This window comes from Xenopus tropicalis, chromosome 10, assembly GCF_000004195.4.
Source record: "Xenopus tropicalis strain Nigerian chromosome 10, UCB_Xtro_10.0, whole genome shotgun sequence".
Lineage (NCBI taxonomy): Eukaryota > Metazoa > Chordata > Amphibia > Anura > Pipidae > Xenopus > Xenopus tropicalis.
Window position 1 is genome coordinate 12117630 of NC_030686.2, and position 72089 is coordinate 12189718.

Below are 72089 nucleotides of genomic sequence, written 5' to 3' on the forward strand. Positions count from 1 at the left end.
TAGCAAGCACACACATTTTAAGCAGCTGTAGAGGAAGCAGAACCTGCGGACCCCCCCCCCAACTGTGGGGTCTGCTTCCCCTATAATTACACCACCGGTTTTAATGTAACTTTGCGCAATGTACGTAATTTTCTCACAGAGGCTCCTGGTGTGTATATACAAAGACACTGTTTTTTTGTGCTTATTCTACATTGCCTGATGAAGCAGGAAATGCCTGCGAAACGCGTTGCAATATTGTTGTGAATAAACTATTACTGAAAATTACCACTTTTGTTGGTGTCTGCCTGGAGGAGGTAAGCTTACTACTACTTCCTCTGAATTACCCATTGGGTTTTTAAGTGTTTTTAGCTAATTTTATCCTTTTGGCGCCTCTGTTTTGTCTTATCACCTGACCAGATACAGTTCTTCTGCTACACAGCCTCCCATAGCTCACCCTCTAGAAAAGACCAAACATATACTGCACAAGAAATTCTCCCCCTTCTGCGCAGCATAACATACCTAGCTAGGGGGATGTCAGACCACTCTCCCTGGAGACTTCCCTCACACTGGGCAGCAAATGAAAAGTTCAAACAAGTTGTTCAATGAGAAGTCACCCACTATTGACAAACCAATTTAGGAAGCGCCCACCCTAACATGGTCTGGAATGTCTTCAAATCATCAGCCAGAGGGGTGAATATCTCAGGGATTAAGTAAGCCAAAAAAGCAATATAATCTAAACCATACCGAGAGTTGAAGATCCAACAGACACAGTAGTAACCAGCTACCGACAAATTGTAGAAGCCTTTATATCAAATTATCTCACATTATATACTTCCAAAATCCCCAAAACTCCGCAAGACCTACAAAAATACTTAGGAGCTGTCCCTCTGCCCTGCTTATCCTCAGAAACACAAGCTGCACTAGATGCACCCATATCAGGTGAGGCGGTTAAACAGGCGATTCTAGCACTTCCCACGAGTAAGACCCCGGGCCCAGATGAGATACCATCTGTATTTTATAAAAAACATGTCAAGGAAATAGCCCCGCAATTGACCAAATTGATCAATACAATCCTGGCCCTCAGTCAAGCCCTTATAGTCCTCATACCTAAAAAAGGGAAAGACCCATAGCTCTGTGCCTCCTACAGGCCTGTATCATTAATTAACTGCGATGCAAAATTATAACAAAAGTGCTAGCCAACCGCACAAAACCACTTATGCCAATGCTGGTACACTCTGACCAGACCGGTTTTATCCCACCTTTTAACCAATTTACAACTAGCTCATGACAACACAGGTCAAAGAGTGATGGCACTTTTAGACACGGAGAAGGTATTTGATTCCGTAGAATGGGCCTTTTTATGGGAAACCGTAAAAAGATACGGGTTCGGACCACATTTGATTTCATGGCTACAAGCACTTTATAAAATCCAGACAGCTCAAATATGTGTCAACAACAATCTTTCCTCCCCTTTTCCATTCCAATGGGGAATGAGACAAGGATGACTACTCTCTCCCTTCCTATTTTGCTTTGCCATAGAAACAATGGCTGAAATGATCCGTAACACAGAAACCATAATGGGGCTAAAAATAGTCGATCTCTTAATGCTGAAAAAATATCTCTTTATGCTGATGACATGCCAATATAGCTAGATAATCCTTGAAAAGCCCTACAGAGACTGTTAGAGGTAATCTCAGAATTCGGATTACACTCTGGACTCTCAATAAATTGGCACAAGTCCTCCATATTCCCCGTAGCTCAAGAGGCAAAGGAATGCCCTCAAGCCACCTATCCTGGGTAAATAAGATCTAATATTTGGGTATATTGGTAACACAAAATACAGGAAGCTGTAAGGCAAATAATATAGACCCTATCATAGCTGACATGAAGATAAAATTGACAAACTGGGATAAACTCCCTCTAACACTCATAGGCCGTGCCAATCTTATTAAAATGAAATACCTGCCCAAATTATTATGTCTTCAGGAACACCCCTTGCTGACTGCCCAGATCCCTAGATTCCAGGATTAGCATATCAGTGCTACAAAGAAAAGGGTCCACTGGGGGCCTTGCTATACCCAACTTTTATTTGTATTACTTACAGTAATTACAGTTCTAGTGACGGCTCGATGGTGGTTATAATCAGCACACTCCAACTCACTGTGTTGGAAGCCTCTGTACTGGGCTCTCTGTAAACATTAAGAGCCCTACCATATAGGGGGCAGGGAGGCACACCAAAACATCACCACCTTTATGACACCACAGTGAGAGCCTGGACCCCTGCACAAAAAATCCTTCATTCCAAACACGATCCAACTTTTTCCCCCCATACTCCACTCTGGTGCAACCCAAGCCTCCAACACTTGATTGGCTTGCAAGACTTAACTGGGCATTAAATATCTTTAGGATCTATACCCTTAAGGCCAGTTATTACAACTGGACAATCTGACAATTATTAAAAACATAACTCCTAACACACGATACAGCTCAAACTCACAGCATTTTGCCAATTTTCACCCACTAGACCAAAACTGGAAACCATCGATTTGGAAACAAAACTTCAACTCCAAATACTTCCTAAACCACTCTCCACTCAATGGGTGTTCTCAATTGTATAGCGATACTAATTCCATACAATGTTATCTCCTTACCACGGCAATTGTGAATTGTCTAAAGCAGAACCTTAAGGGCTCTGGCACACGGCGAGATTAGTCGCCCGGACAAATCTCCCTGTTCGCGGGCGACTAATCTCCCCGGATTGCCATCCCACCGGCGAAAATGTAAGTCGCCGGTGGGATGGCACACGCTGCGCAGGCGATTTTGGCAAGTCGACGAAAATGCCTCGCAAGGCAACTTCGGCGATTTGCCGAAATCGCCTGCGCAGCGTGTGCCATCCCACCGGCGACTTACATTTTCGCCGATGGGATGGTAGTTCAGGGAGATTAGTCGCCCGTGACAAGGGAGATTTGTCTCGGGCGACTAATCTCCCCGTGTGCCAGAGCCCTAACTCATTTAGCTAACCACAACCAAAGCAATGGGTAAGTTTTTCAGCAGGATTTGTGCAGTGAGTGAGATATAACCAAGTTTAATTTGATTTATACAGACAATATACGGGATTGATTGATTTAATTCGCAACCCCGTATATTGTCTGTATAAATCAAATTAGGTTCTGCTTTAGACCATTTACAATTTGAGAACATCCATTGAGATCTATGAAGATTGCAACTATTCTATGAGCAGCTTTTGATAGTTGCCAAAATAGATTGTTACATTTGGGAGAATTGCAACGTCTCTATGGGCGGCCCTGGATAGCAACCACAATAGATTGTTACATCTAAAATAAGGCAACAATCGAGAATTTCAGCAATATAGCAATGCAACTGGACATTAGTCCTTAGAGAAAATACCAACTGAGGTCTGTATAGGCCCATTTGGAGTTAATAGGTACTGCGGTTGTAATTTGTAACTTTTAATTCTTGATTTTCCTACTTTTCTTTCCTTTTAATGTATAGGTTTTAATGCGATTAAATAAAGATTGATGTTATTGTATGTGTGCCAACAAATTGTGTCCTTTGAAACACATTTTTATTTATATTTACAAAACTTGGCTCCAACTTAGTTCCCAAGGACATCACTTACCTTGAGCCCTCCACCACCCGCTGGCTGGTTCCTTCGTGGCAGTCTCTTCTAAGCCAGCACAGACATCCATTCCAAAGTCCAGGTGCACGCTCCATTGTAGCCAGTATCCATTAGATCGTATACCCTTTGTAAGAATCTCTATTTATACTTACAAAACTTGGCCCCAACTTAGTTCCCAAGGACATCACTTACCTTGAGCCCTCCACCACCCGCTGGCTGGTTCCTTCGAGGCAGTCTCTTCTAAGCCAGCACAGACATCCATTCCAAAGTCCAGGTGCACGCTCCATTGTAGCCAGTATCCATTAGATCGTATACCCTTTGTAAGAATCTCTATTTATACTTACAAAACTTGGCCCCAACTTAGTTCCCAAGGACGTCACTCACCTTAAACCCTCCACCACCCGCTGGCTGGTTCCTTCGTGGCAGTCTCTTCTAAGCCAGCACAGACATTAGTGCTGGGCGGTATACCGCCTCATACCGAATACCGTTTTTTTAAAAAGAAATTATATTAATTTTTTGCATACCCCAATACCGGTGTGCCTATCTTCTTCCAAGTGGATCGGGGTTGCGCCCCGTGCATACGTGACGTCCGTACGCACGAGCGCCCCGTGCGTACGTGAGTATGATCTCTGTATGAAAAGAGACGCTTTTTTCCCCCAGGTGCTGCCTATGTTTGCATATACGAAGGAGCTTATTACTTGGGAGGCTTTAAATATGCCTATAAGTAGGATGACTGAGCCATTTTATGTGTGTAGCTTATTGTCTTTTTTATGGGGCAAATCTTCAGCCATGATCATTAGGTTTGCAAATTGTAAGGCTAAATTAATAACCGGCCTGCAAACTATTTAGGGGCCCTGGCCACCAATGTTAATTGGAAAAAAAATACCGTCAAATACCCTGACACCGATATAATTTTGAAAAATACAGTGATATAAATTTTTGGTCATACCGCCCAGCACTAACAGACATCCATTCCAAAGTCCAGGTACACGCTCCATTGTAGCCACAATCCATTAGATCGTATACCCTTTGTAAGAATCTCTATTTATACTTACAAAACTTGGCTCCAACTTAGTTCCCAAGGACGTCACTCACCTTGAACCCTCCACCACCCGCTGGCTGGTTCCTTCGTGGCAGTCTCATCTAAGCCAGCACAGACATCCATTCCAAAGTCCAGGTACACGCTCCATTGTAGCCACAATCCATTAGATCGTATACCCTTTGTAAGAATCTCTATTTATACTTACAAAACTTGGCTCCAACTTAGTTCCCAAGGACGTCACTCACCTTGAACCCTCCACCACCCGCTGGCTGGTTCCTTCGTGGCAGTCTCATCTAAGCCAGCACAGACATCCATTCCAAAGTCCAGGTACACGCTCCATTGTAGCCAGAATCCATTAGATCGTATACCCTTTGTAAGAATCGTTATTTATACTTACAAAACTTGGCTCCAACTTAGTTCCCAAGGACGTCACTCACCTTGAACCCTCCACCACCCGCTGGCTGGTTCCTTCATGGCAGTCTCATCTAAGCCAGCACAGACATCCATTCCAAAGTCCAGGTACACGCTCCATTGTAGCCACAATCCATTAGATCGTATACCCTTTGTAAGAATCTTTATTTATACTTACAAAACTTGGCTCCAACTTAGTTCCCAAGGACGTCACTCACCTTGAACCCTCCACCACCCGCTGGCTGGTTCCGTCGTGGCAGTCTCATCTAAGCCAGCACAGACATCCATTCCAAAGGCCAAGTGCACGCTTCATTGTAGCCACAATCCATTAGATCGTATAACCTTTGTAAGAAGGAGAAATAGTTGACCCTGCAATCTAGGAAACACTGAACTGAAGGGTTCCTATGTATAGCACTAAGATATGGGGTTATTACACCTGCTTAGCAACATTTGCCATGTGTTATAAAATGCCCCCATTTATTATTGGGCATTTACTTGGCAGTACCCTTAAACAGCATGAATATAAGACTTCATTGTCACTGTCCTGTGCTATAAAAGAAGGAGACAAGTGCAAAAATGGATTTCCATGCTAAATAACTGTATATTAAAGCAGCATATTACTAATGTGTGTTCTGTGCTGTCTGATATGTATATGACACAAAGAAGGAGATGTTATTCTGTGTGTAGATGGAGCAGGGCGGTGATATTCTCAGTCGCATGTGCCTGTGTTCCCTTCATCTCCCACAAAAATGTTTATGTATCTGTGAAAGAACTGAATGATGTGGATTCTATACATTTACACTTGTTGAAATCAAAGAAAGAATAACTGGTCTACTCTGAAATGATTAAATGTTATGAATATAAAGATAAAAAACATTGAAACAGTAAAATTATTTGTGTAAAAACTGCTCTTACCACTGTATCACTCCGAGGTACAGATATATTCCTTTAACGCTCTTCTGACACTACGAGCCATTGGCTGTTCCTTTATAAAGGTGTGGTCAAGGAGCATTTTGGCCGTTGGTCTTCGATTAGGTGATTTAATCAAACACAGCGCTAGGAAATCCTTAAATTCTTCAGACCTGGGAACATGCAGTAAATATTTAGCTTTAATCAAAATGGATTTTTTTTTCTATCAAAATGTGATATGTTCCTTATATGATTATAAACATCAGTCCTAGTACAATTTCATGTCTCAGTGTGTAATAGTTCTAAATACATTTGCCAATAGCAATACTTTGAAATAATCCAAAATATGAAAAGTTTAGTCCGGGTAAGTTAACACTGGGGCGAACTCACCCCAAAAAAGAATTGCGGTGCAGTTAAAACATCATTCGTTTTACTTAAAGGAAAACCATTTCAAACAATAAAGCCTGATGCATTTTGTGCCTAAAGGGGCACCTAATTATGAGCCTATGAATTTTCCTTACAGCAATACTTTATCAGAATGATGGACTAGAATAAAATACCAATCAAGGAAGATAATTGCTAATAACATAACATAGGGAACTCTGTAGAAGGACTCACCAAATGTTTGTGTATTTTAGTCTGGGAGGTCCACATCTGTAAATGAGGGAAGCTGTGCCGGGCAATCCTTTGTAAGCTAAAGGATATAAAAATGCATATTAAACACTGCAGAGCTCTGATGATATCTAAAGCACGTTACTGTATGAGTACTATTCTATTCAAAGCTGGGTCAAGTAGTATTGGTCCCCAAAGTAATACTACTAATACTAACCCTAATACACTGGCCTGGAACCCTGCCTGCCTCACACACCCTACCCTGGCAGCCCTCTCCTACTGTCTACCAAGGTCGGTTGTATTACAGGCTTCATTTCGGGCCTGCACTCACCATTGGATTGAATGATCTGCAAGTTAGGGGAGGGAACAGGTTTGGACTGGGATTCAAAATAGGCCCTGGCATTTTAAGTATACAAAGGCCCAAACAGCCACAAAGAGACCCACTTAATAGTGACTGTCTATGGTATTTTATAGCAGCCCCTCTGGCATTTGCCAGAATCCAGATTGCCAGTCTGGGTCAAGGAGGGAAGGGGGTTGCCTATGTGCAAAGTCCAACCCTGTTTTCATGATGCAGACAAAACTGTTTTATAGTGAAATTATGGGTCTCTCTGCTCTGTTTTGAAGAAATGAAGGACAGAGAGCTAAGTGGAAAAAACATGGTGGATGGCTTTAGTTTTTTGACTCTTTGCAACCTGCCCTGCAGGAATTTCTTGTCTTTTCTCAGGATTCAATGCTGCATAATCTGAGCTGTGCGAGAGGTGGCTTAGTTACAAGTAAATAGTAATTGTGCCAAATACAGACAAGAGGGGAAAGGGTATCATCTCACAAGGCTTCTAGTAGTAGCTGTCTTACTCTATCCCTGTTCCCTTAAGGCCCCCATACACGGGCCGATAGAAGTTGCCGATATCGGTCCCTTGGACCAACTCGGCAGCTTATCTGCCCGTGTAGGGGCAGAAACGAGCGGGCTGGCCGACCGCTATCTGGCCTGAAATTGGCGAGATATCGATCGGCCAGGTTAAAAGATTCAGTCGGATCTGGGGCCGCATCGGCTCGTTGATGCGGTCCCCAAACCGACTGCCCCATTGCTGCCTACATAATCCGGTCGTTTGGCCCCAGGGTGGGGATATCGGGGGAAGATCCGCTCACTTGGCCAAGCGAGCGGATCATACCGTGTATAGGGACCTTTAGGTAGCCAATCAAATATTTTAGAAAAATGTAGGGCCAATATATATTTATATATATATTATCTGGAAACATAGTTGGCTAAAATAAATATTGTTTTAAAAAGTGTTTTTAAGACATTCACTCAGGAACTGAATAGCGCCCACTGAGGCCCAGTATTCACCTTAGAAGCAGCCTTAACTAAAGTTACAAAATTTGTGTTTTACTTACGTGGCTGTCCTTCAGCCATCTCTATGGCGGTAATTCCAAAAGACCAGATATCACACTGGAAATAAATATACAAAGAAAATGAATGAGTGAGTTAAAGTATTTGAGTTGGCAGTGAGTTAGTAGCAACACTTGTGCCACTGAATTCACTATATTTACAGAGCTTGCCACGTACCTTAAAGTCATATCTATGGCCATGATGAAATTTGCACGCAACAACTTCTGGCGCCATCCAATAGCTTGTTCCAGAGGCACCCCTCATTGTATCATCTGGGCTTCTTAATTGCACAGCTATGCCGAAATCAACTGAAACAGAAGCATACATTAAATGTTTCTGACAGTATGGGTAACACAGCAAAGCAGATCTTTATCATTTCTACACGCCCTGTTTTTATTTTGCTCAGTGAGAATAACCCTGACAGAATGCTGGTGCTCACATCCCCTTGGATGTGATGTGAAGAAATGCATTTTGGGGGTGGATCCACTTCTTCAAGTGTATTATATGAAGAATAGCTGGGTAGCCCAAGAACAGTTATGCATTTAGGGTGCCCAAGCTTCACGCTACACAGTTTGGAGCCTTATAAAAAGGAGTAAAGAAGCTCGGCTCTACCTCCTACAGAGCAAGGGCTGAATTTAGCAATCTCAGAGGTAACCCTCCTTACTCAAAGGTGAGGAAGAGTCGCCCTGGTCACTGATAATAAAATATATAGAACCAGCTTATCTCTTGCCTAAACCATTTAGCTGATATCTCACCCACACAGTAAAATTAAAAGAGTAACAGTAACAGAGATATATCCTAGTTATGCATGTCAAATTGAAGACTCAAACACCCTCACCCCACATTCATGTAAGCTATTTAATATCCATGCTTGAATAAAAGTGAATTTTACTTACTGATCTTAACTACGGCTGGATAGGCTAGCGTGATATTCATAGATTTTATATCACGGTGCACAATACATTTATCATGCAGGTAGTTCAAGCCCTAATAAGATAAATGAGCACAAATAGTGATTAGTCTCCATGGCTAATTAAGAAATTAATGCAACATTACATTTGTTATCCCAAAAAAGATACACGTGTATATATATATATATATACTGTATATTAACAAATGGTAGTAGGGCACTCCCAATATAGGGAAAATGGCCCAGGTGCATCCAAGAGAAATGAATATCCACATGAAGCAAGACCAAAATGTTGACAAACTAATAAACATTTGTTTCACATATTCATAAGTCCCACGAGTGCTCCATTTTTCATGCTGATATATATATATATATACACAAAAGCCATGACTATCCTGTAAATAATATCCTTATAAACGGTGCCTAGTGATGTCATCAGTTGTAATGAGTGCTTAGTGATGCAATTTCTGTCACATGACCCACTGAAACTTGTGTATCATAATAAATAAAGTGCCCCCTATGAATATGAAATATTGGAAGTCAGCTCGGAGTTCAATGACCTGTACAAAAGCAGTCAGCCTTTAGCCTTGTGCTTTTATATCGTCATAAAAATGCCAAGGTGAATTATAATATCTTTATGTTTTACATTAAGAGGTACTTTATTCACTCTATAATTTGTGATTTATGAAAAATGAAAACTGGGTATTCCCCAATATAAACCAAAGAGGCACAGTAAATATGAGGCAACTACAACCACGTAAATATGCTCAGACCGGGGCCCGGATTTGTGGCGAGGCCACATGCGGAGTCACATGCAGAGCAATGGGGATCGGACGCGCGGAAACTTTAACGCATCCTCTCCCCACTGCTTCATATGAGTTAAGTGGAGCGCATGCGCGCACGCGTGGGGGGGGCGGCAAACGGGGCACCCTATTCTGAAATCAGGCCCTGCTCAGGCCTAGGGCATCAAACTTCTAGGGGTGGCAATAGGACTTGATCACAGTTATGCTACAATACGTTTCTATGCTTTACAATGACTGAGTGACAGATACATATCAGTGAATGCAAAGTTAAGGAAGATTAAAGGTGGTCATACATGTAGCAATTACGATCTTTCCTGTGACCAATGATCGTTAGTTTCCACCACTGACGATGACGGCTGAATCGACAGATATGGAGGTAGAAACAATAGGAATTCTACCACCCCCTGCCTATTCAGCCCTAAATGTAAATTTTGCTTGGGCACCTTCAACGGCGCCTGATCAAATTCTTTAAACCCCCCCGATTGAATATTGTACGATAATAAAAGGTTTTGTCCGATAATATTGGTGTGTGCATGCCCAGCTTAAGGTTAAACGAGGCTTACCTCTAGCACTCCTCTGGATATATACTGTATCCCATGCTCTGGGACGGATCTATTATCAGTATTTTTAATCAGGTCATATATAGATCCACCGCGACAATATTCCATAACGCACTAGAACAAGTGAGAGAATGCAGAACAAATAAGCTACAAACGTGGCCACAAACATTATACACTACCTACACACACCTTTTATTCTATCTTCCATTACCCTTCTCATAAGATTTCATACCTACTAGTGGATTATTGGATTAATAGTATTTCTCTGCAGGCCACTACTGACAGGACAAATGCTAGATAGTGGCAGTTAGGCTGTTGCTGCCATTTCTGCCCTGTTATGAGGACAAAGTCTTATTGGATGATTGGTCTCTCTATATGCTGGTGCTGTTAGATTGCCTTGCAGTTTGTGTTTTACTGACCCAGCAACACCAGCGAGAGCTGACTACCACCCCTTCTTAACCTTACAAGTAAAGCCCTTCAGGTCCCACCTTATTCCTTTCCATGTTACTCGTTACATATATACTTAGGGGCACATTTACTAACCCACGAATCCGAATCCGAATTGGAAAAATTCCGATTTGAAAACGAACATTTTGCGACTTTTTCGTATTTTTTGCGATTTTTTCGGAGCCTTTACGACTTTTCGGAAATTATCGCGACTTTTTCGTTACCAATACGATTTGCGCGAAAAAACGCGAGTTTTTCGTAGCCATTCCGAAAGTTGCGATTTTTTCGTAGCGTTAAAACTTGCGCGAAAAGTTGCGCTTTTTTCGTAGCGTTAAAACTTAAAAGGCGCGACGTTTCGCGCAAGTTTTAACACTACGAAAAAATCGCAACTTTCTGCGCAAGTTTTAACGCTACGAAAAAATCGCAACTTTCAGAATGGCTACGAAAAACTCGCGTTTTTTCGCAAAAATCGTATTGGTAACGAAAAAGTCGCGTCAATTTTCCGAAAAAATCGCAAAATACCGATCATTACGAAAAAAACGCAATCGGACGCATTCGGCCCGTTCGTGGGTTAGTAAATGTGCCCCTTAGTGTATAACTGGAAATGGTGCAGAGGGGTTGGATAATTTATAGATATATGGATTATGAGAGGCAACCACTTTCAGTATCACCCTCACATTTGATTTACTTTGAGCAAAAGGTCAATGTTATTTTATAAATCTGTCAGACCCACTTTACTTAAATGCAGGCAAATTCGGCATTCAGAGAAGATTGGCCCTTGTCAGTGTATTTTTTCTGCTAAAACAATTTATGATTTTGAATATTTATGAATATTTCCTTACCCATATCTGCCTTGACTGTGGAGTGGCATAGATCATGGCTTTATAATATTCCACAATGTTTTTGTGGCCAGAGACTTTCTGCATCATACATATCTCCTCTAGTTGTTTCTGTAGAGTGAGTTTCTATACAATAGAGAATAAATACAGAAAAATATAAAATCTTATTGCAAATTGCACGCCGCAGGAATAAGGAAATAAAGGAAAGAGTATTTTTATGAATATATAAGCATTTATAGAGAAACAGCTATATCAGAACAAAATGTACTGTATTTGCACAAGGCCTATAATAACAACACTGAAAGCAAAAGGCCTGTATCTTTCTCGGAGGGGCTTGGCACCATAGGGAAAGTGAAGCAGATAAAAGCAGTCACTGAGTCGCAAAATAAGGCCCTAAATTCAGATTTGCTATGTGTATCATACAAGTGACCAAAGGCACTACAATTATCTGAAATAGATGGTGACTCTTACTTCTAATTAGGTGCCAGATTGACATGGTAAATGTTGGTGCCATGGGAGAAAAGCACTGTATAAATTATTCCCTTTGCTTTTTATTGGTAAGGACTAGTTGGTGGCTTTGTGTGCATTTTGGTGGCTTGGTGATTGAACTTTTGTTGAGGATTTAACATCTGGTAACTTTAACTGATTTCTGTTTACATATACATAGTTGATATGGTGAGATTTCAGCACAGTGATAATAATGTATATATAATTATGTTATGTATTAGTAGTAAATTCAATACAATGAGTCTTTAGATATACAGTAAAACAGTGGTGTTACTGTATATGGCCAGGTTCCCATGCAAAAAATCTTCCGAGGGGCATGGTGCACATATCCACCCCTACCCAGCCCCACCTGTGTGCCAGCCTGCCCTTCACGTCCCCCCACTCCCCACCAGCTCTCAGGTAGGATTTCTATAGAGAAAGCAGACCCCGCAGTCCAGGCCCTCTCCCCTGGGCCCCCGTGTGACTGCAAAGTCCACCTCCTCCATAGTTACACCACTGAAGTAAAATGTATTAAAACCCTCAGGCCTCTGGTTCATTACCTTTTTCATTCCTGTGATTTTTATAGCCACAGTCTTCTGTGTCTCTCGCTCTGTTGCCTGAAACACAAACATAAATATTTTATTGTTATTTTTTACTTAAACTCAGGATTTTAGAGCTGTCAACTGGTTGCATGACAGCCAAGTACTAATTTGTTTTGACACAACACATGTAAACCCCCCCACCAGTATAACTGATCGAGGGTTCCCATCTCTCCACCCATTACACGTTTGCTGAATAGTGTTTTTTGCAGCTCTGCAGGCTTGGGAGAAGGAGCAAGGAGAAGGAGTTTTTATTGGTTCTAGGTTTTTTCTACAGCATTTTGCCCCAGTTAGGCAGGGTTCTGGATATTGCATGATTTTCTGATCTCACAGCTTGAGAGCATTTGGATAGGCCACAAAGAGTGTCAAGTTAATTGAAGGAATGTGACAGACTTGCAACTGGGTTTATGATGTATTTTGCAGCTTTCCAAGTAAAACATTGGGAAAGGGAAATAATTATATAAATGTGAGCACCTTTACTTGCTCTATGATTCCAAATCAAATTGTTCTAACTTGGACTTCTGTCACTCAAGGCAATACAGTACACAAAGATGTCAGTGCACTGGAGAATAAAGTGGTGACACTACTGCTACAACAGCATGGTTTTACCTTCAACTATAACTCCTTCTTAGGGCTCTGGTACACGGGGAGATTAGTTGCCCGCGACAAATCTCCCTTGTTGCCGGCGACTAATCTTCCTGATATGACATCCCATCGGCAAAAAACTAAATCGCCGGTGGGATGGCATACGCGGCGGCGCGATTTGCGGAAATCGAGGCAACTTCGACAATTGCGTCGCCACGTATGACATCCCACCGGCGATTTACATTTTCGCCGGTGGGATGTCATATCGGGGAGATTAGTCGCCCGCAGCAAGGGAGATTTGTCACGGGCGACATGGTCTGTACCAACAGATAACAGGAAAAATCCATATGAGTTTCCAAGAGACTTTTCTGGCCCTCAGGCTTCCCAATGACTCCTCTGATGTATGCCATACATAATTGGCTTGTATACATTGTATAAACTGGTTAACTGACCAATTACATGCAAAACGTTGGAAAGCACTGATATTTGATTAAATTAGGGTTAAGCTATTAGTTATACTCTTGGGGGAACAGTGGTAGCACTTTCATCATAAATGTGGTTACAACCAAACTTTTCATTGGAGGTATCCATGAGAGGCTTACCTTGAAGACAGTTCCAAATCCTCCAGATCCAATTCTCGTCAAGTCATAATAATCTACTTTTGGATCCTTAAAAAAAATATAGAACAGCATAAATATACTTGTGCACAATATATTTTTAATAACTGTAGAGTTCCAGATAAATTTCACTCTCCCAATCAACTTTATCCCCTTTAATGTGGCTAGACATGCACTGAATCCCTCTTTTTGGAAAGCAGATTGAGACACATTGGTTGATCTGGAGGTGGGAGCAGGTGTAGATCTGCTTATTATAGCTATTGGCCAAACCAATGAATCAGTGTGATGGAAGCGGTATGAAAAAGTCATAAGATAATATAGGAAATAATCACAAAATATTGAACCTTTCTGTCTTTTATAGTACAGCTTTCTTTCATGTTACTAAACATGTTACTTACATTGAAAACCATTGGAATTCCTGTTGTCTCTTCATTCTAAAAGGAAAGCAAGCAACAACATCATAATTTTTGCATAAATGAAGTAACATGCAGGGTTTCATAGATATAGGGTTTAAGATAAATCTGTGTTGATCAAAACTTTTATTAACCCATTATATATCCACCTTAGGGCAGGGGTAAGGCAACCTCGGACGACTGCGGGACATCGCAGCGACGCGTATGCCATCCCACAGGCGATTTACATTCTAGCCGGTGGGATGGCATTGCGGGCAGATTAGTCGCCCGTAACAATGAAGTGTGTTGCTGGGCGACTAATCTCCCTGTGTACCCCTCTCCTTATGAGTGAGGTTTGAGTCTTAACAATCATGCGTTATGCCAAATTGTGCTAATTTGATAATATCAGTTATCCAATCATAATGCAGGCCTAGGTAGACTAGGTAAATTAAATATATACGTACTATATAAACCTTTCTTTGTCTGAGCCCATAAAATAATACCAAGTCCTCCTGTTTTACTCAGGGTGAGGGGGAATGCTCCACACTTTTCCATAGTGTGATTAAGGGTATTGTATTCTGGCCTTACCACCCCCAAAGAAAATAGTAAGGAACCCTAAATTCAAATCAAATTAAGATAAGCAGGGCCTACAAGTCTTGTGTAATAAAGCAAGGTGTGACATTATTATGCATTATGTTTGTGTTACCCTCTTCTACTTACACTTTTAGCTGTTTGAAACTCCAAGTCTTCTCCATCCTTAAAGAAAAAGAGAAATATTATCAGCTTTATGCATGGCTGGGCCCTTTCTCATTGGGCTGGGTGCCAATGGCTGGCTGACTGCAGCAAGTAATACAAAAATTTGTGAACCCTATAATTTTATTCTAAGATTTTGGCGTTATAAATTGAGCAAAATCAAAGAATTGGTCAACATCAAACCTAAAAATACTGAAAAGGATTCCAATATTGCAATATTCTTATTATGCTGTCATACTTACATCATCAATGTTTAGAGGCTCTGATCTTTCTGGCGACTCTTCGGTCTTAAGTGAGTAAAAAATCTGTTGAGACATTAGCAGAAAAGGACAATGAGTATCACCAAAATGTAAATTTGGGTTGCAATGATATGCTACAGAATTCAAACTCTTCTACTTACATTTCCATCAGATTCATAAAAATTCAAAAATTCTTCATCCTTAAAGAGAAGAGAGAGGTTATCAATCTTGTGTGTAAAAAGGAAAGGTCCTTGTAAAATTTCCAAGAGTATGAAAAAGCAGTGCAGAGAATAAAAAAAGGACAAAAACACTGCTTTAAATGTTAACATCAATGAAAAAGGTTAATGAACATTAGAAAGTTTCTTAGAATTTTTATATATATATATATATATATATATATATATATATATATATATATATATATATATATATACACTCCTTACTTACACAGTCAAAAAATAGAGACTCTGGTGTTTTCTGTGATGCTTCTTCTTCTGATGCCTTTTCAATCTAAAAAAAAATGAAAGTATCTGATCAGTAGGAATGCAAAATATCTATAAGGATAAAGCCACATGGGGCTGTTACACATCCACTCAGGCCGACACAGTGCCTTTGGGTACAGACACACAAGTGATAAGATGCTAGTGGAGGAGCTTACACACAGGCCAACAAACAGCCTCATGTGGCCCTTCCCTAATACTGGACATGCCACTCTGTGATTAGATTCCATTATTTTTATGTTAATCACTTCTACTTACGCATTTTGATGGACCATCAACAGCGTCTCCATCCTTAAAGAAAAAGAGAAATATAAGTTTTATGCATGGCAGGACCCCTTCTAATAAAAGGCTTAAATATGCTGGGTGCTAACGGCTGGCTGCATGCAACAAGACTGACCTAAATGTTAAACACAAGACAAAGTGCATGTGTGGCCACTAAAATAGATTCTGGTGATGCCAATATAAAGTTCAGGGGATCCAGACTACTGGTTATGTACCCTGTTGTGATGAAGGGGCACCAAAATGTGCCTAATATCTAACATCAGTCTAATACAACACTAATTACTGTGATCTCCTTCAAGCCCTTCTTTAACATACCCATAACATGCTGCTGGAATGCACATATATAGCTTTTTACCATGGTTCATTTATAATGTTACTTATAATCTTATATACACAGATTATTTTAATTGTTCTATTGGCCTCCAGTGGCCAGGCTGTGTCCTAAAATAGCCCCCTTGCTTTCACCTAACTTGTAAACAAAAGGAATTCTAATAACTAAAAGGCCTTTGGATTCTACTTACACAGCTAGCAGCTGGAGGAGTTTGGGCTGGAGGTTCTACATCCTTTGGGAAAGAATAAAGAGATTTTTAAACTCTATGCATAGAAAGCACATTACTAGAGATAATAAGAGTGTTACTGTATAATATAAACACACAGATGCCTTTTGTGTGCTTAATATACATTTCAGCAAATAGCAATATAGATAACTGATATGGTTAATCAGTTGGGTATCCACAGGAAAGGAAATCAGTGATGGACCCAATAAAAATAGGTCTGGTGGAATTTCTATTACATTTAGATTTAGCTTCTACTGCCATGCAATTAAATTAGCCAAATAATACTGCCAAACTATTGAACTACCACCATAGATGGGCATTTTGGGAGATGATTCCACTCATTTGGCGACCTTGCCAAACAAGCGTATTGCGCCATGTATGGCCACCTTTAAACTCCCCCAACTCTATTCACATTGTGTCCTTGCCATGCTTAGTATAACTGTGACTATCATGGGAATATCACAATGTAAGCACTAGGTCTGGATGAGAGGTAGATAAAAGGGTTCATATATAAGGTCTTCTGAATTGCTAGAACTCCAGTCCTCCTAACCATAAGAAACTGAACCTTCTAGCAGGGTCAGAGGAATGAATAAAAAATTATGGTAAAGCCAGACCTTATCTCAGCCCATAAAATAATACAGAGCCACCCCCTTTGTGGCCAAGCTGAGATCAGGGCTGACCTGTGAATTCCCTTTCCCCACTCACATGCTACATTGGGATTAGATTCTATTATTTTAATGTAAATCACATCTACTTACGCATTCAACTGATGGAACGTTTACAGCTTCTCCCTCCTTAAAGAAAAGATAAATATTATAAGTTGTATGCATGGCAGGGCCTTTTCTTGTAAAAGGTTTAAATATGATGTGTCCCAATGGCTTGTGCATGGAAACTCGAATCTTATTTATACAAACTTTTTTCATTACTACTTTAATTCATTGCAGTCACATTTGTGCTACTGGCCTCCAGTAGCCCAGCTGGGGGCTAAAATGTCCCCCTCCCTTTCGCCTATCTTAAAAACTAAAGTAAAACTAGCAACTATTCTACTTACATAGCTAGCAGCTTGAGGAATTTCAGCTGGAGGTTCAACATCCTTTGGGAAAGAATAATGAGATTTTTAAGATCTATATATAGAGTCCATCAACAGAGATACTAATACACAATACAGTTGTATATATATATATATATATACACAAGTTAACTCATAAGGTTCTTCATAATGGTTACACGGCAATGGAGAACAGTGCTGAACCCAATAAAAATGGGTCTAGCTCAATTTCTTCACCATGTACAGTCTGTCTCTACTGCCCTGTGTACAGGTCCATGGGGAAAGATGGAAATCTTGTCATACAAACATAGGGATAATACCCTACTGCAGGGATCCCCAATCCTTTTTCCATGTGAGCCACATTGAGATTGAGTAAAAGGTGTTAATAAGGGCAGGTAAAGAATAAGGTTCAACTCTAAAATCCCAACTACTTTATTTGCACTAGCCAGGCCTAGCAAAAATTAGACCATCATGGGAATATCTAGATTTAAGCATTAGATCAATGTGCCAGTTACTATTATCATTTTTGGGGTTCTTGTAAGGGCAAAAAATGTAATCTGCCTTATTATATTATTTGTAAAAAAAAAACTGTGCAAAAAGCTCTTGGATTAGGGGGCAGCAGTGGTTGTTTTAGGTAACTTTCTTAACTTTTGGTTAAGTAGTACGCTTTACAAGCATGTACACAAATTATCTGATCTCATGGGTGGCAACCTTTAGCGTAACCATGATGCATTGCATTTCTAGCAGATTCTGCACTGCAAAAAATATTTCCTACTTACATGTTCATCCCCTGTACTCTTTGCAGGTTTATTTTTCTTAAAGAAAAAGAAAGTAGGATGAGTTAGTCAGCATAAAAGAACTATTTACAGTATAAAAGATAGGATAAACATAACTAATAGGCCACACGTAAATCTGTATCATTACGGCTTGCTAGTTTCAAAGTGACTTGATGCTGTCATTATAAATAGAAGGTTTAATTATTAGGGGGGTGATTTATCAAATGCTGTCCAACTAAACTTCTAGCCAAGACCACAAACTTCCTTTGTGAAGTACCCCAATGGTGTCTCGTCTCAGAGGCAAACTATATCAGGTCTAACTCGCCTACTAGCTACACTTCCAGGCCAACCTGTAGAAGCCTTATACTTCTTGGCTCTTAGTGTATATCCAAGAGGACCTATATCCAAGGGGACCGTCCCTTGAAAACATTTAAAATGTTATTATATTTCCCTATGCATGCTATGAGAAAATATAGGGGTTTATTGCTTTGCCAGGACACTTCCCAAAACTTGCCCTTGTGTTGGTTTAGAACAAACTAAGAATTTGCAGCCTTACCTTCTTTCTCTTTAGTCGTGGAAAAAAACAACAAAATAATTCTTTAAAAATCTTTTGGGCCATTCTTTTCTAGAATAACTGGACTGTTGGTTGAAATTATAAGGAGAAGAGAAAAAGTACAATTAATTTTCGCTGTGCAATTACTTTCCTGTAATATTACCAATGTTATTAGTAGGCTTGTACTGATATCTGGCAACTACATATCATTTTGGGCCAATGATTCAAAATCCCTGCTCAACAAAGTATACAACCTCACAGAAAAAAAAAGTATCAGACACAAGTTGTGGGGTTGGGCATGTATGGCTAAATATACACATATGGACATAATATAGCATGTATGCTGTGTATATATTTATATATATATGGGCCTAATATAGCATATATGGGTATATATACATATGCGGACATAGCGTTAGACTATGTAATATATAAATAATATAGAGAGGATGTACTCAGTATGATATACAGGTATGGGATCCCTTATCCGGAAACCCGTTATCCAGAAAGCTCCGAATTACGGAAAGCCCGTCTCCCATAGACTCCATTTTAATCTAATAATTCAGAATTTTAAAACTGATTTTCTTTTTCTCTGTAATAATAAAACAGCACCTTGTAATTGTTCCCAAATGAGATATAAATAATCCTTATTGGATGCAAAACAATCCTATTGGGTTTATTTCATGTTTTATTGATCTTTAAGTAGACTTAAGGTAAGGAGATCCAAATTACAGAAAGACCCCTTATCCAGAATACCCTCGGTCCCGAGCATTCTGGATAACGGGTCCTATACCTGTACTAAGTTTGAAACCTTAATGACAATTTAAATTTAGCAAAAATATACCGTCAGTATATTGGTCTTATTAGTTACAGTGCAGTCTATTGGATAGCTTCTGGGATGATAAGAGGTGCAATACTGTGCAACTTAGGGGCACATTTACTAATCCACAAATCCGAATCCCGAATGGGAAAAAATCGGATTGGAAACGATAATTTTGCGACTTTTTCGTCGCCGTCGCGTTTCTTTCATATTTTGCGCGCTTTTTTCATCGGCGTCACGACTTTATCGTATTTTGCGCGACTTTTTCGTCGCCGTCGCGCTTTTTTCGTATTGAGCAATTGTAAACGGTGGAAAAACCAACCCGATTTTTTCACGATGGTGACGAAAAAGTCGCGGAAAATATACGATAAAGTCGCAACGGCGACGAAAAAATTGCGGGACATACGAAAAAGACGTGACGGCGATGAAAAAGTCGCAAAAATAACGATCATTACGAAAAAACGTGTTCGGGCGCTTTCGGTCCGTTCGTGGATTAGTAAATCTGCCCCTTATGGTGCAAATAATTCAGTACTTTCCTATCTGAATACACAGCATAAACCCCTATACATAATTCCCAAGGAGTGGTAACCATTAGCAACCAATAAGATGTTTGCTTTTAAACAGAGGACCAGTAAATGCTTCCTGCAGATTGCTTGTTATGGGTTACTGCTCTTGGGCAAACTTTTATTGGGTCTTTTTAAGTCTTTTATTACATAACCCCAAAAGTGCTCTCTGCAAAGAGACCCAATATAATTGATTAATATAAAATTATTATTAGTGAATCCTCCACAGCTATGGGACGACGGGGAGTTTTACAGGGGATTCATTTCCCACTTAAAAGCTAGTTAAACAATTATATTTTAGGTGATTTGTGTCTGCATGTACCTGAGAATACTGACTTTGAAATATTGGATAAATGGTATTTATGGAACGCAGGCCTATATTACTGATAGCTGCCTATTTAAGAAAATCAAGATTTTTGTGTTATTTGGTGGAATCTTACAGTTTACTTTTGAAAAAAAAGGCAAAATGAAGGCCAGACACCACAATGATCAAAAACCAGTTCAAAAAAATAATATTTTTGCTACCGTATATCTGTGAGCCTCAAAATATTGACATATAAGAGAAAATAAAAGTGATGTGCTCACCTCTCCAACCTTTGGTTGTTTAATGTTACAACGTTTCACTGAGTGATGTCACAATGGTTCCCCACTTATCTCTTCTGCTCCAAGTGAGAAGCCTTTGTGATGTCATAATGCTAGGAACAGCAACCAATCAGAAGTTGCAGCTTGAGAACAATGACCTAGAAATGATAACTCCTGATTGTAATACCCATGTAGCCAGTAATACTGCAGCTACCGGAACCTTCTGCCCCATAAATTTTATGTTCCAACGTGACATTAAAAATTTCATCGGCAATTGTCTCATATAAAATCAATGTATAAGTGTCGTTTATGCCACACAGGTATAAAGCACCAGGAACAAGTATCTGTAACTGCTAATAACCCTTAGCCATCTATGAGAGGTTGAGAGGTGACCAGTAAATGCTGTTACTAGTTAGTGGGGGTGGGAAGCAAAGAATCCTACTGTTATCTCACAGGCTTATTTTTCTTCTTCTTCTTCCGTACAAAAGTTGGGCGCGTAACTAGTCCCGCACCGTTTGTCGTAGACCCATGAGTGAGGTGTCAAATCGTGTGGCCTAAGTGCGGCCTATTCGGGAATGGGGTGCTATGACTTTTCTAAGGGGTGGGCGGTTAATTGCCCCCGCAGGGGGCAATTAACCGGTCAAATAATCCCATTGACTTAACATTGAGGCCAACTTTGACGGATTGTAGCGCAGAGGGAATTGTTTACAAACGTGAAATTTACCACATTTGAAGAGGTTTGCAACCTGTGTCAGAAGATACCCCGCACAAGGGTATAAGTTTTACCCCCGGGGCAAGAGACGTCCCCAAATTTGCCCCATTGACTTATAATGGGGATTTTGGCAAACCCATGAATGAGGTGTCAAACCGTGCGGCTTATTCGGGAATGGGGTGCTATGACTTTTCTGAGGGGTGGGTGCTTAATTGCCCCAGCAGGGGCAGGGGGCAATTAACCACCGTTTGTCGTAGACCCATGAATGAGGTGTCAAACCGTGCGGCTTATTCGGGAATGGGGTGCTATGACTTTTCTGAGGGGTGGGTGGTTAATTGCCCCAGCAGGGGCAGGGGCAATTAACCACCGTTTGTCGTAGACCCATGAATGAGGTGTCAAACTGTGCGGCTTATTCGGTAATGGGGTGCTATGACTTTTTTGAGGGGTGGAAGGTTAATTGCCCCAGTAGGGGGCAATTAATCACCGTTTGTCGTAGACCCATGAATGAGGTGTCAAACCGTGCGGCTTATTCGGGAATGGGGTGCTATGACTTTTCTGAGGGGTGGGCGGTAAATTGCCCCAGCAGGGGGCAATTAACCACCGTTTGTCATAGACCCATGAATGAGGTGTCAAACCGTGCGGCTTATTCGGGAATGGGGTGCTATGACTTTTCTGAGGGGTGGGCGGTTAATTGCCCCAGCAGGGGGCAATTAACCACCGTTTGTCGTAGACCCATGAATGAGGTGTCAAACCGTGCGGCTTATTCGGCAATGGGGTGCTATGACTTTTCTGAAGGGTGGGCGGTTAATTGCCCCAGTAGGGGGCAATTAACCACCGTTTTTCATAGACCCATGAATGAGGTGTCAAACTGTGCGGCTTAATCGGGTATGGGGTGCTATGACTTTTCTGAGGGGTGGGCAGTTAATTGCCCCAGCAGGGGGCAATTAACCACCGTTTGTCGTAGACCCATGAATGAGGTGTCAACCCGTGCGGCTTATTCGGGAATGGGGTGCTTTGACTTTTCTGAGGGGTGGGCGGTAAATTGCCCCAGCAGGGGGCAATTAACCACCGTTTGTCATAGACCCATGAATGAGGTGTCAACCCGTGCGGCTTATTCGGGAATGGGGTGCTATGACTTTTCTGAGGGGTGGGCGGTAAATTGCCCCAGCAGGGGGCAATTAACCACCGTTTGTCATAGACCCATGAATGAGGTGTCAAACCGTGCGGCTTATTCGGGAATGGGGTGCTATGACTTTTCTGAGGGGTGGGCGGTTAATTGCCCCAGCAGGGGCAATTGTCACAGAGAACTGAAGGAAACATTGTAATATTGGGGCCCGAGTTTTGCCACGGCAAGCACCACTCACATTTTCTTCAGGAAATGTACCTCTCTAGTTATTATTATTTTTCCGTACAAAAGTTCGGTACGTAACTAGTCCTGCACCGTTTGTCGTAGACCCATGAGTGAGGTGTCAAATCGTGCGGCCTATTTGGGAATGGGGTGCTATCATTTTTATAAGGGGTGGGAGGTTAATTGCCCCCGCAGGGGACCGAAACGTAACGTTTGCTGTTCATGCGTTTTTAATACACAATTGATTGTTTTTGGAATATAACTCGGTGTTGCTGGTCTTTTTTGGATATATATATATATATATTCATTAAGCAATTAAAAAAACACAGTTCACAGTAAAGATTTTCTTCCACTTGGGCTGTGGGTGCAGCATTGAACTATGGGAAACCAAATAAAATCAAAGTAAAATACAGTCAGTGTAGGAGTCACACTTTCAAGTCTCAATAACTGATATTCCCTAAATACATGTTGGCAAAAACTTTTACCAAAACAGTAAGGGGCCATTCTCTGCTCTACTAGGGGCCCCCCATAAAACCTTAGGCCATAGGCCTTCTACATGCAGCTATTTTACTTCTGCAGTAGTGTCAGCCATGACAGACAGAATGCAATTAAACATGTTGTACGTGTTGTGTGTAAATGTTTGTAGCAGGGAAGGTGCTGCTCCAAGTGTTTGTTGCTAAAGGGGCATTAGGGGGTGATTCTTTGGGAGCAAGTCTGTTGCACCCCATAATGCGGCCTCTGTGGGCACCCTGGGATTATCAGGTAACTCCGGGGTGCTCAAGAGACAATGAGGAAGCCTACAAAGTCTACGAAACATGTTTGGACACAAATACCTTTTAATGAATAGAGCAAGTACAGCCATGCAGGGTGGGACTGGGCTGGGGGGCCCCACTGACCCAGACCAGACCCCTGCCTGTCCTCCCCCGTCACAGAGATTATTCCGGAGTCTCCTTTCATTTTGTAGAACCTGCCCAGTCTTCTGCCCGTTGTTCTGTTTCTCCTGTAACAGGGAAACAAAAACATGATATTGAGCCTGTGAGATATTCCCATGATACAGACGCGCTACATTCTGCAATAAATATGGTGCATATGATCCAACCATAATATCCACGGCTTGTGGGTAACTTTTCCATAACATCCCAGAATATGAGGAGTTACCAAACACTTCAGTCTTTTGCCTTTCATAAATGTAACCACAGCAGGCCCAGGGCACAGTAGGGAAGGGGGGGCAGTAAGGAAAGGTGGTAATTGTAGGTAAAAATGATACGGGTTGGGGAAAGTGGAGGCAGTAAGAAAAGATGGTGACTATAGAAAACGGTGGGGACATTAGGGTCACATGGGAACAGTAGGGCAAGATGGCGACAGTAGGGGAAGATGGGAACAGTAGGGCAAGATGGCGACTGTAGGGCAAGAAGGTGATAGCTGGGCAAGTTAGAGACAGATTGCACCTTTTTACACTGCACTGCTCATAAATGATGCCAGATGTGTAGAGCAATACAAAATTGTGCCAGTAGGACACCAATACCAGATAAAGAAAACAGGGCAAGATGGAAACAGCAGGATCAGATGGAGACAGTAGGGCAAGATGGAGACAGTAGGGCAAGATGGAGACAGTAGGGCAAGATGGAGACAGTAGGACAAGATGGAGACAGTAGGAACAGATGGAGACAGTAGGACAAGATAGAGACAGTAGGAACAGATGGAGACAGTAGGACAAGATGGAGACAGTAGGACAAGATGGAGACTGTAGGGCAAGATGGAGACAGTAGGGCAAGATGGATACTGTAGGGCAAGATGGAGACAGTAGGACAAGATGTTGACAGTAGAGCAAGATGGAGACAGTAGGGCAAGATGGAGACTGTAGGGCAAGATGGAGACAGTAGGGCAAGATGGAGACTGTAGGGCAAGATGGAGACAGTAGAAAAAGATGTTGACAGTAGAGCAAGATGGAGACAGTAGGGCAAGATGGAGACTGTAGGGCAAGATGGAGACAGTAGGGCAAGATGGAGACAGCAGGGCAAGATGTTGACAGTAGAGCAAAATGGAGACAGTAGGGCAAGATGGAGACAGTAGAACAAGATGGAAACAATAGAGCAAAGATGGAGATAGTAGGGCAAGATGGAGACAGTAGGGCAAGATGGAGACAGTAGGGCAAGATGGAAACTGTAGGGCAAGATGGAGACAGTAGGACAAGATGGAGAAAATAGAGCAAAGATGGAGACAGTAGGGCAAGATGGAGACAGTAGGGCAAGATGGAGAAAATATAGCAAAGATGGAGACAGTAGGACAAGATGGAGAAAATAGAGCAAAGATGGAGACAGTAGGACAAGATGGAGACAGTAGGGCAAGATGGAGACTGTAGGGCAAGATGGAGACAGTAGGACAAGATGGAGACAGTAGGGAAAGATGGAGACAGTAGGGAAAGATGGAGACAGTAGGGAAAGATGGAAACAGCAGGGTAAGTTAGAGACAGCAGGACAAGATCAACCAACGAAAATAATTTCAAAGTTTCCCTGCCCCCCCAGGAGCCACAATAACCACAAAATCAAAGGACAGAGAATCTGGAGGGAAGACAAAGCAAGTGGGTCTGATGGGAGATTTAGTTCTACGTTTAGGGAATGTGCGCGTGTAGGTGCTTACTTGGGCCCAGGCTTTGTGGGGCCCCTCACACTAGCTGTTAAATATAAAGATATTAGGGTTACATCTTCCAGCCCCTCTTGGCAACCAGACAGCTATTGCTACTACTAAACAAACATGGAACAATCTATGCCCAATTTGGCCAGTCTGGCTAATCCAATCATTTATGGCCCATACTGATTATAGGGGGGATATGAATGGACAATGGAGCCCTAAAAAGTCTGACAGATATCTGGCCAATGCCCATTCACTTTCCTTATCTGCTCAGGTTGTTTAGTGATAGTTATTTACATGGAATTGCCCCCTATTTAGTGGCATTCTGTCCTTGGCACAGTTGTTCGGTCAGACAAATTAAGGCGGCCATACACGGGCAGATTTAAGAGCAATTCGGCAGCTTATCTGCCTGTGTATGGGCTCCCCCAACAGGCCTACCCAACCAACATCTGCCCTACAATTGGCCAGATATCAACCAGGCAGGTTTGATTTCCCTGTTGGATCAAACAGGTCCTATTTTTCGAAAATAAGCTCATAATTCTTGATTTATTAACATTTAGTTAATTTTTTTTGCCAGAAAAAAAATTTGTCAGGTTTGATCTGTCAAGGGCCACTGAGTCCTATGGAGCCTTAGATTAGTAGAGGAGCAGACTAGTCAGTGACAGCCAGTCCATCACACATTTTCAAGGGGAAGTTAATCACCCTCACTGGTTTCTATTTCACACATTTTCAAGGGGAAGTTAATCCCAACATTCCCCCAGTTTCAAGTGAATTATGACTTTTTAAAGTCATAATTATGACTTTTAATCTCATAATTATGACTTTAAAAAGTCGAAATTATGACTTTAAAAAGTCATAATTCACCGGAATTTTTTTTTTTTTTTGGTGGCCCTACTGCTCTTCCGTACATTCGGTACCACTAGATGGCAGTATAAAAATACATTTGTTGGTTCAAGAATAAAAAAAGGTTAAATGGCAGATGGAATTATTTGCTGTGTAACAGTGTCATTTAGAGATAAAAAGTGCCCCATAAATATCAGGGCAAGGATTTGAGTTTTGGGAAAACTGTAGGTTCCTTTAATACAAAAATACCTGAATATTAAAATTATAGTTCAACAATTGGTTCAGTATTTGCTGAATATTTTGTGGAGAATTTGGCCAATTGTTTACCTTGTGGATGTGCTGTATCGCTGTTAAAGGGTAAGTCCACCTTCTAGTGTGTTTATCCAATCGAGTCGGCTGGTGACTTTCATAATCGGCGAGGGGGGGCTGTGAGATGAGAAAAATGTGAGAAAAAGGTCCCAGTCGACAGATGGAAAACACAAAATAACAATTTCACATCTTGCAAAAGATAAAGCCCAGGAGGGGCAGTCATAGGCGAAGGGGTTGTTTGGGAAGGCTAAAGATGGGCCCTACTCAGACTGGCCTAAAGCTAATGGGGACTTTAGGGGATTTGCTGGTGATGTAAAAAAGAACATCTATACTATCTCTTGGGGTAAGATGCTTAGGATACATGCACTTCTGTGAGGGGTTCTCTATCCATTTGTGTTTGGGATGAGTTGGCTTCATTTTATTTTAGTTTGTCTTATAACGAGATAGGCAGTGGGTACTGACACACCTGGCACATTATATACAGTGAGTCTGTAGGTACAAACCCGGCACAATTTATACAGTGAGTCTGTAGTTACAAACCCGGCACATTATATACAGTGAGTCTGTAGGTACAAACCCGGCACATTATATACAGCGAGTCGGTAGGTACAAACCCGGCCCCATATATACAGCTAGTCTGTAGTTACAAACCCGGCACATTATATACAGCGAGTCTGTAGGTACAAACCCGGCACATTATATACAGCGAGTCTGTAGGTACAAACCCGGCACATTATATACAGTGAGTCTGTAGGTACAAACCCGGCACATTATATACAGCTAGTCTGTAGTTACAAACCCGGCACATTATATAAAGCGAGTCTGTAGGTACAAACCCGGCAAATTATATACAGCGAGTCTGTAGGTACAAACCCGGCACATTATATACAGTGAGTCTGTAGTTACAAACCCGGCACATTATATACAGCGAGTCTGTAGGTACAAACCCGGCACATTATATACAGCTAGTCTGTAGTTACAAACCCGGCACATTATATACAGCGAGTCTGTAGGTACAAACCCGGCACATTATATACAGCGAGTCTGTAGGTACAAACCCGGCACATTATATACAGCGAGTCTGTAGGTACAAACCCGGCACATTATATACAGTGAGTCTGTAGGTACAAACCCGGCACATTATATACAGTGAGTCTGTAGGTACAAACCCGGCACATTATATACAGTGAGTCTGTAGGTACAAACCCGGCACATTATATACAGCGAGTCTGTAGGTACAAACCCGGCACATTATATACAGCGAGTCTGTAGGTACAAACCCGGCACATTATATACAGCGAGTCTGTAGGTACAAACCCGGCAAATTATATACAGCGAGTCTGTAGGTACAAACCCGGCACATTATATACAGTGAGTCTGTAGTTACAAACCCGGCACATTATATACAGTGAGTCTGTAGGTACAAACCCGGCACATTATATACAGCTAGTCTGTAGTTACAAACCCGGCACATTATATACAGCGAGTCTGTAGGTACAAACCCGGCACATTATATACAGCGAGTCTGTAGGTACAAACCCGGCACATTATATACAGCGAGTCTGTAGGTACAAACCCGGCACATTATATACAGTGAGTCTGTAGGTACAAACCCGGCACATTATATACAGCGAGTCTGTAGGTACAAACCCGGCACATTATATACAGCGAGTCTGTAGGTACAAACCCGGCACATTATATACAGCGAGTCTGTAGGTACAAACCCGGCACATTATATACAGCGAGTCTGTAGGTACAAACCCGGCACATTATGTACAGCAAGTCTGTAGGTACAAACCCGGCACATTATATACAGTGAGTCTGTAGGTACAAACCCGGCACATTATGTACAGCAAGTCTGTAGGTACAAACCCGGCACATTATATACAACGAGTCTGTAGGTACAAACCCGGCACATTATATACAGCGAGTCTGTAGGTACAAACCTGGCACATTATATACAGTGAGTCTGTAGGTACAAACCCGGCACATTATATACAGCGAGTCTGTAGGTACAAACCCGGCACATTATATACAGTGAGTCTGTAGGTACAAACCTGGCACATTATATACAGCGAGTCTGTAGGTACAATCCCGGCACATTATATACAGCGAGTCTGTAGGTACAAACCCGGCACATTATATACAGTGAGTCTGTAGGTACAAACCTGGCACATTATATACAGTGAGGCGCAGTCTGTGGGAGTGGGATGATACAGTATAGAACCTGTGGGAGTGTGAGGATACAGTATAGAACCTGTGGGAGTGGGAGGATACAGTGTAGAACCTGTGGGAGTGGCATGATGATACAGTATAGTACGTTACCTTAAATTAAACCTCTCTAAAACTGAACTGGTTCTCTTTCCCCCATCCAATGCCCACATTGTTCCTGAGGTATCTATAACGGTTAACAATTCTACCATCACCCCATCTTCCCAGGCCCGGTGCCTTGGGGTTATCCTTGATTCTGCCCTGTCCTTCACTCCTCATATCCAATCACTTATCAAATCATGTCACTTTCACCTAAGAAATATCTCCAAAATCCGATCATTTATCACCCAAGATGCTGCCAAAATTCTTATTCACTCTCTTATAATATCTCGCCTGGACTACTGTAACTCCCTATTAATTGGCCTTCCCATCCAAAGACTGTCCCCTCTCCAGTCCATAATGAATACTGCTGCCAGGCTCATACACCTCTCCAACCGCTCCTCCTCTGCCGTGCCGCTCTGCCAATCCCTGCACTGGCTTCCCCTACCATCCAGGATAAAATTCAAACTCCTGACTCTTACATTCAAAGCAGTTCATAACTCTGCCCCACCCTACATCTCTGAACTTATCTCTAGGTACCATCCAACCCGCTTGTTACGCTCCTCTACTGACCTGCTCCTTAGCTCCTCTCTCATTCCCTCCTCACACACTCGCATTCAAGACTTTGCAAGGGCTGCCCCCCTTCTCTGGAATTCGCTCCCACAAACTGTCAGACTTTCTCCCAATCTCTCTGCCTTCAAGAGATCTCTAAAAACACATTTATTCAGAGAAGCTTACCCTAATCTAGTTTAGCAACACCCTGTGCCCCACCTCTCACAACTCTGGTCTTGCCCATTCCCACACCTTGTGTCTCAACCCTTTCTCCTTGTAGATTGTAAGCTCTTTTGGGCAGGGCCCTCTTCACCTCTTGTATCGGTTATTGATTGCTTTATATGTTACTCTGTATGTCCAATGTATGTAACCCACTTATTGTACAGCGCTGCGGAATATGTTGGCGCTTTATAAATAAATGTTAATAATAATAATAATAATAAATACCTGTGGGAGTGTAAGGATACAGTATAGTACCTGTGGGAGTGGGAGGATACAGTGTAGTACCTTTGGGAGTGGCATGATGATACAGTATAGTACCTGTGGGAGTGTGAGGATACAGTATAGAACCCGTGAGAGTGGGAGGATACAGTATAGAACCTGTGGGAGTGGGAGGATACAGTATAGTACCTGTGGGAGTGTGAGGATACAGTATAGAACCCGTGAGAGTGGGAGGATACAGTATAGAACCTGTGCGAGTGGGAGGATACAGTGTAGTACCTGTGGGAGTGGGAGGATACAGTATAGAACCTGTGGGAGTGGCATGGTGATACAGTATAGTACCTGTGTGAGTGGGAGGATACAGTATAGTACCTGTGGGAGTGGGAGGATATAGTATAGTACCTGTGGGAGGATACAGTATAGTACCTGTGGGAGGATGCAGTGTAGTACCTTTGGGAGTGGGATGAGGATACAGTATAGTACCTGTGGGAGTGGGAGGATATAGTATAGTACCTGTGGGAGGATACAGTATAGTACCTGTAGGAGTGGGAGGATATAGTATAGTACCTGTGGGAGTGGAAGGATATAGTATAGTACCTGTGGGAGGATACAGTATAGTACCTGTGGGAGTGGGAGGATATAGTATAGTACCTGTGGGAGTGGGAGGATATAGTATAGTACCTGTGGGAGGATACAGTATAGTACCTGTGGGAGTGGGAGGATACAGTATAGTACCTGTGGGAGTGGCATGATGATACAGTATAGTACCTGTGGGAGTGGGAGGATACAGTATAGTACCTGTGGGAGTGGCATGATGATACAGTATAGTACCTGTGGGAGTGGGAGGATACAGTATAGTACCTGTGGGAGTGGCATGATGATACAGTATAGTACCTGTGGGAGTGGGAGGATACAGTATAGTACCTGTGGGAGTGGGATGATACAGTATAGAATCTGTGGGAGTGGGAGGATATAGTATAGTACCTGTGGGAGGATACAGTATAGTACCTGTGGGAGTGGGAGGATACAGTGTAGTACCTTTGGGAGTGGGATGAGGATACAGTATAGTACCTGTGGGAGTGGGAGGATACAGTGTAGTACCTGTGGGAGTGGGAGGATTCAGTATAGTACCTGTGGGAGTGGGAGGATACACTATAGTACCTGTGGGAGTGGGAGGATACAGTGTAGTACCTGTGGGAGTGGGTGGATTCAGTATAGTACCTGTGGGAGTGGAAGGATACACTATAGTACCTGTGGGAGTGTGAGGATACAGTATAGTACCTGTGAGAGTGGGAGGATACAGTATAGTACCTGTGGGAGTGTGAGGATACAGTATAGTACCTGTGAGAGTGGGAGGATACAGTATAGTACCTGTGGGAGTGGGAGGATACAGTATAGTACCTGTGGGAGTGGGAGGATACAGTATAGTACCTGTGGGAGTGGGAGGATACAGTATAGTACCTGTGGGAGTGGGATAAAAAGTTCACAGTTGGTACTTAGGTAAAGTTACAGCCTGCAGATCCTTCATATCTGCCTTCATTTCTGCACTGCCTTCAGTTTGTAATATCTCCCCAGCCCTGCCCACACCTGATCCTTGATTGGTTAGTTTTACTGTCTGTCAAGAGATCTGTGTTCTGACTGGAGAAGCAGCAAAAAAATGACCCAATCAGGGGGTGCGGCTGAATGGCGCGGGAGTGGGACGTACTTGTACTGAGCTCCGTGTTACAGATAAAAAGCAGATTTTGGCGATTCCTGGCAAGATGGGGAAGCACAACAAGCACATTTCATCTGCCAACTACTCCGGGCATAAGGACTTACCTCTTTCAGGCGGCATGAAACAGTTCTTTCCCCGCTCACAAGAGACACCCGAACCGCCGGACGGAGACAACATGGCAGAGGCGCCTCGTGGTCCGTCGGGCCTTGCATTAGCCCAGAGCCACACGCGGTCTCAGGCACAGCCTCGGGGGGAAGCGCAAACCTGGAAGACATGTTTAATATACTGTCACTAATGCCGCGCAAATCCCATTTGCAGACTTTGGGCACTGACCTTAAACATACAATATACACAGAGACTGCAGCACTAAAACAAGAATTAGTGAGTGTGAGAGACACGTTAGTAGAACTGGGGGAGCGCAGCATATCATATAAATGGGGTGTTCCTTTTGCACTACTAGCACATAAAGGCGGTAAGGCTTTTGCCCCACGGTATCCCATGGCAACAGCACAATTCTGCCAACAACTGGACATACCTGTTCCAGGCATCACAGAATGGCGCAACTATATTCTAGGGGCACCGGAGGAAGGTCTCCCGACCCAACCGCCCGAGGTACCCCCCCCCGCTTCCCAGGAGAGATGCGACCCCATCCAGACAGTGGGGGAAGCGATACCCAATCCCCAGCTCTCTCGCCCAGTGTCCCCCGAGACAAGCGACACTCGGGAAATCTTTAATAACCCATACAACTTGCCTGCTTCCTACCTAAATATAGCTAAGTCTCATAACTGAATGGGACATCGCTCATGATAATAATATGTAAATCCCAGGGTGTGTATCTGCCCCCTATATGGAAATGTATATAGTTATCCTATTCCTCCTTATACTGAAGGTTCCCAAACCTTATAGGAAGCTCAGTCCTAACTTTCTCCCCCCTTCCTTCCCTCCCCCCTCTATATACCTTCTTAAACTGCCCCCCCAAACCTACTTTGCTTCCTGCGCTGAACCATAAACACAGGATACAGTATAATATGTGTATGTTTAACCTATTTTGAAAATGTTGTTTAATATAATATATATAATAATATAATGTTAATCATTTTTGGAATTTGATGTTCTGACTCTCTCTGATTGAGCTTTTCAGACAGTGGACAAATAGACATGGTTTCCCCCTGCAGATGTTCCCCAACGGACAAACCCCAGATAACCTGACAGGACTGGTCCAAATCTCAACTCCATATACCTCCATTAGGTCAGTAACATGGAGACAAGAAAAATATCAGATATCCCCAACCTTCCTCAACCCCCCCCAAAGGAGTTGCCCCCTATACCACGAGTGTAGATTAAACTGCTCATACCAGTTTCTCTAGTGGTTTTTGTTTCTCCCCAGTTATTATCTTTCTTACTCCCTCTTCACCCAAAGTCCATATCCCATTTTTCTTCTCCCCCTTCTCTCCTGACTTTCTTATATCTCCCCCCAGGTGGAAGGAACAATCTATAATGCCTTATCCCAAACCCAAACTCTCCAAACCCACATCTACACGATCAATGCAAATGGATGAAACTCACCTTGGGAAAGGAGAGCCTTGTTGCAAGAATTCAAAGCTAAAAAGATACAGGTTGCGCTGATCCAGGAGACACATTACTGAAATGTTATGACAAATATGATTCCACGATCATACACAGCCCCCCCCACAATCTACAAAAGTCAGAGGCACAGCCATTGTCCTGGCTAATAACCTACAATTAGAGATTAGAGCTGCCAAAACGGACCCTCAGGGAAACGACACATTTCTCAAAGGGAAACTGAACTCCCTTACGTACACATTTGCCTCAATCTACCTACCTGGCAAAGAACAGACTGATATCATGAACAAGATCCATGATTTGCTGCTTCTGTTTGCGGAAGGGATTTTAATAGTAGGGGGGGATATCCACACCCCACTAGAACCCAAACTAGACTGCTCCTCTGGAACATCATCCCTCCCATTTAAACAAATTAAAAGGCTTAAACAACAACTACATTCGCTTCAACTACTAGATAGCCGGAGAACTCTCCATCCCCAGGATAAAAATGACTCCTTCTATTCACATAGCCATGACACATATAACAGAATCGACTATATATATTTATCTCACAAAGCACTAGATCATATGTGTCAAACTGGCGGCCCGCGGGCCACATCCGGCCCGGCATGTAATTATATCCGTCCCGCTGTGACACATGCGCAGTAGGGGTTGGTGCTTGCATTCACCGTCATTCAAACGGACAGACAGAGACAGAGAGAGAGACAGAGAGCTGGAGGGAGAAACCAGGAGTTCTGGCGCTTGCTTGATTTTTTGGCTGCTGCTGCCTGCTGGCATAGGTACAAACTGGGGCCAAATTGGGTAATATACAGTGTTGGCTGCTGCTGCCCCAGGAACAGATGGGGGGCAATAAGATGGCCGCTTGCACAGGTACATGGGGCAATATGGCTGCTGGCAAAGGTACATGGGACAATAATATAGCTACTGGCTCAGGTACACGGGACAATATGGCTGCTGGCACAGGTACATTGGGCAATAATGTGGCTGCTGGCACAGGTACATGGGGGCAATAATGTGGCTGCTGGCACAGGTACATGGGGCAATAATGTGGCTGCTGGCACAGGTACATGGGGCAATAATGTGGCTGCTGGCACAGGTACATGGGGCAATAATATGGCTGCTGGCACAGGTACATGGGGCAATAATATAGCTGCTGTCTCAGGTACATGGGGCAATATGATGGCTGCTGGCGCAGGTACATGGGGCAATATGATGGTTGCTGGCACAGGTACATGGGGGCAATATGATGGCTGCTGGCACAGGTACATGGGGCAATATGATGGCTGCTGGCACAGGTACATGGGGCAATATGATGGCTGCTGGCACAGGTACATGGGGGCAATATGATGGCTGCTGCTGGCACAGGTACATGGGGGCAATATGATGGCTGCTAGCACAGGTACATGGGGGCAATATGATGGCTGTTGCTGGCACAGGTACATGGGGGCAATATGATGGCTGCTGGCACAGGTACATGGGGCAATAGGATGGCTGCTGGCACAGGTACATGGGGCAATAGGATGGCTGCTGGCACAGGTACATGGGGCAATATGATGGCTGCTGGCACAGGTACATGGGGCAATATGATGGCTGCTGGCACAGGTACATGGGGCAATATGATGGCTGCTGCAGTATTGACAGTATTTAAGTAAGTAAGTAAGTAGAGTTTAATTGTCATCCCAACAATATAATTACAAGTACACAGTGGGACGAAATATCGTCCTCTTGAATCAAAAAAAGGTGCAATACATAACTATAATTACTATAATAATAAAAAATTAAATTAAATTGAATAAAAAAAAAAATCACAGAACTGTGCAACACAAAATCAGTGCAGTGGTAAGGTAAAATGACTAAATGAATAAGCAGTACAATACAAAATAGTGCAATATTGTAATTATTGGAGAGGGGTAAACAGCATTATAAACATTGTGTTTATAATGTATATATTTAGCTAGTATGGTGTGCGCAATACGAATACATAATTGATGTCAATGCAATATATTCCTCTGGAGTACTACATAGGCTAAAGTAGAATGAACAACCCTGAAAACCAAATGTTAACGCACAGACAGTATCCCCCATACACACTGCCCCCATAGAAAGTGCCCCCAATTTCCTCCATAGATAGTACCCCCCCATAGAAAGTGCCCCATAGACAGTACGCCCCATAGAAAGAACCCCCAATTGACCCCATAGACAGTGCCCCCATATACAGTATCCCGCCATAGAAAGCACCCCCAACTGACCCCATAGACAGTACCCCCCATACACAGTGCCCTCATAGACAGTACCTCCCATACACAGTGCTCCCATAGACACTCCTTCTTCTGCGGCTCCTGCTGCGGTGGCGACAGGTCCTTTTATAAGGTTGCGCCCCATGGGTACGTGTGATGTCAATTCGCAAGCGAGCGGATCTTAATGTGTATGGCCACCTTTAGAGTGGGGAGTTATTAAGTGGACCTGTAGCTTTAGGATGTATAGAAGCTGATGATACTCAGGGTGGGGAAATAATAAGAGCTGACGTGTACACTACACTTCTTTATGCTTTTGAATAGTGATGAGCGAATCTGTCCCGCTTTGCTTCATCAGAAAATTTGCAAATCTTTCAAAAAATTTGCAAAACGTCAAAAATGTCACACATCAAAAGAAATTTGTCGCCCGCGACTATTCTTTTGATGTGCGACTATTTATTTTGACGCGTGACTATTTATTTTGACCCAAGACTATTATTTTGACGCCTGCGACTATTTATTTTTATGTGAGACTATTCTTTTGATGCCCGCGACTATTTATTTTGACGCAAGACTATTCTTTAGAATAGAGACAATTTTTGGTCATGTGGCGAATTTTTCCGCGGCAAATTTTTTCATCCGTTTCGCGAAACAATCTGCCAATGGCGTAATGTGGAAATTCGCCATTAATCCATGCCCATCACTACTTTTGAAATAGGGGAAACAGGACGACTAATGGGGTCAGTGGGTTGTGTCACAGGTATGTAATCCCCATACATGGGCTGTTGCCCAAAAGACTAAGGGGCTGATTTACTAATCCACGAATCTGAATGGGAAAAATTCGGATTGGAAAACGAACATTTTGCGACTTTTTCGTATTTTTTGCAACTTTTTCATAGACATTACAAATTTCGTGAATTGTTGCGACTTTTTCATAGCCATTATGACTTTCGTGAATTGTTGTGACTTTTTCATAGCCAGTATGACTTTCGCGAATTGTCGCGACTTTTTCGTATTGAGTGCTCGAAAAAGTCGCAAAATACCGATCATTACGAAAAAACGCATTTGGACGCTTTCTGGACGTTCCTGGATTAGTAAATGTGCCCCTAAGACTATAAAGATAGACAGGATACAGTCACTTGTAGATGCTCTGAATGCTGTGAGATCAACTATTCCGGCTCTACTGGACAGAGCCATATTGGGCATAAACCCTGGTAACTTTGTCCAGTTAGGGCTTGATGGTGACAACATACTCAATTCAGTTTTTTCACCCAAACACTTTATAGAGTAATGTGAAATGCCTTGCCAGTGATTACTGGGGGTTACTGCAATCACAAACAGCCATACAAGTGGCAGAGGAAAGTCAATAGTTAAAAGGCAAATCATCAGGGGTAACAGACAGTGGTTGCATAACTAAGGGGGGGCTGTACAACTGCTTTGTTCCCACAAACCATACCCGGTTTCATTAGGGGCCTGATGCCAGTGGAGGGGCGTTTTTCTGCAGGCCGAGAATATGCCCCTTCACTAGCATCGGCCCCCTAACCTGCAACGCTCAGAACCCCTGTTTTGGCCCAGATGTAGGCACATGTATGGGAGATCGGCAAAACAAATGCATTATTACAATCTATATAGAAAAGTACAATGACATTATTTACAAAATTTATTGAAATATATAATTTCTTTATTGAACAATGATATAGACATTTATAACAGCATAATTTACAAAATACATGGAAATATATACATCTACTTTTTATAAAAATATCATTATAATATTTAAAAATTACATAACAAAATAGAATAACATTTATACTATAACGTTCCATTTAGGTAGGAACCAGTGTGCGACAGCTGAATGCAAAGTTTGACTCTTATATAGCAGGAACTCCCAGCCCTTCCCGGTCTTCACCGACGCCCTTTTGGGGCCCCGGAACTTTCTGCTGCGGGCCAAGCTGGGGTCCTGCAAACGTTCAGAGTTCAGATGAAAATACGAGGTACCTGCTCAAGTTTAAAACGCTTGAGCAGGTACTGATAAATAACCAGAATCCAGCTTGGGCAAGGAGAGCATGAGAAATCAGTTTAAATAGCCGGGTTTTGGCGCCAAAAACAGCAAGGAAATGAGGTAATACAAACAAACAGAAAACCTTTACCAAGATGGCGTCAACCGGCTTCATGTGCGCAAATTATATTATTTCCAAATTTTATAGAAAAATAGAATTCTATTATTTTAATAGCAAAATAGAATTACATTTTTTTTACAATTTTTTTAGAAAAATAGAATATAAATATAATTAAAAAAATTTTTAGAAATATATAATTACATTTTTTTATAAATAATATGGAAAAATAGATTTATAATTTTTTTTAAAAATAGAATAAATTATATTATTGTAAAATTTTTTATAGAAAACCAGAATTATATTATTTCAAAAATTTTTTTTTACAAAAATAGAATATAATTTTTTTTAGAAAACTAGAATTATTTACAATTTTTTTTAGAAAAATAGAATAAACTATATTATTTTAAAAATTTTTTTTATAGAAAACTAGAATTATATTATTTACAAAAATTTTTTCAGAAAAATAGAATATTATTTTAAAATTTTTATAGAAAAATAGAATTCTTAACAAATTTTTTACAAAAATAGAATAAATTATATTATTTTAATTTTTTTTATAGAAAAATAGAATTATATTTCCAAATTTTATAGAAAAATAGAATAAATTATATTATTTAAAAACATTTTTTAGAAAAATAGAATAAATTATATTATTTGAAAATGTTTTTTGGAAAAATAGAATTAACAAATTTTTTTTAGAAAAACAGAATATATTAAATTATTTACAATTTTTTTATAAAAATAGAATTATTTTAAAATTTTTTTATAGAAAAATAGAATTATATTATTTCAAATTTTTTTTTAGAAAAATAGAATTATATCATTTTAAAATTTTTATAGAAAAATAGAATTCTTTACAAATTTTTTACAAAAATAGAATTATATTTAAAAATTTTTTATAGAAAAATAGAATTATATTTCCAAATTTTATAGAAAAATAGAATTATATTATTTTACAAATTTTTCTACAAAAATAGAATAAATTATATTATTTGAATTTTTTTTTTATAGAAAAATAGAATTATATTATTTTACAAATTTTTTTAGAAAAATAGAATAAATTATTTTATTTAAAAATTTTTTTATAGAAAAATAGAATTATATTATTTCCAAATTTAATAGAAAAATAGAATAAATTATATTATTTTAAAATATTTTTTTGAAAAATAGAATTAACAAATTTTTTTAGAAAAATAGAATATATTAAATTATTTACAATTTTTTTTAGAAAAATAGAATCATTTACAAAATGTTTTGAAAAATAGAATAAATTATATTATTTTAAAAAATTTTATAGAAAAATATTATTTCCAATTTTTTTTAAAAAATAGAATAAATTATATTATTTAAAAACTTTTTTTAGAAAAATAGAATTATTTACAAATTTTTTAGAAGAATAGAATAAATTAAATTATTTAAAAATTTTTTTTTTAGAAAAATAGAATAATTTACAATTTTTTTAGAAAAATATAATATAATAATTTTAAAAATGTTTATAGAAAAATAGAATTACATATATTTTATAAATTATATGGAAAAATAGAATAAATTATATTATTTTAAATTTTTTTTTTTAGAAAAATAGAATTATTTACAAATTATATAAAAAAATTGAATTATATTATTTTAAATTTTTTTATAGAAAAATAGAATTCAATTTTTTATAAATTTTATAGAAAAATAGAATTCAATTTTTTCCAAATTATATAGAAAAATAGAATAAAATTTTTCCAAATTATATACAAAATAGAATTACAGTTTTTATAAATTAAATAGAAAAATAGAATTACATTTTTTACAAATTATATAGAAAAATAGAATTACATTTTGTTACAATTTTTTTTACAAAAAAGTAAAAAAATAAATAATATAAACATTTATATAAAAATATAATAATAATAATTCATCTTCATAGAAATGAAGGAATTTGGCTTTGAACGTCTTCTTCCTCCGAGAAGATCGGGTCATTATTAGTCAGCTCGGGATCTCTGAATTAGGAGGGAGAGGAGTGTTAAAGAGAAAATACAACCTCTTGAGCCCAATTAGTTGGGCCTATGTAGAAATAGCTGAACAGATATAAATATCAATGTTTTCCCTGATTCCATAGGTTAAAGGACACCAAGATAACTCCAATGAGCCGTTTCCCAAGACCCCTTAGGCTAAGGAGCTGATTTACTAAGACACGAATTCGAATCCGAATTGGAAAAATTCCGATTGGAAAACGAACATTTTGCGACTTTTTCGTATTTTTTGAGATTTTTTTCGTCGCCTTTACGACTTTTCGGAAATTGTCGCGACTTTCTCGTAACCATTACGACTTGCGCGAAAAAACGTGAGTTTTTCGTAGCCATTACGATTTGCTCGTATCTTGTCGCGACTTTTTCGTATTGAGCGCCCGTAAGCGGCGGGCGAAACTTTCAGACTTAGCATGATTTTGGAAGCCTCCCATAGGACTCAATGGCACCCTGCAGATTCAACCTGGCCCAAGAAAAGTCACCATACTGAAGCTTGAATGAATCCGAATCTTTCGTACTCGGCGCGAAAGCTGCGAAAAAGTTGCGACTTTTCGCGCAAGTTTTAACGTTACGAAAAAATCGCAACATTTTGCGCAACTTTCGGAATGGCAACGAAAAAGTCGCGACAATTTTCCGAAAAATCGCAAAATACCGATCATTACGAAAAAACCGCAATCGGACACATTCGGCCCGTTCGTGGGTAAGTAAATGTGCCCCTAAGTGTGTAATGAAGCCCATTCCTCCCTTTGCTACTTTTTTTTTATACTTTTTATTTGTACAACGGCAAACTCCTTACCTGGACTGAATAATTCACAGGAACCCCGTTTTCAAGGCAGAAGAGCAGGACAATTCAACTCTTCTAATGCCTCTTCCAACGGGGTCCTGTCGGGTCGTTCTGCTGGGACACCAGCGCCCGGTAAGCGAAGGCTTACTAACTCCACTGGCTCTGGAACACTTATTTGAGGAGTAAATGGCGCCTGCATTTCTTGGCTCAGAAGGGTGTCCCAGTTAAATCCCTGTAAAAAAGCAGGAATACTTTATTAGCACTATCTGTTATTTAACATATACACATTCTATCCAATTCCAAGTGATATCTGCCCTGTGAAAGTGCGCAAGAGCTCACACAGGGAATGGAACTCATGGATCTAAAAAAGACCCCTCTGTTAATGGCTGCCACTTAGGAGGAGTAAAATATTCACATACCCTGAATAAAGAGCTTTCCATGACTTCTTTAGCGTCTGTTTCATGTGACCCGAGGCGAAGTCTGGCATCTTTTTTCAGCAGCTGCAAAGAGAAAAATGTATGATATTGAGAAGCATTAAGCAAACTCATGTACGTATGTGGGTGTGCCAGAAACCGGCACCGTATAGGCAGTGTGGGAGAGAAATTGTACAAAAAGAAACTGCTCAATGAGAAACATTTGGCATTTTTGGAGTGCGCAGTAAAAAATAAAGCCCCAAAGTTTATAAATGGAAGTGCCAATGTGAGCAAGATTACATTAACATTAGTGGGCAGTAAATGATCCCTGGACAGGGTCGGACTGGGCTACCGGGACACCAGGAAAATACCCAGTGGGCCCCAGTGATCAAGACCCGACCCTACTGCCGCTTCATCTGACCTCCTATGTCCTCCCCTGATCCGTTTCACATATGCGCGTTCAGGGGAGGACGTCGGACAGGGGGCCCCTGCGGGGGGAAAGGGGGGTGAGAGGTGAATGGCCGGGTCCCCTGTGGGGGACGCGACCGGAGGAGGCACCTTTGGGGGTGTGGTAGCCCCGGTGTGCCCTGTACCCCCCAGTCCAACCCTGTCCCTGGATTAAACATTCAAACAGCAGACTGCAAAATCCCAACAGGTACTTACCCCTTGTAATGTGAACCTGACCCTTAAAAGCAGATCCGGAGGAATTTTCGGCTCTGTATATATGATTTTGGCCTTCAGGAACTCCCTGTCTTTGTCGAAGAAAGGAAACTACAAACAGAACAAAATATTTGTTTTAAAAGCATGAAACAAAAAATGGCAACAATATCAGTAATGGGGTACGGTCCTGTAATGCTGCACTTTATACATGAAGCTGAAGGCTCAGTCACCATTAAACCCAACCCCAACATGATGAGCGATGTAAATGGTTAGACTTAAGTACAGGTATAGGACCCATTATCCAGAATGCTTGGGACCAAGGGTATTCCGGATAAGAGGTCATTCCGTAATTTGGATCTCCATACGTCTACTAAAGAATCAATAAAACATTAATTAAACCCTATGGGATTGTTTTGCATCAAATAAGGATTATCTATATCTTAGTTGGGATCAAGTACAGGTACTGTTTTATTATTACAGAGAAAATGGAATCATTTAAACATTAAATAAACCCAATAGGGATGTTCTGCCCCCAATAAGGGGTAATTATATCTTAGTTGGGATCAAGTACAGGTACTGTTTTATTATTACAGAGAAAAGGGAATCATTTAACCATGAAATAAACCCAATAGGGCTGTTCTGCCCCCAATAAGGGGTAATTATATCTTAGTTGGGATCAAGTACAGGTACTGTTTTATTATTACAGAGAAAAAGGAAATTATTTAACCATAAAAAAAAACCCAATAGGGCTGTTCTGCCCCAAATAAGGGGTAATTATATCTTAGTTGGGATCAAGTGCAGGTACTGTTTTATTATTACAGAGAAAAGGGAATAATTTAACCATCAAATAAACCCAATAGGGCTGTTCTGCCCCCAATAAGGGGTAATTATATCTTAGTTGGGATCAAGTACAGGTACTGTTTTATTATTACAGAGAAATGGGAATCATTTAACCATTAAATAAACCCAATAGGGCTGTTCTGCCCCAATAAGGGGTAATTATATCTTAGTTAGGATCAAGTACAAGGTACTGTTTTATTACTACAGAGAAAAAGGAAGGAAAAAGGCATTCTGTTCGGAGCTTTCTGGATAACGGGTTTTTGGATAAGGGATAACATACCTGTACTGGGAGTGGATGGGGTTCAGCTACACAGAGGGGATACTATAATGGGGCTTATACAGAAAAGTCCACCTTTCATCCAGGTTGGACACTAAACGTAATAAATGGACAGAAATGTTGCAGTAACTGAGCTCCTATTATGTTTAGAACAAGCCGTGATTCCCTGATTCAGTTAATAAATGGGCACTTACCTCGCCAATAGCCATTCTGTATAGGATCACTCCAAGAGCCCACCAGTCAACTGATCTGGTAAAGTTTGACTCCATGAAGATTTCTGGAGCCATATATATTACAGTTCCACAGCGGCTCAGGAACACGTCCCCGTAGCCAATTCCTTAAATACAACCAGAAAACTTTCATTAGTAGATTCATTGAGGTACAATGGTTGTTTAATCCAATATAAAGATGCCCAAAGCCCAATAGAGGGGCAGAATTATAGGAGTGGATGAGAAAATTAAATCTTAATTAAACACAACCCTCTTACCTTCTTTGCTAAGACCAAAGTCTGCTATTTTGGCATATCCTCGGCTGTCCAGTAGGATGTTTTCTGGCTTCAAATCTCTGCATTGAGAGAACAGACGCCATTAGTCGGCCCTATTACCATATCAGACATTTCTCAGACTAAAGGGAAATTCCCCACTTACCTATGAACAATCTTGTTTTCATGTAGAAACTTCAGCCCGAGGACAATGCAGGAGCAGAAGAACCTACAAGGGTCAAAAAGACAAAACTCACTATGATTGCAGAATTGAGTATTTATCTATACGAGTAACAACCGGTAGCAATTGTTGGGCCTAGGCCCTCACTAAGCCTTTGCTCTCTATTGTTTCATGGTAACGAGAGCACAACCATGGCAAAAACATGTTTCTATATGCCCTCGCTTGCTATAGGGAAAGAAGCAACCGCCCATGTTCTCTGTATTGATTGGAAAGTGATCACAGTACTATTTATATGCAGTGTTATGGCGACTATAAGGCTATCGCCTGTGTGACCCTCCATAAAAGCCCAGCAGTACTTACGTAGTTCTGTCCAGCGATATGGCACCTTGTTTCAGTTGGGACTCCAAGGTCCCTCCCTGAGCGTAATCCATAGCGAAGCAGATATGTTGCTCGGTTATGAAGGAGGCGAATAAACCGACAACAAAAGGATTCTGCTGTCGCTTTGCCATAAGAAGGATGCGCTGCTCCAGGAGAATGCTGCAAAATAAATCCATCAAAAGTCCAAATTAGCCAAGTTAGGCCTATCTATAGATCCCTATAGTAAAAATTCATTAAGGGCATAACTATCAATATCCCAACACCTGATCAATTAGTGAATTTATTTTTTTCTTTGTGTATTTATAAAGAATCATAATTTCTGACAATCAGCTTCCAACTGACTCTATTGCATCATGGCTGGAGTTAGAAATCACAGGATAAATCGTGATCAAGAAAATAATCTCAATTTAGGAGAATCGCACCAAAATCACCTCACGCAGATTTACCTCATGTTAAGTTTGAATAAATCTGCTGTAAGTGTTAAAAATAAGCCAATGGCACTTTATAAGAGAATATTATATCAATTTTAAAGTAACGGTAATTGGAAATGAACCAATAATGGAATCTGTGTATGTTCAGGAACAGATATAAAACATCTGCCTTGTAGGAACGTTCCAGACCATACACACAAATAATAATTATTCCCCATTTTACTGACCTTCTATAATCAATTATGCTGGTGACTGCAGCCTTCTGTTGAGTCTTGATGGCTACAATACTCCTGGATTCTCTATGTTGCGCTCGATATACCTGGAACAAGAGAGAGAACCCCATTAAAATGCCTTTGTTCCAATATCTCCCCCCGCCATATCAAGGAGCCGAGTAACTTACCTTTCCAAAAGCACCAGCACCGAGTTCACATTGTATTTGGAAATCAGCAATAGTTGTCTGATTCCTGAGAAAAACAAGAATGAAATATAAGCTCAGTTACCTTATGGTTGACCTGTGTGGGTCCTTCTATGTCTTAGGGCAACTACATGTACAACAGAGGGGGGCCCAGCCCAAGCCTATATACACCCATTGTAATGGAACAGGGGGCCCCATCATTACCCTAATAACTAAGGGTTACATAACAACCTCATTATGTATTAGGTTAGAACACTAAAATCTAATACAATGTAACAAGCAGGGGGCTGCCTGTAATTCCCATTCCCAGAGAATCAAGCAATAGATTGAGGAACAGAGCACACCTGAATATAGAAAGATAGAACAAATCTTTATTACATCTTAGATACCGGCCCACATCTATTTTCTTAATGCATGTGCCCCTAACGAAGGCCCCTCCCTGTGGGGTTGAAACGCGTTGGGTTTTTGTATCTAAGATGTAATAAAGGCTTTTCTATTTTACAATAACAACCTCAGCATCAAACTAGAAACCCGATATCCTACCTTGCGTCCACCTTTTCGTGGTTTAGTGCTGTATCAATCTCTCTGATCAATGCACAGTAATAATCTCTAGCCTAGAGAAGGAAATAAAACTCTATTAATTCAGATAAAAGTCTCACTTGGGCTAATGGTACCATACACTGTAGTATAATCTAACGTACAGTATATCCCTATAAAGGATATTATGTCCCATAATCATTCTTATATAGTACATTATTTTATTGCATTTATACGTAATACCCTATAAACCCACATCTAACAAAATCTCACCGTTTCCGGCTCAGAAGAAGAATCACTTCCATCAGTATAATCAGAACTGGAAGTAGTGAACTCAGAACTCGGATCAGTGTGTTTACTCAGTGGTTCATCACCGCTCAAATAAGAGCTTGCAGATTGCTCATCTTCTGTGGGAACGCTCTGAGCAATATCCTCTGGGATCTGTGGCTCTTCCATTTCACTCTCTGACTCCACAGATTCCTTTATTGCCTTTGGGGTGTCTGGGCACTTTAAGTAAACCCTTTGCTCCCCAAGTTGGACTGACACACTGATTTGGGGAGTGAATGGGGGCTGGATTTCTTTTTTCAGAAACGCACCCCAGTCTAATCCCTGCAAGCAAGAGAAAAATATAACGTATTATTATCTGTTATGGAAACTATATGGAAACCAACCTGATATCGAATCAAACTCATGAATAGAGGGATCTACAATGACTCCTCTAGTAATGGCTGCCATTAAAGATAAGTAAAATATATAACATACCCTGAATAACGGAGTTTCCATAACTTCTTCAGCATCTCGTTGGCTTGACCCAAGGCGGTATTTGGCCTCTTTGCGTAAGAGCTACAAACAGAAGCATAGAGTTGAGTCTAATAACCTCATCTGATTCCTCCCCCTACATATGTCAGGGCACCAACCAACATGGAGTTAAAAGGTGCCGCACCCCCTCCTGCTTGAGATTTTTTCCCCCTTTTGTGTGGCCAAAACAATCTCCCATTATGAGTATGAGAACTAATGATAGCAGAAAGTATGTGTTGCCCGGATTAAACACGGATAAAATAATAATTATCCTATCAACTTACTTTAATTATTATTAACTTTGCATTTGCATCAAGTTCTGGTGGAAAACTTGGGCTTTCGTTGATGATTCTGTTCTTCACATTCTCTATATCATTTCCGCTAAAGGGTTTCTACAAAAGAAAAACAGCGGTTGTTGTAACAATATGGATTTTGAGAAAGAAAGAAGCCTAAGGATAGGAAGGACACAAATTCTAGACCTGGGTAGATATTAGGGTCAGGGGCGATTCTGGACATATCGCCGCCTGAGGCGGCTCCTGGATGCCGCCCCCCCCCGCTCCCCAGCGCTTACCTTCTGAGCGCAGGAGCGGGTCCGGGGGCGGTGAGATCGCTAGTGCAGAGAGCGCAATTGCGCTCTCTGCACTAGAAGAGCCGAATTTCCGGTTTAAAAACCGGAAATTCGGCTCTTAAAGTTACCAGGAGCGGCTTTTTGCCGCCCCTGGTAACTGGGGCGCTTCTGCCTGATTAGGGTGTAGATGGACTAATAGATCCAGGTACCAGTAATGAAAAAAGAAATATTTCCAAAAGTCCTGCTCCAATTCTGTTCTAGATCAATAGTCATTTCCTAATTCAGTATGTGAATGGGCGCTTACCTTGCCAACAAGCATCTTGTAAATGAGAACTCCTAGAGCCCACCAGTCCACCGATCTGGTATAGGAGCCCTCTGTGAGCATTTCTGGGGCCATGTACGGCAGCGTTCCGCAGCAGCTCTGGATTCTGTCATTATCTCCAACTCCTAAAGTGCAAATCAGAAAACTTTCATGAGCTGAGGATCATTTACCCTTGGAATATTGGGAGACAAACTATAAATTCACTCTCCTTTTTCAGAATATTTCATAGAAGTAGGATTTATAATAATATGAATGAAATTAATATTAAAAGACATTTCCTAAGAGCAGAGTATGGAATATAAAGTCTTACCTTCTTTACAGAGCCCAAAGCCTGCTATTTTCGCATACCCTTGGCCATCCAGAAGTATGTTTCTTGGTCTTAAATCTCTGTATTAACATAATTAAGACATAGTATGTGATTATAACACTGCAATTATAACACTGAACCCAATGCCTTTTCCCGCTCATATCCAGCCCTCTAAAGAGATCAGCCATTTTGAGCTTGAAGGCTAAAGGCTTGTACTTACCTATGTACAATCTTGTTCTCATGTAGAAACTTCACACCTAGGGTGATGCAGGCAGAATAAAATCTGCAAAGAGTGAAAAAGACCAAATGAATATCAGTTGCTATAAGGACAGAGATATTTATCTGTATCTGTGTGGGGAACACACTTTATTTAGCTATTATTAGCTGAACCTAAGCCTTCCCCATGCCTTGGCTCTCCATGGAACCAGGACATTATTTACAGCCTTACAAATATAAAAGAACCTCCCCAAAAAGCCCAGTAGTACTTACATAGTTCTCTCCAGCGAAATGCCATGCTGGCACAGCTGGGATGCCAAGTCACCACCCTCTGCATAGTCCATTGCAAAGTAGGCGTGCTGTTCCGTATGGAACGAAGTAAATAACGCAACAAGGAATGGATTTTGTGTTGTCTTTGTCCTCGTAAGGATTTGTTGCTCCACAAGAAACCTAGAGAATAAACCAACAGAATGTCATTAAAAGGCAGAGAGATAGATATACCTGGAATTGTGCCAACCCGATGGGGGGGGGGGGTGAGGGGCATTTCTATGTGTGGGTGACTTAAAACAAGGTCCACTCACCTTCTGTGTTCTTCCTCATCAGTCTCAGGTAATTTCTGTAGAGCTTTAATAACAACAATCCTCCCTGTTGCTCGGTGTTCAGCTCGATATGTCTGCAATGAGAGAAAGCTCTCGGTTATACTGAATAAGCTCTGAAATATCAGACTCACATTTGGGGGCCGCGCCACTCACCTTTACAAAAGAACCAGCGCGCAGTTGCAGCTGTAGGTCGAAATCATCAATAGCGGCGACACTGCTGCATTCTCCTGCGTTCTGTGGTTCCATCAAGCAGAACCTCACCGATTTCTTTTTCTTCTCAGAAGCCTTCAGTGCAATGTCCCTTACATTCTGTGGCTCTTCCTTCTTTATCTTTGGTTCCACAGATTGGGGAATGAATGGGGGCTGGATTTCTTTTTCCATTAAGGCTCCCCAGTCTAATCCCTGTTCAAGAGGAGAAATCTGTTATTATCTGTTATTTAGGGTATGGTGTCTCCATGCAAACTGAAATTATTGTTCCCCAGTGATCAGATAAGGAACAACTCAATGAATCAAACTCATTAATAAGGGGATCTACAATAACCCAACTACTGATGGTGCCATATAAGACAAGTAAAATATTAACATACCCTGAATAAAGGACTTTCCATGACTTCTTGGGCATCTTCTTCTCTTGATCCAAGTCGGTATTTGGCTTCTTTGCATAAGAGCTACAAAAAGACAAAGTTACACATTTAAATGTATCCATAGATAATCTGCAAATCTGATCTTATCCCAACCAGTTACATATGTGGGGACACCAGCCAACCTTAAAGCTACAGGTGCCACAACCCCTCTTGTTACCTTAAGATCTGCTCATTTGTCCCATTAACCAATCAAGTGGATCTGTGCAATTTGATTGTCTACATGAGTGGCCCAGGCATACAACATCCAACTAAATGTCTCTAGTGGTTGCCTTTAGATGAGTCTAAATTATGCCATGGGAAATATTAGTCTATAAGACCATGTGACCATGACATCACCATGACAACCATAGTGGGAAGCATAAATTGCCTGCATTAACGACTGACACCACAGGTTGTAAAATAATGATAATGAACTTACTTTTAGTATTATCAGCTTGGCGTTGTCAGCCAGGTCTGGTGGGAATACTGGGCTTTCATTGAGGATTTTATTCTTTATTACCTCAGTATCCTGTCCTGTAAAAGGCAGCTACAAAAGGAAAACAGCAATTAGTTTCCTGCAGTTTATGTGACCATTTAACCCAACAGAAGCATAATTTCTATTCAGTAATATAAAGGATTTCTGGGAGAAAAAGAAACATTATGTCCAAGCCCCTCCCACTACCAAGGGAAAGAGAACAGCCCAGGAAAAGGAAATGCAAATAATGGGAGTAAATGGGATTCACGTACCCAGAGGGGGTGACTATAATGGGGATTAGATAATAACTTAAGTTAAAAAAGAAAATGTCCTCATTCAGTGTGTTAATAGGCACTTACCTTGCCCACAAGCATCTGGTATATAATCACACCAACAGCCCACCAGTCCACTGATCTGGCACAGGAGTCGTCTGTCAACATTTCTGGGGCCATGTAGTGCAAAGTTCCGCAGTGGCTCTGGAATCTGTTCATATATCCAATTTCTAAAGTACAATCAGAAATCGTTGATTAGCCGAACATCATTTACCCTTAGACTGTGCCTAAATAATAGGAATATTACATCCCAAACTGATCCCTTATACGCTACGTTATTATACACAGACATCTTACCTTCTTTGCAGAGCCCAAAACCTGCTACTTTTGCGTAACCTTGGCCGTCCAGAAGAATGTTCCGTGGATTCAAATCCCTGCATTAACATGAAAGGATAATTTAGGATCATTTTTACAGCACTAAAACAAATATATTTGATTATTCAGCATATGGGGCCAGAAGAGTGCTGATTCTAGGTCTGAGGCTAAACACCCTACTTACCTATGTACAATCCTGTTATCGTGTAAGAATTTTACACCTTGGACAATACAGGCGGAATAAAAGCTGCAAAAGAGTAAAAAAGACAAAGTTCCCGTCAGTATTGGTTATTTACCTATATGGGCAACAATCTGTAGCCGAAGTTGGACCTCAGCCCCCACCATGTTTTGGCTCTCTATGGAATAATAGTAATAATGGAATAATAGTATATAATAGAATAATAGTATATTATTGGCAGTTCTACAGATATTTAAGTTCCTCCCAAAAGGCCGCCGGTACTTACATAGATCTTTCCAGCGATAAGGCATTTCGGCTCAGCTGGGATTCCAACGTACCTCCCTCTGCATATTCCACTGCAAAGCAGAGTTGATTTTTGGTACGAATGGAGGAGAATAAAGAAATAAGGAACGGATTCTGCATTCTCTGCACCCTCCGATGGATGCGCTCCTCCAGGTAAAATCTGAGAAATAAAAACATCCAAAAGTCTATATAAGGTAGGTATAGGTGGAACTGTGAAAGCACATATACTGCTTCCATTGTTGCTCAGTATACTGTCTCTTTAAGGTTCCCATTAGTACAGCATATTTGATGTATGGATTCAAAACCAGAGACAGATCTCAGAACAAGTCTTATCTTAGGGAAAATCTAAGGAAGTTCCAGATCACAAATGCAATTAAAGTTCTGTTAGGTCCCCCTTTAACTTACCGATCGGAATCCTCTTTGTCAGTCATGCGGTTCATTTTCAGAGTCCTCACAGCAACAACCGTACCTGTTGCTATGTGTTCGGCTCTGTATACCTGGAATGAGACAGAACCGTCAGTTATCCTGAATAGGGGCAGAAATATCAGAATCATGTATGGGAACAGGTAACTCACCTTTCCAAGGGAACCAGCATGCAGTAGACATATTGGCTTGAAAGCTTTAATAGTTATAGGAGAGCTGGAAGTAAAGAACAAACAATTAAATATTCTTTCAGTTGAGCCTTTGGTGAGTTGTACATGTGTCACGTGTGGCCCTTCTGTGTCCCTGGGCAACATACATGTACAGCCCAGAAGCCCCCAGCCCGAGCCTGCACACATACACTTTAATAGGGTGGTGCCCCTGTAGGGCAACCATAATCACTAAGGTTTGTGAGCAGATTAACCCCAATCTAAACGAGATGCTGTATCTTACCTTACATCCCTGTTCAGGGAAATAGCATTCTCTTCTGTATTTATTTTCTGAAGAAACAAAACACAATTAATTCAGATATTTTGATAGCAAAAGCCTCATTCAGGATAGTGACAGCTTCCAGTGTGGGAAATTGTGCGTCATGTTACATTCTTTTTATATTATAGTGTTTGTCATTGGGGTATTATACACGTTAAATCCTACAATCCTTCATTCTAAGAGTTATATTTTAAAGCAGTGATCTCCAAAAGCTACAAAAAAACCTTAATCGATAAAAATTGATTGATTTCAAAGCGATTTGTGAATTTACGACAGTTTCCAAATTTTAGTTTCCGTTTTTTAGTTTCACAATTTTTGTGGCTAAGAGAAATGGGAGAGATTATTCCTCCCTACTAATGTTTAGAAATAGATTTCTATTAATCCCATGAATGGGAATCTCACCGGTGTCCTCTCAGCAGGAATCACCTCAACATTCTTCTCTTCATCATCCTTCTCGCTCTTTGGAATTGAAGTATTTCCAAAATTCGGGGAAGGATCAGAGGAAATATCTGGAGACTCTGCAAAGATCAGATAAAATGACTTAAAACACATATATGGCTGATAAAGGGCCTGTGGAGAAGTTATCTACTGGCTCTGGGGGTCTCTGTGGGTTTAATGGGCATATCTATCCTTGGCTCTGTACCTGAAAGGATCTCAATAGGTTTATCCTTCTGTGGCTCCTTTTCCTCAAGCATCAGCTCTGTGGCGCTTACTTCCTGCACACTTTCTGAACATTCCTATAGAAATCCAAAAAAAGATAAATCCATGATTAAAAGGCAAAGAATGAATTAGAAACTGATGCTGAAAATTCAGGAGATGTTTCTCTGCCAGGAAAGTCAAGGCCGTGGCATTGTTAGTACTAAAGCCGTCAAACCCAAACCCAAAGAGAGATGGTGGAGCGTTCCACCTTACCTTCTTTTTCTTTCGAAAGAAGTTCCTTATAGATTTGCAGAGGCGTCGAAATTTCCCTTTCTTCACGCTTGCTTCTGTAGTGGAAAATATAGATTGATATACATTGAGTTGATACAGAAACAACTACAATCACTTTCTAATACTGCCCGGCTGCTCTGATTGGTTAATCAGGAGGCCAAGTCGAGCCGTGGGCCTATGAGATTGGGAGAATGTGGGACAAGTCTATAGACTTTTCACCATAGGAGAAGGACTAGATCCTAAAATAATCATGTGTGAGGGATTTTAGGGCATTTTTATGGAGTGCTAGTGGTTCCTTCTGCTTTAGTACAAGTAGAGGTTGTTCTGTAGGTTTAGGGATATTTGCCGTATTGGTAAATGACTGAATGCTGTTACATGATCCCCCATAAGCACCCCCTTCAGTTCTACCAGCTTGTTCCCCATTGCTATAATATAACCTTGGGTTCCACATAACTTGTGCATATAATAAGGTTGTGTAGTTTGTTAACCCTGCAAGCTGTGACTAAGGACCTAAAGATAAAGTAACGCAGGCGATTCCTCAAATTCAAATACCTGCAGGTTTTTCAGCTTCCAGATTTAGAGCAAATGAGACGTCTGTCTCTTGAAGTGGAACATAAAAGGTACTTCGGCTTTTAGGTTCCTGTGGGGGAAAGATTTTCATAAACACCATTAAGAAAAGAAAACCAAGTCACATATAGATATAGAGATATATACACATATAGCCTTATAAACAGTGCTCAGTGATGTCACCAGGTATAATTATTGCTTGTTGATGTCACTTATGGCTAGGGTTGAGCCTTAACCCTTTAATACCAGTCCCATGTTGAACCCACATCCTGCATGGCTAATTGGCAATTAATTTAGATGCATGCTGCATGGCTGCACATAGATCAGTTCAGTCTGCAGCATGCATCTAAATTAATTGCTAATTAGCCATGCATGATGAGGTATCAATATGTGGCTGGTATTTAAGGGTGAGGTGACAACCCTACTTGTGGCACAGGACTCACTGAAACCCAATGCTCCCCCCCAACAGTGTGTCTAATATCCCTGAGCAGCTCATCCCAGTCAGTCCCAGTCCTTCCCAGCCCATCCCAGTCAGTCCCAGTCCTTCCCAACCCATCCCAGTCAGTCCCAGTCCTTCCCAATCCATCCCAGTCAGTCCCAGTCCTTCCCAACCAATCCCAGTCAGTCCCAGTCCTTCCCAACCCATCCCAGTCAGTCCCAGTCCTTCCCAACTCATCCCAGTCAGTCCCAGTCCTTCCCAACCCATCCCAGTCAGTCCCAGTCCTTCCCAACCCATCCCAGTCAGTCCCAGTCCTTCCCAACCCATCCCAGTCAATCCCAGTCCTTCCCAACCCATCCCAGTCAGTCCCAGTCCTTCCCAACCCATCCCAGTCCTTCCCACTAAAGCCAATACCAGAGAAACACACTGTGGCCTTACCTTGTTCTTGTGTTTGAATAAATCAGTTAAAAAATTGTGCTTTCGGGCACCCATGCTGCAACTCCTGTATCAGAAAAAAGAGATTTTATGTGAGTTTATGCTAAAATAGAAATGAGTCAGAGATTATTGTTAATCCTATGCAATTGTGTGTTTATTTGTAATTGTCAGTGCATCATTCCTATCAGTCCCTGCCCCATGGAGCTTTCAATCTAAATTCAATAATATACAGGTATGGGACCTGTTATCCAGAATGCTATGGGCCTGGGGTTTTGGATTTGGATCTCCATACCTTCTAAAAAATCATTTAACCATTAAATAAACCCAATAGGGCTGTTCTGCCCCCAATAAGGGGTAATTATATCTTAGTTGGGATCAAGTACAGGTACTGTTTTATTATTACAGAGAAAGGGAAATCATATAACCATTAAATTAACCCAATTAGACTGTTCTGCCCCAATAAGGGGTAATTATATCTTAGTTGGGATCAATTACAGGTACTGTTTTATTATTACAGAGAAAAGGGAATCATTTAACCATTAAATAAACCCAATAAGGCTGTTCTGCCCCAATAAGGGGTAATTATATCTTAGTTGGGATCAAGTACAGGTACTGTTTTATTATTACAGAGAAAGGGAAATCATATAACCATTAAATTAACCCAATTAGACTGTTCTGCCCCAATAAGGGGTAATTATATCTTAGTTGGGATCAATTACAGGTACTGTTTTATTATTACAGAGAAAAGGAAATCATATAACCATGAAATAAACCCAATTAGACTGTTCTGCCCCAATAAGGGGTAATTATATCTTAGTTGAGATCAAGTACAGGTACTGTTTTATTATTACAGAGAAAAGGAAATCATATAACCATTAAATAAACCCAATTAGACTGTTCTGCCCCAATAAGGGGTAATTATATCTTAGTTGGGATCAAGTACAGGTACTGTTTTATTAATACAGAGAAAAGGAAATCATATAACCATTAAATAAACCCAATAGGGCTGTTCTGCCCCAATAAGGGGTAATTATATCTTAGTTGGGATCAAGTACAGGTACTGTTTTATTATTACAGAGAAAAGGAAATCATTTAACCATTAAATAAACCCAATAGGGCTGTTCTGCCCCAATAAGGGGTAATTATATCTTAGTTGGGATCAAGTACAGGTACTGTTTTATTATTACAGACAAAAGGGAATCATTTAACCATTAAATAAACCCAATAGGGCTGTTCTGCCCCCAATAAGGGGTAATTATATCTTAGTTGGGATCAAGTACAGGTACTGTTTTATTATTACAGAGAAAAGGGAATCTTTTAACCATGAAATAAACCCAATAGGGCTGTTCTGCCCCCAATAAGGGGTAATTATATCTTAGTTGGGATCAAGTACAGGTACTGTTTTATTATTACAGAGAAAAGGGAATCATTTAACCATTAAATAAACCCAATAGGGCAGGTCTACCCCAATAAAGGGTAATTATATCTTAGTTGGGATCAAGTACAGGTACTGTTTTATTATTACAGAGAAAAGGGAATCATTTAACCATTAAATAAACCCAATAGGGCTGTTCTGCCCCTAATAAGGGGTAATTATATCTTGCTTTCTGGATAACAGGTTTCTCTATAAGGGATCCTATACCTGTACTAACATTTACACTTATACACTTATGCCTCTGATTTATCCCACAGATTATAAACTCCTACACCACTTTGTGGCACTGTAAAACCTATTACTTTATTACATATATATATATATATATATATATATATATATATATATAAAAGTTCCTATCAAAATAGTCACAGTCTTGTCAAATAAATCGCTGTTACATCAAAAAAAAAAAGTCACGGTCGCGTGTTTGACACATTGGAATCTCTATAGTTACACAGACGGCCCATTCCAGGCCTACATCCCCAGGCTCACACCCTATTCCCTTTATATATCTGAATGATAAAACCAATTGGCTGACTTACAGATGTGGAGCCGAGCGAGGATGCGCCGAAGCAATTCGATGGTAAAGGCTTAAAGCCTAAAGCTGTTAAAGTGGCTTTAAGGAGGCAAAAACAGCTGATTAGGAGAGAGCAGCTCCCAGGGGATCTGCCCTGCAACCCAACCAGCTCAGCTCTGGCACTCGCTTGGCAGGGAAGCTGCACAAACATCACTGCACATTGTGATGTCGGTTGTGACATCACACTTTTCTGTTTGTTATGATGCAGATAGGGACTGAGCCCCCACAGGCAGTTTAAAAAGTCAAATAAAAAAAATCGCAGCTGTGTCAATAAATTGTGGTGACATCAATCAAGGTTGCGGTCAGTTAACCCTAGGGTTGCTGAATTGCTGGTTGCCTGTAATAGCAGTTTAAAAGTGCAAATATCTATTTAAAAAAAAGTGCTCCGGGTATGGTTACAGCAACTCATTTTTTTAGTTGATCTTTAAAGGAGTCGTTCACTTTTGGGTTCTTATTAGTGGGTAAGGGGTAATTATATCTTAGTTGGGATCAAGTACAGGTACTGTTTTATTATTACAGAGAAAAGGGAATCATTTAACCATGAAATAAACCCAATAGGGCTGTTCTGCCCCCAATAAGGGGTAATTATATCTTAGTTGGGATCAAGTACAGGTACTATTTTATTATTACAGAGAAAAGGGAATCATTTAACCATTAAATAAACCCAGTAGGGCTGGTCTACCCCAATAAGGGGTAATTATATCTTAGTTGGGATCAAGTACAGGTACTGTTTTATTATTACAGAGAAAAGGGAATTATTTAACCATTAAATAAACCCAATAAGGCTGTTCTGCCCCCAATAAGGGGTAATTATATCTTAGTTGGGATCAAGTACAGGTACTGTTTTATTATTACAGAGAAAAGGGAATCATATAACCATGAAATAAACCCAATAGGGCTGTTCTGCCCCCAATAAGGGGTAATTATATCTTAGTTGGGATCAAGTACAGGTACTGTTTTATTATTACAGAGAAAAGGGAATCATTAACCATTAAATAAACCCAGTAGGGCTGGTCTACCCCAATAAGGGGTAATTATATCTTAGTTGGGATCAAGTACAGGTAGTGTTTTATTATTACAGAGAAAAGGGAATCATTTAACCATTAAATAAACCCAATAAGGCTGTTCTGCCCCAATAAGGGGTAATTATATCTTAGTTGGGATCAAGTACAGGTACTGTTTTATTATTACAGAGAAAAGGGAATCATTTAACCATTAAATAAACCCAATAAGGCTGTTCTGCCCCCAATAAGGGGTAATTATATCTTAGTTCAGATCAAGTACAGGTACTGTTTTATTATTACAGAGAAAAGGGAATCATTTAACCATTAAATAAACCCAATAAGGCTGTTCTGCCCCCAATAAGGGGTAATTATATCTTAGTTGGGATCAAGTACAGGTACTGTTTTATTATTACAGAGAAAAGGGAATCATATAACCATGAAATAAACCCAATAGGGCTGTTCTGCCCCCAATAAGGGGTAATTATATCTTAGTTGGGATCAAGTACAGGTACTGTTTTATTATTACAGAGAAAAGGGAATCATTTAACCATTAAATAAACCCAGTAGGGCTGGTCTACCCCAATAAGGGGTAATTATATCTTAGTTCGGATCAAGTACAGGTACTGTTTTATTATTACAGAGAAAAGGGAATCATTTAACCATTAAATAAACCCAATAAGGCTGTTCTGCCCCCAATAAGGGGTAATTATATATTAGTTGGGATCAAGTACAGGTACTGTTTTATTATTACAGAGAAAAGGGAATCATATAACCATGAAATAAACCCAATAGGGCTGTTCTGCCCCAAATAAGGGGTAATTATATCTTAGTTGGGATCAAGTACAGGTACTGCTTTATTATTACAGAGAAAAGGGAATCATTTAACCATTAAATAAACCAAGTAGGGCTGGTCTACCCCAATAAGGGGTAATTATATCTTAGTTGGGATCAAGTACAGGTACTGTTTTATTATTACAGAGAAAAGGGAATCATTTAACCATGAAATAAACACAGTAGGGCTGGTATACCCCAATAAGGGGTAATTATATCTTAGTTGGGATCAAGTACAGGTACTGTTTTATTATTACAGAGAAAAGGGAATCATTTAACCATTAAATAAACCCAGTAGGGCTGGTCTACCCCAATAAGGGGTAATTATATCTTAGTTGGGATAAAGTACAGGTACTGTTTTATTATTACAGAGAAAAGGGAATCATTTAACCATTAAATAAACCCAATAAGGCTGTTCTGCCCCAATAAGGGGTAATTATATCTTAGTTGAGATCAAGTACAGGTACTGTTTTATTATTACAGAGAAAAGGGGATTATATAACCATGAAATAAACCCAATAAGGCTGTTCTGCCCCCAATAAGGGGTAATTATATCTTAGTTGGGATCAAGTTAAGGTACTGTTTTATTATTACAGAGAAAAAGGAATCATTTAACCATTAAATAAACCCAATAGGGCTGGTCTACCCCAATAAGGGGTAATTATATCTTAGTTGGGATCAAGTACAGGTACTGTTTTATTATTACAGAGAAAAGGGAATCATTTAACCATGAAATAAACCCAATAGGGCTGTTCTGCCCCCAATAAGGGGTAATTATATCTTAGTTGGGATCAAGTTAAGGTACTGTTTTATTATTACAGAGAAAAGGGAATCATTTACCCATTAAATAAACCTAATAGGGCTGGTCTACCCCAATAAAGGGTAATTATATCTTAGTTGGGATCAAGTACAGGTACTGTTTTATTATTACAGAGAAAAGGGAATCATATAACCATTAAATAAACCCAATAGGGCTGTTCTGCCCCCAATAAGGGGTAATTATATCTAAGTTGGGATAAAGTACAGGTACTGTTTTATTAATACAGAGAAAAGGGAATCATTTAACCATTAAATAAACCCAGTAGGGCTGTTCTGCCCCCAATAAGGGGTAATTATATCTTAGTTGGGATCAAGTACAGGTACTATTTTATTATTACAGAGAAAAGGGAATCATTTAACCATGAAACAAACCCAATAGGGCTGTTCTGCCCCCAATAAGGGGTAATTATATCTTAGTTGGGATCAAGTACAGGTACTGTTTTATTATTACAGAGAAAAGGGAATCATTTAACCATGAAACAAACCCAATAGGGCTGTTCTGCCCCCAATAAGGGGTAATTATATCTTAGTTGGGATCAAGTACAGGTACTATTTTATTATTACAGAGAAAAGGGAATCATTTAACCATTAAATAAACCCAGTAGGGCTGGTCTACCACAATAAGGGGTAATTATATCTTAGTTGGGATCAAGTACAGGTACTGTTTTATTATTACAGAGAAAAGGGAATCATTTAACCATTAAAAAAACCCAGTAGGGCTGGTCTACCCCAATAAGGGGTAATTATATCTTAGTTGGGATCAAGTACAGGTACTGTTTTATTATTACAGAGAAAAGGGAATTATTTAACCATTAAATAAACCCAATAAGGCTGTTCTGCCCCCAATAAGGGGTAATTATATCTTAGTTGGGATCAAGTACAGGTACTGTTTTATTATTACAGAGAAAAGGGAATCATATAACCATGAAATAAACCCAATAGGGCTGTTCTGCCCCCAATAAGGGGTAATTATATCTTAGTTGGGATCAAGTACAGGTACTGTTTTATTATTACAGAGAAAAGGGAATCATTAACCATTAAGTAAACCCAGTAGGGCTGGTCTACCCCAATAAGGGGTAATTATATCTTAGTTGGGATCAAGTACAGGTACTGTTTTATTATTACAGAGAAAAGGGAATCATTAACCATTAAATAAACCCAGTAGGGCTGGTCTACCCCAATAAGGGGTAATTATATCTTAGTTGGGATCAAGTACAGGTAGTGTTTTATTATTACAGAGAAAAGGGAATCATTTAACCATTAAATAAACCCAATAAGGCTGTTCTGCCCCAATAAGGGGTAATTATATCTTAGTTGGGATCAAGTACAGGTACTGTTTTATTATTACAGAGAAAAGGGAATCATTTAACCATTAAATAAACCCAATAAGGCTGTTCTGCCCCCAATAAGGGGTAATTATATCTTAGTTCGGATCAAGTACAGGTACTGTTTTATTATTACAGAGAAAAGGGAATCATTTAACCATTAAATAAACCAAATAAGGCTGTTCTGCCCCCAATAAGGGGAAATTATATCTTAGTTGGGATCAAGTACAGGTACTGTTTTATTATTACAGAGAAAAGGGAATCATATAACCATGAAATAAACCCAATAGGGCTGTTCTGCCCCCAATAAGGGGTAATTATATCTTAGTTGGGATCAAGTACAGGTACTGTTTTATTATTACAGAGAAAAGGGAATCATTTAACCATTAAAAAAACCTAGTAGGGCTGGTCTACCCCAATAAGGGGTAATTATATCTTAGTTGGGATCAAGTACAGGTACTGTTTTATTATTACAGAGAAAAGGGAATCATTTAACCATTAAATAAACCCAATAAGGCTGTTCTGCCCCCAATAAGGGGTAATTATATCTTAGTTGGGATAAAGTACAGGTACTGTTTTATTATTACAGAGAAAAGGGAATCATATAACCATGAAATAAACCCAATAGGGCTGTTCTGCCCCCAATAAGGGGTAATTATATCTTAGTTGGGATCAAGTACAGGTACTGTTTTATTATTACAGAGAAAAGGGAATCATTTAACCATTAAATAAACCCAGTAGGGCTGGTCTACCCCAATAAGGGGTAATTATATCTTAGTTGGGATCAAGTACAGGTACTGTTTTATTATTACAGAGAAAAGGGAATCATTTAACCATTAAATAAACCCAATAAGGCTGTTCTGCCCCCAATAAGGGGTAATTATATCTTAGTTGGGATCAAGTACAGGTACTGTTTTATTATTACAGAGAAAAGGGAATCATTTAACCATTAAATAAACCCAGTAGGGCTGGTCTACCCCAATAAGGGGTAATTATATCTTAGTTGGGATCAAGCACAGGTACTGTTTTATTATTACAGAGAAAATGGAATCATTTAACCATTAAATAAACCCAATAAGGCTGTTCTGCCCCCAATAAGGGGTAATTATATCTTAGTTGGGATCAAGTACAGGTACTGTTTTATTATTACATAGAAAAGGGAATCATATAACCATGAAATAAACCCAATAGGGCTGTTCTGCCCCCAATAAGGGGTAATTATATCTTAGTTGGGATCAAGTACAGGTACTGTTTTATTATTACAGAGAAAAGGGAATCATTTAACCATTAAATAAACCCAATAAGGCTGTTCTGCCCCCAATAAAGGGTAATTATATCTTAGTTGGGATCAAGTACAGGTACTGTTTTATTATTACAGAGAAAAGGGAATCATTTAACCATGAAATAAACCCAGTAGGGCTGGTATACCCCAATAAGGGGTAATTATATCTTAGTTGGGATCAAGTACAGGTACTGTTTGATTATTACAGAGAAAAGGGAATCATTTAACCATTAAATAAACCCAGTAGGGCTGGTCTACCCCAATAAGGGGTAATTATATCTTAGTTGGGATCAAGTACAGGTACTGTTTTATTATTACAGAGAAAAGGGAATCATTTAACCATTAAATAAACCCAATAAGGCTGTTCTGCCCCAATAAGGGGTAATTATAGCTCAGTTGAGATCAAGTACAGGTACTGTTTTATTATTACAGAGAAAAGGGAATAATTTAACCATTAAATAAACCCAATAAGGCTGTTCTGCCCCCAATAAGGGGTAATTATATCTTAGTTGGGATCAAGTACAGGTAGTGTTTTATTATTACAGAGAAAAGGGGATTATATAACCATGAAATAAACCCAATAGGGCTGTTCTGCTCCCAATAAGGGGTAATTATATCTTAGTTGGGATCAAGTTAAGGTACTGTTTTATTATTACAGAGAAAAGGGAATCATTTAACCATTAAATAAACCCAATAGGGCTGGTCTACCCCAATAAGGGGTAATTATATCTTAGTTGGGATCAAGTACAGGTACTGTTTTATTATTACAGAGAAAAGGGAATCATTTAACCATTAAATAAACCCAATAGGGCTGTTCTGCATCCAATAAGGGGTAATTATATCTTAGTTGGGATCAAGTTAAGGTACTGTTTTATTATTACAGAGAAAAGGGAATCATTTACCCATTAAATAAACCTAATAGGGCTGGTCTACCCCAATAAAGGGTAATTATATCTTAGTTGGGATCAAGTACAGGTACTGTTTTATTATTACAGAGAAAAGGGAATCATATAACCATTAAATAAACCAAATAGGGCTGTTCTGCCCCCAATAAGGGGTAATTATATCTTAGTTGGGATCAAGTACAGGTACTGTTTTATTAATACAGAGAAAAGGGAATCATTTAACCATTAAATAAACCCAGTAGGGCTGGTCTACCCCAATAAGGGGTAATTATATCTTAGTTGGGATCAAGTACAGGTACTGTTTTATTATTACAGAGAAAAGGGAATCATTTAACCATGAAATAAACCCAATAGGGCTGTTCTGCCCCCAATAAGGGGTAATTATATCTTAGTTGGGATCAAGTACAGGTACTGTTTTATTATTACAGAGAAAAGGGAATCATTTAACCATTAAATAAACCCAATAGGGCTGTTCTGCCCCAAATAAGGGTTAATTATATCTTAGTTGGGATCAAGTTCAGGTACTGTTTTATTATTACAGAGAAAAGGGAATAATTTAACCATTAAATAAACCCAATAGGGCTGGTCTACCCCAATAAGGGGTAATAATATCTTAGTTGGGATCAAGTACAGGTACTGTTTTATTATTACAGAGAAAAGGAAATCATATAACCATTAAATAAACCCAATTAGACTGTTCTGCCCCAATAAGGGGTAATTATATCTCAGTTGGGATCAAGTACAGGTACTGTTTTATTATTACAGAGAAAAGGGAATCATTTAACCATTAAATAAACCCAATAGGGCTGTTCTGCCCCCAATAAGGGGTAATTATATCTTAGTTGGGATCAAGTACAGGTACTGTTTTATTATTACAGAGAAAAGGGAATCATTTAACCATTAAATAAACCCAATAGGGCTGTTCTGCCCCCAATAAGGGGTAATTATATCTTAGTTGGGATCAAGTACAGGTACTGTTTTATTATTACAGAGAAAAGGGAATCATTTAACTATGAAATAAACCCAATAGGGCTGTTCTGCCCCAATAAGGGGTAATTATATCTTAGTTGGGATCAAGTACAGGTACTGTTTTATTATTACAGAGAAAAGGGAATCATTTAACCATTAAATAAACCCAGTAGGGCTGGTCTACCACAATAAGGGGTTATTATGTCTTAGTTGGGATCAAGTACAGGTACTGTTTTATTATTACAGAGAAAAGGGAATCATTTAACCATTAAATAAACCCAGTAGGGCTGGTCTACCCCAATAAGGGGTAATTATATCTTAGTTGGGATCAAGTACAGGTACTGTTTTATTATTAAAGAGAAAAGGGAATCATTTAACCATTAAATAAACCCAATAAGGCTGTTGAGCCCCCAATAAGGGGTAATTATATCTTAGTTGGGATCAAGTACAGGTACTGTTTTATTATTACAGAGAAAAGGGAATCATTTAACCATTAAATAAACCCAATAGGGCTGTTCTGCCCCCAATAAGGGTTAATTATATCTTAGTTGGGATCAAGTTCAGGTACTGTTTTATTATTACAGAGAAAAGGGAATCATTTAACCATTAAATAAACCCAATAGGGCTGGTCTACCCCAATAAGGGGTAATTATATCTTAGTTGGGATCAAGTACAGGTACTGTTTTATTATTACAGAGAAAAGGAAATCATATAACCATTAAATAAACCCAATTAGACTGTTCTGCCCCAATAAGGGGTAATTATATCTTAGTTGGGATCAAGTACAGGTACTGTTTTATTATTACAGAGAAAAGGGAATCATTTAACCATTAAATAAACCCAATAGGGCTGTTCTGCCCCAATAAGGAGTAATTCTATCTTAGTTGGGATCAAGTACAGGTACTGTTTTATTATTACAGAGAAAAGGAAATCATATAACCATTAAATAAACCCAATAGGGCTGTTCTGCCCCCAATAAGGGGTAATTATATCTTAGTTGGGATCAAGTACAGGTACTGTTTTATTATTACAGAGAAACGGGAATCATTTAAGCATGAAATAAACCCAATAGGGCTGTTCTGCCCCCAATAAAGGGTAATTATATCTTAGTTGGGATCAAGTACAGGTACTGTTTTATTATTACAGAGAAACGGGAATCATTTAAGTATGAAATAAACCCAATAGGGCTGTTCTGCCCCCAATAAGGGGTAATTATATCTTAGTTGGGATCAAGTACAGGTACTGTTTTATTATTACAGAGAAAAGGGAATCATTTAACCATTAAATAAACCCAATAAGGCTGTTCTGCCCCCAATAAGGGGTAATTATATCTTAGTTGGGATCAAGTACAGGTACTGTTTTATTATTACAGAGAAAAGGGAATAATATAACCATGAAATAAACCCAATAGGGCTGTTCTGCCCCCAATAAGGGGTAATTATATCTTAGTTGGGATCAAGTACAGGTACTGTTTTATTATTACAGAGAAAAGGGAATAATTTAACCATTAAATAAACCCAGTAGGGCTGGTCTACCCCAATAAGGGGTAATTATATCTTAGTTGGGATCAAGTACAGGTACTGTTTTATTATTACAGAGAAAAGGGAATCATTTAACCATTAAATAAACCCAATAAGGCTGTTCTGCCCCCAATAAGGGGTAATTATATCTTAGTTGGGATCAAGTACAGGTACTGTTTTATTATTACAGAGAAAAGGGAATCATATAACCATGAAATAAACCCAATAGGGCTGTTCTGCCCCCAATAAGGGGTAATTATATCTTAGTTGGGATCAAGTACAGGTACTGTTTTATTATTACAGAGAAAAGGGAATCATTTAACCATTAAATAAACCCAATAAGGCTGTTCTGCCCCCAATAAAGGGTAATTATATCTTAGTTGGGATCAAGTACAGGTACTGTTTTATTATTACAGAGAAAAGGGAATCATTTAACCATGAAATAAACCCAGTAGGGCTGGTATACCCCAATAAGGGGTAATTATATCTTAGTTGGGATCAAGTACAGGTACTGTTTGATTATTACAGAGAAAAGGGAATCATTTAACCATTAAATAAACCCAGTAGGGCTGGTCTACCCCAATAAGGGGTAATTATATCTTAGTTGGGATCAAGTACAGGTACTGTTTTATTATTACAGAGAAAAGGGAATCATTTAACCATTAAATAAACCCAATAAGGCTGTTCTGCCCCAATAAGGGGTAATTATATCTTAAGTGAGATCAAGTACAGGTACTGTTTTATTATTACAGAGAAAAGGGAATCATTTAACCATTAAATAAACCCAATAAGGCTGTTCTGCCCCCTATAAGGGGTAATTATATCTTAGTTGGGATCAAGTACAGGTAGTGTTTTATTATTACAGAGAAAAGGGGATTATATAACCATGAAATAAACCCAATAGGGCTGTTCTGCCCCCAATAAGGGGTAATTATATCTTAGTTGGGATCAAGTACAGGTACTGTTTTATTATTACAGAGAAAAGGGAATCATTTAACCATTAAATAAACCCAATAGGGCTGTTCTGCCCCCAATAAGGGGTAATTATATCTTAGTTGGGATAAAGTTCAGGTACTGTTTTATTATTACAGAGAAAAGGGAATCATTTAACCATTAAATAAACCCAATAGGGCTGGTCTACCCCAATAAAGGGTAATTATATCTTAGTTGGGATCAAGTACAGGTACTGTTTTATTATTACAGAGAAAAGGGAATCATATAACCATTAAATAAACCCAATAGGGCTGTTCTGCCCCCAATAAGGGGTAATTATATCTTAGTTGGGATCAAGTACAGGTACTGTTTTATTAATACAGAGAAAAGGGAATCATTTAACCATTAAATAAACCCAATAAGGCTGTTCTGCCCCCAATAAGGGGTAATTATATCTTAGTTGGGATCAAGTACAGGTAGTGTTTTATTATTACAGAGAAAAGGGAATCATTTAACCATTAAATAAACCCAATAAGGCTGTTCTGCCCCCAATAAGGGGTAATTATATCTTAGTTGGGATCAAGTACAGGTAGTGTTTTATTATTACAGAGAAAAGGGAATCATTTAACCATTAAATAAACCCAATAAGGCTGTTCTGCCCCCAATAAGGGGTACTTATATATTAGTTGGGATCAAGTACAGGTACTGTTTTATTATTACAGAGAAAAGGGAATCATTTAACCATTAAATAAACCCAGTAGGGCTGGTCTACCCCAATAAGGGGTAATTATATCTTAGTTGGGATCAAGTACAGGTACTGTTTTATTATTACAGAGAAAAGGGAATCATTTAACCATTAAATAAACCCAATAAGGCTGTTCTGCCCCCAATAAGGGGTAATTATATCTTAGTTGGGATCAAGTACAGGTACTGTTTTATTATTAGAGAGAAAAGGGAATCATATAACCATGAAATAAACCCAATAGGGCTGTTCTGCCCCCAATAAGGGGTAATTATATCTTAGTTGGGATCAAGTACAGGTACTGTTTTATTATTACAGAGAAAAGGGAATCATTTAACCATTAAATAAACCCAATAAGGCTGTTCTGCCCCCAATAAAGGGTAATTATATCTTAGTTGGGATCAAGTACAGGTACTGTTTTATTATTACAGAGAAAAGGGAATCATTTAACCATGAAATAAACCCAGTAGGGCTGGTCTACCCCAATAAGGGGTAATTATATCTTAGTTGGGATCAAGTACAGGTACTGTTTTATTATTACAGAGAAAAGGGAATCATTTAACCATTAAATAAACCCAGTAGGGCTGGTCTACCCCAATAAGGGGTAATTATATCTTAGTTGGGATCAAGTTAAGGTACTGTTTTATTATTACAGAGAAAAGGGAATCATTTAACCATTAAATAAACCCAATAAGGCTGTTCTGCCCCAATAAGGGGTAATTATATCTTAGTTGAGATCAAGTACAGGTACTGTTTTATTATTACAGAGAAAAGGGAATCATTTAACCATTAAATAAACCCAATAAGGCTGTTCTGCCCCCAATAAGGGGTAATTATATCTTAGTTGGGATCAAGCACAGGTACTGTTTTATTATTACAGAGAAAAGGGGATCATATAACCATGAAATAAACCCAATAGGGCTGTTCTGCCCCCAATAAGGGGTAATTATATCTTATTTGGGATCAAGTACAGGTACTGTTTTATTATTACAGAGAAAAGGGAATCATTTAACCATTAAATAAACCCAATAAGGCTGTTCTGCCCCCAATAAGGGGTAATTATATCTTAGTTGGGATCAAGTACAGGTACTGTTTTATTATTACAGAGAAAAGGGGATCATATAACCATGAAATAAACCCAATAGGGCTGTTCTGCCCCCAATAAGGGGTAATTATATCTTAGTTGGGATCAAGTTCAGGTACTGTTTTATTATTACAGAGAAAAGGAAATCATTTAACCATTAAAAAAACCCAATAGGGCTGGTCTACCCCAATAAGGGGTAATTATATCTTAGTTGGGATCAAGTACAGGTACTGTTTTATTATTACAGAGAAAAGGGAATCATTTAACCATTAAATAAACCCAATATGGCTGGTCTACCCCAATAAAGGGTAATAATATCTTAGTTGGGATCAAGTACAGGTACTGTTTTATTATTACAGAGAAAAGGGAATCATATAACCATTAAATAAACCTTATAGGGCTGTTCTGCCCCCAATAAGGAGTAATTATATCTTAGTTGGGATCAAGTACAGGTACTGTTTTATTATTACAGAGAAAAGGGAATCATATAACCATTAAATAAACCCAATAGGGCTGTTCTGCCCCAATAAGGGGTAATTATATCTTAGTTGGGATCAAGTACAGGTACTGTTTTATTAATACAGAGAAAAGGGAATCATTTAACCATTAAATAAACCCAATAGGGCTGTTCTGCCCCAATAAGGGGTAATTATATCTTAGTTGGGATCAAGTACAGGTACTGTTTTATTATTACAGAGAAACGGGAATCATTTAACCATTAAATAAACCCAATAAGGCTGTTCAGCCCCCAATAAGGGGTAATTATATCTTAGTTGGGATCAAGTACAGGTACTGTTTTTTTATTACAGAGAAAAGGGAATCATTTAACCATTAAATAAACCCAGTAGGGCTGGTCTACCCCAATAAGGGGTAATTATATCTTAGTTGGGATCAAGTACAGGTACTGTTTTATTATTACAGAGAAAAGGGAATCATTTAACCATTAAATAAACCCCGTAGGGCTGGTCTACCCCAATAAGGGGTAATTATATCTTAGTTGGGATCAAGTACAGGTACTGTTTTATTATTAGAGAGAAAAGGGAATCATATAACCATGAAATAAACCCAATAGGGCTGTTCTGCCCCCAATAAGGGGTAATTATATCTTAGTTGGGATCAAGTACAGGTACTGTTTTATTATTACAGAGAAAAGGGAATCATTTAACCATTAAATAAACCCAATAAGGCTGTTCTGCCCCCAATAAAGGGTAATTATATCTTAGTTGGGATCAAGTACAGGTACTGTTTTATTATTACAGAGAAAAGGGAATCATTTAACCATGAAATAAACCCAGTAGGGCTGGTCTACCCCAATAAGGGGTAATTATATCTTAGTTGGGATCAAGTACAGGTACTGTTTTATTATTACAGAGAAAAGGGAATCATTTAACCATTAAATAAACCCAGTAGGGCTGGTCTACCCCAATAAGGGGTAATTATATCTTAGTTGGGATCAAGTACAGGTACTGTTTTATTATTACAGAGAAAAGGGAATCATTTAACCATTAAATAAACCCAATAAGGCTGTTCTGCCCCAATAAGGGGTAATTATATCTTAGTTGAGATCAAGTACAGGTACTGTTTTATTATTACAGAGAAAAGGGAATCATTTAACCATTAAATAAACCCATTAAGGCTGTTCTGCCCCCAATAAGGGGTAATTATATCTTAGTTGGGATCAAGCACAGGTACTGCTTTATTATTACAGAGAAAAGGGGATCATATAACCATGAAATAAACCCAATAGGGCTGTTCTGCCCCCAATAAGGGGTAATTATATCTTATTTGGGATCAAGTACAGGTACTGTTTTATTATTACAGAGAAAAGGGAATCATTTAACCATTAAATAAACCCAATAAGGCTGTTCTGCCCCCAATAAGGGGTAATTATATCTTAGTTGGGATCAAGTACAGGTACTGTTTTATTATTACAGAGAAAAGGGGATCATATAACCATGAAATAAACCCAATAGGGCTGTTCTGCCCCCAATAAGGGGTAATTATATCTTAGTTGGGATCAAGTTCAGGTACTGTTTTATTATTACAGAGAAAAGGAAATCATTTAACCATTAAAAAAACCCAATAGGGCTGGTCTACCCCAATAAGGGGTAATTATATCTTAGTTGGGATCAAGTACAGGTACTGTTTTATTATTACAGAGAAAAGGGAATCATTTAACCATTAAATAAACCCAATATGGCTGGTCTACCCCAATAAAGGGTAATAATATCTTAGTTGGGATCAAGTACAGGTACTGTTTTATTATTACAGAGAAAAGGGAATCATATAACCATTAAATAAACCCAATAGGGCTGTTCTGCCCCCAATAAGGGGTAATTATATCTTAGTTGGGATCAAGTACAGGTACTGTTTTATTATTACAGAGAAAAGGGAATCATTTAACCATGAAATAAACCCAATAGGGCTGTTCTGCCCCCAATAAGGGGTAATTATATCTTAGTTGGGATCAAGTACAGGTACTGTTTTATTATTACAGAGAAAAGGGAATCATTTAACCATTAAATAAACCCAATAGGGCTGTTCTGCCCCTAATAAGGGGTAATTATATCTTACTTTCTGGATAACAGGTTTCTCTATAAGGGATCCTATACCTGTACTAACATTTACACTTATACACTTATGCCTCTGATTTATCCCACAGATTATAAACTCCTACACCACTTTGTGGCACTGTAAAACCTATTACTTTATTATATATATATATATATATATATAAAAGTTCCTATCAAAATAGTCACAGTCTTGTCAAATAAATCGCTGTTACATCAAAAAAAAAAGTCACGGTCGCGTGTTTGACACATTGGAATCTCTATAGTTACACAGACGGCCCATTCCAGGCCTACAGCCCCAGGCTCACACCCTATTCCCTTTATATATCTGAATGATAAAACAAATTGGCTGACTTACAGATGTGGAGCCGAGCGAGGATGCGCCGAAGCAATTCGATGGTAAAGGCTTAAAGCCTAAAGCTGTTAAAGTGGCTTTAAGGAGGCAAAAACAGCTGATTAGGAGAGAGCAGCTCCCAGGGGATCTGCCCTGCAACCCAACCAGCTCAGCTCTGGCACTCGCTTGGCAGGGAAGCTGCACAAACTTCACTGCCCATTGTGATGTCGGTTGTGACATCACACTTTTCTGTTTGTTATGATGCAGATAGGGACTGAGCCCCCACAGGCAGTTTAAAAAGTCAAAGTCAAATAAAAAAAATCGCAGCTGTGTCAATAAATTGTGGTGACATCAATCAAAGTTGCGGTCAGTTAACCCTAGGGTTGCTGAATTGCTGGTTGCCTGTAATAGCAGTTTAAAAGTGCAAATATCTATTTAAAAAAAAGTGCTCCGGGTATGGTTACAGCAACTCATTTTTTGAGTTGATCTTTAAAGGGGTCGTTCACTTTTGGGTTCTTATTAGTGGGTAAGGGGTAATTATACCTTAGTTGGGATCAAGTACAGGTACTGTTTTATTATTACAGAGAAAAGGGAATCATTTAACCATTAAATAAACCCAATAGGGCTGTTCTGCCCCCAATAAGGGGTAATTATATCTTAGTTGGGATCAAGTACAGGTACTGTTTTATTATTACAGAGAAAAGGGGATCATTTAACCATTAAATAAACCCAATAGGGCTGTTCTGCCCCCAATAAGGGGTAATTATATCTTAGTTGGGATCAAGTACAGGTACTGTTTTATTATTACAGAGAAAAGGGGATCATTTAACCATTAAATAAACCCAATAGGGCTGTTCTGCCCCCAATAAAGGGCAATTATACCTTAGTTGGGATCAAGTACAGGTACTGTTTTATTATTACAGAGAAAAGGGAATCATTTAACCATGAAATAAACCCAATAGGGCTGTTCTGCCCCAATAAGGGGTAATTATATCTTAGTTGGGATCAAGTACAGGTACTGTTTTATTATTACAGAGAAAAGGGAATCATTTAACCATGAAATAAACCCAATAGGGCTGTTCTGCCCCAATAAGGGGTAATTATATCTTAGTTGGGATCAAGTACAGGTACTGTTTTATTATTACAGAGAAAAGGGAATCATTTAACCATGAAATAAACCCAATAGGGCTGTTCTGCCCCCAATAAGGGGTAATTATATCTTAGTTGGGATCAAGTACAGGTACTGTTTTATTATTACAGAGAAAAGGGAATCATTTAACCATTAAATAAACCCAATAGGGCTGTTCTGCCCCCAATAAGGGGTAATTATATCTTAGTTGGGATCAAGTACAGGTACTGTTTTATTATTACAGAGAAAAGGGAATCATTTAACTATGAAATAAACCCAATAGGGCTGTTCTGCCCCAATAAGGGGTAATTATATCTTAGTTGGGATCAAGTACAGGTACTGTTTTATTATTACAGAGAAAAGGGAATCATTTAACCATTAAATAAACCCAATAGGGCTGTTCTGCCCCTAATAAGAGGTAATTATATCTTACTTTCTGGATAACAGGTTTCTATATAAGGGATCCTATACCTGTACTAACATTTACACTTATACACTTATGCCTCTGATTTATCCCAAAGATTATAAACTCCTACACCACTTTGTGGCACTGTAAAACCTATTACTTTATATATATATATATATATATATATATATATATATATATATATATATATATAAATATATAAAATTCCTATCACAATAGTCACAGTCTTGTCAAATAAATCGCTGTTACATTAAAAAAAACGGCCCATTCCAGGCCTACATCCCCAGGCTCACACCCAATTCCCTTTATATATCTGAATGATAAAACCAATTGGCTGACTTACAGATGTGGAGCCGAGCGAGGATGCGCCGAAGCAATTCGATGGTAAAGGCTTAAAGCCTAAAGCTGTTAAAGTGGCTTTAAGGAGGCAAAAACAGCTGATTAGGAGAGAGCAGCTCCCAGGGGATCTGCCCTGCAACCCAACCAGCTCAGCTCTGGCACTCGCTTGGCAGGGAAGCTGCACAAACTTCACTGCCCATTGTGATGTCGGTTGTGACATCCCAATTTTCTGTTTGTTATGATGCAGATAGGGACTGAGCCCCCACAGGCAGTTTAAAAAGTCAAAGTCAAATAAAAAAAATCGCAGCTGTGTCAATAAATTGTGGTGACATCAATCAAAGTTGCGGTCAGTTAACCCTAGGGTTGCTGAATTGCTGGTTGCCTGTAATAGCAGTTTAAAAGTGCAAATATCTATTTAAAAAAAGTGCTCCGGGTATGGTTACAGCA

The 72089-nt window shown here is 39.7% G+C and overlaps 2 protein-coding genes and 2 long non-coding RNA genes across 4 annotated transcripts; all 4 read right to left on the bottom strand.

The window, feature by feature from the left end:
- Window positions 1-39577: 39577 nt before the first annotated feature.
- LOC116407935 lies at window positions 39578-41729 on the bottom strand. Its single transcript, XR_004220621.1, has 4 exons — window positions 41565-41729; window positions 40908-40988; window positions 40501-40720; window positions 39578-39677 (listed from the first exon to the last, which is right to left on the bottom strand). It is a non-coding gene; the product is annotated as an uncharacterized LOC116407935 (long non-coding RNA).
- Window positions 41730-42703: 974 nt separating this feature from the next.
- LOC116407994 (serine/threonine-protein kinase N2-like) lies at window positions 42704-47749 on the bottom strand. The gene is made up of 15 exons (XM_031894603.1): window positions 47586-47749; window positions 47317-47379; window positions 47100-47176; window positions 46772-46914; window positions 46184-46291; window positions 45864-45944; window positions 45375-45710; window positions 45108-45178; window positions 44550-44613; window positions 44377-44468; window positions 43701-43877; window positions 43326-43388; window positions 43166-43242; window positions 42873-43015; window positions 42704-42772 (listed from the first exon to the last, which is right to left on the bottom strand). The coding sequence occupies exons 1-15, from the start codon at window positions 47654-47656 to the stop codon at window positions 42704-42706; spliced, it is 1635 nt and encodes a 544-aa protein (XP_031750463.1). The 5' UTR covers window positions 47657-47749.
- A 140-nt stretch (window positions 47750-47889) lies between these two features.
- On the bottom strand, window positions 47890-50385 carry LOC116407995 (serine/threonine-protein kinase N2-like). The gene is made up of 8 exons (XM_031894604.1): window positions 50121-50385; window positions 49841-49903; window positions 49639-49715; window positions 49369-49511; window positions 48974-49081; window positions 48499-48579; window positions 48065-48313; window positions 47890-47985 (listed from the first exon to the last, which is right to left on the bottom strand). Exons 1-8 carry the CDS (start codon window positions 50372-50374, stop codon window positions 47890-47892), a joined length of 1071 nt encoding a protein of 356 aa, XP_031750464.1. The 5' UTR covers window positions 50375-50385.
- Window positions 50386-51970: 1585 nt separating this feature from the next.
- On the bottom strand, window positions 51971-53478 carry LOC116407973. Its single transcript, XR_004220655.1, has 3 exons — window positions 53421-53478; window positions 52529-52616; window positions 51971-52032 (listed from the first exon to the last, which is right to left on the bottom strand). It is a non-coding gene; the product is annotated as an uncharacterized LOC116407973 (long non-coding RNA).
- Between the last annotated feature and the right edge of the window lie 18611 nt (window positions 53479-72089).

Bases quoted from the DNA above. Each gene is read 5' to 3' on its own strand.
- LOC116407995 (XM_031894604.1), bottom strand. From the start codon at position 50,374: ATGGAAGCAGTATATGTGCTTTCACAGTTCCACCTATACCTACCTTAT. The intron at 49,082-49,368 runs GTAAGTGCCTAT...TTCCTTTTGTAG, and splicing joins ACCAGATGCTTGTGGGCAAG to CTGCCTTTTACAGGACAGGA. The intron at 48,314-48,498 runs GTATGTTAATAT...CCTCTTGAACAG, and splicing joins TGGAAAGTCCTTTATTCAGG to GGATTAGACTGGGGAGCCTT.
- LOC116407994 (XM_031894603.1), bottom strand. From the start codon at position 47,656: ATGGACTATGCAGAGGGTGGTGACTTGGCATCCCAGCTGTGCCAGCAT. The intron at 45,945-46,183 runs GTAAGTTGATAG...TTCTGTTTGTAG, and splicing joins CAAAGTTAATAATAATTAAA to CTCTTACGCAAAGAGGCCAA. The intron at 45,711-45,863 runs GTATGTTATATA...TCTTGCTTGCAG, and splicing joins TGGAAACTCCGTTATTCAGG to GGATTAGACTGGGGTGCGTT.